The 71619-nt window shown below is 34.9% G+C and overlaps 8 protein-coding genes across 10 annotated transcripts; 2 read left to right on the top strand and 6 right to left on the bottom strand.

The window, feature by feature from the left end:
* Nucleotides 1–33765: 33765 nt before the first annotated feature.
* LOC141665009 (uncharacterized) lies at nt 33766–34935 on the bottom strand. The gene is made up of 3 exons (XM_074470968.1): nt 34929–34935; nt 34390–34446; nt 33766–34346 (listed from the first exon to the last, which is right to left on the bottom strand). Exons 1-3 carry the CDS (start codon nt 34933–34935, stop codon nt 33766–33768), a joined length of 645 nt encoding a protein of 214 aa, XP_074327069.1.
* A 169-nt stretch (nt 34936–35104) lies between these two features.
* Nucleotides 35105–39188, top strand: LOC141665008 (putative disease resistance RPP13-like protein 1). The gene has a single exon (XM_074470967.1). The coding sequence runs from the start codon at nt 35105–35107 to the stop codon at nt 39134–39136; it is 4032 nt and encodes a 1343-aa protein (XP_074327068.1). The 3' UTR covers nt 39137–39188.
* Nucleotides 36945–42301, bottom strand: LOC141667959 (protein SRG1-like). 2 transcript variants are annotated; one of them, XR_012552853.1, is made up of 6 exons: nt 41927–42301; nt 41214–41461; nt 40616–40940; nt 40101–40448; nt 39039–39125; nt 36945–38963 (listed from the first exon to the last, which is right to left on the bottom strand). XR_012552853.1 is itself a non-coding variant. In XM_074474613.1 (4 exons), exons 1-4 carry the CDS (start codon nt 42194–42196, stop codon nt 40185–40187), a joined length of 1107 nt encoding a protein of 368 aa, XP_074330714.1. In that variant the 5' UTR covers nt 42197–42301; the 3' UTR covers nt 40014–40184. The 2 variants fall into 2 exon arrangements, 1 of the variants encoding a protein (XP_074330714.1); XM_074474613.1 differs by lacking the exons at nt 36945–38963; nt 39039–39125 and having other exon boundaries at nt 40014–40448.
* Nucleotides 42302–42590: 289 nt separating this feature from the next.
* LOC141667958 (transcription factor GTE12-like) lies at nt 42591–47048 on the bottom strand. Of its 2 annotated transcripts, none has more exons than XM_074474611.1 (11): nt 46882–47048; nt 45423–46404; nt 45134–45191; nt 44905–45030; nt 44788–44837; nt 44643–44697; nt 44454–44537; nt 44246–44364; nt 44070–44136; nt 43317–43435; nt 42591–43234 (listed from the first exon to the last, which is right to left on the bottom strand). In XM_074474611.1, exons 2-11 carry the CDS (start codon nt 46293–46295, stop codon nt 42977–42979), a joined length of 1809 nt encoding a protein of 602 aa, XP_074330712.1. In that variant the 5' UTR covers nt 46296–46404; nt 46882–47048; the 3' UTR covers nt 42591–42976. The 2 variants fall into 2 exon arrangements, with proteins under 2 accessions (XP_074330712.1, XP_074330713.1); XM_074474612.1 differs by having other exon boundaries at nt 44070–44127.
* Nucleotides 47049–51964: 4916 nt separating this feature from the next.
* On the bottom strand, nt 51965–52933 carry LOC141665007 (uncharacterized). Its single transcript, XM_074470966.1, has one exon. The coding sequence runs from the start codon at nt 52931–52933 to the stop codon at nt 51965–51967; it is 969 nt and encodes a 322-aa protein (XP_074327067.1).
* Nucleotides 52934–55173: 2240 nt separating this feature from the next.
* LOC141665006 (bidirectional sugar transporter SWEET2a-like) lies at nt 55174–56619 on the bottom strand. The gene is made up of 5 exons (XM_074470965.1): nt 56556–56619; nt 56059–56095; nt 55737–55953; nt 55393–55504; nt 55174–55280 (listed from the first exon to the last, which is right to left on the bottom strand). The coding sequence occupies exons 1-5, from the start codon at nt 56617–56619 to the stop codon at nt 55174–55176; spliced, it is 537 nt and encodes a 178-aa protein (XP_074327066.1).
* Nucleotides 56620–56842: 223 nt separating this feature from the next.
* On the bottom strand, nt 56843–59892 carry LOC141663535 (bidirectional sugar transporter SWEET2a-like). The gene is made up of 6 exons (XM_074469298.1): nt 59648–59892; nt 58988–59024; nt 58654–58870; nt 58245–58403; nt 58038–58157; nt 56843–57136 (listed from the first exon to the last, which is right to left on the bottom strand). The coding sequence occupies exons 1-6, from the start codon at nt 59706–59708 to the stop codon at nt 57026–57028; spliced, it is 705 nt and encodes a 234-aa protein (XP_074325399.1). The 5' UTR covers nt 59709–59892; the 3' UTR covers nt 56843–57025.
* A 1283-nt stretch (nt 59893–61175) lies between these two features.
* Nucleotides 61176–62645, top strand: LOC141665005 (uncharacterized). The gene has a single exon (XM_074470963.1). The coding sequence runs from the start codon at nt 61176–61178 to the stop codon at nt 62643–62645; it is 1470 nt and encodes a 489-aa protein (XP_074327064.1).
* Nucleotides 62646–71619: the final 8974 nt, after the last annotated feature.

The following is a 71619-nucleotide window of genomic DNA, read 5'->3' as shown; positions in this document are numbered from 1 at the left end:
TTACCTTCACTGAGGACAGTGAAAATTTTAAATTTGGGGGTAGTAGTTAAGGATTATATGTTACGTGTGAGTCTCATATAGTTGCATATTCATGATAGTTTAGTTCATATAGTTGCATATTTTCCATGTAGTAGTTTTTTTATTTTTGTAGTTTTTGTTGTGTTATAGTTTGTTGCATATAGTTTCCGATTGATTTGTGATAATGATGCTAGTGTAGTGATGTCGTATTTAGTGATGTTAAGTCCTATCGAGTTGATTTGCATGCTAGAGACAATTGTAATTTCACTAATTCTTATAGGTTGCTTGAGAGCTAGATCATGGCCATGGTTTATTTGTTTGTCGAGGTTTAATCACTTGTTTATATTTGGAATTTAGGATATTCTCTTAATGATAAAATAGCATGGATATTTAAAAATTGGAGAAAAATATTGGATATCATTGCTAGTTGTTGTGGTTAGGTGTCAAATGGCTGGTAGCCGGCTCATTTTATATGAGTAGTTTAGGGTTGAACGAGATGGAGCAAAACACACTCGTTCAGAATTCTTGTGAAAAGGAAAAGAAAAAAAAAAGAAAAAAAATGAAGAAAAAATGTGTGTTTAATGCATAATTGATTAAGAGTGAGCTCTTTAATACTCGAGTTATTAAGTATTTAGGGGACTTTGTGCCTAGTGACCTAAGGCTTTTATAGTCTGGGATCCACTAACCTAACGCTCGCTACATGGGTATTATTGTATAAGTCTTTTGTGGATCTCAATCATTGCACGATCAAATAAGTATGTATTTGTGTTGTTTATGTGTTGTGAATAAAAGTATGAATCCATATATAACTCCGATATAAGAATTAAAGTGTTATAAGTCATTTTGATTTTAATTTTTTTATTCTATTTATAACCTTGTGATTGCCTTGATGAGTAGTGAGTCATGATTATTGATCTAGTTGCGATAGTATATCTGTAAGCATTTGCACACACACACACACGTTTCTGGCTTGTAAGTTGATTTATGGGATTGGATTGATCTTTGTGCGAATAACTGCATTTGTTAAGATGTTGCTTGTCAGTTGGTTAAGTTATTCTATGGGGATCGTTGCATTCATATAGTTTGCATTCATGCATTTTTATTTCTTGTTCTTTGAGTCTGTTTATGCTTGAAGACAAGCATCGGTTCAAGTTTGGGGGTGTTAAGTGGCATTTATGTTCACTTAGAATGCTCTATAAAGGCTTGAATTGACGTTTTGTACTCAAGTTATTTGTGTTTTTGATGTGTTTTGTGGTGTTTTTGCATTTCAGGCTTATATCAGGGATTCAGGTGATTTGGCATTGTTTTTATGCTAAATTGCTGTTAGGATGGTGTCTTGAATAAAAGCTCGTGGATCACCAACTCAAACCATCTAAGAAAACAAGAAAAAGAAGTTTTTTCCAGAAGGTCAGCGCGCTCGCGCTACTACGCCGAGATGCAGATTTGCAGCGTGCCTGCGCTGGTGAAGCGCGCGGCCGCACCAGGCCGGGATCATAGAATCCTGATTCTACTCTAATTTTGATCAGCCGGACTTCTAATCTGCATGGGCTGCTATATAAACATAACTTATGATCGTTTTTAATAACAAGACGTACCAGAGCTTAAGAAGAAGGCGTAAGAAGACTGTATATCACAATTCAACCAAGGCGAAGAGGATCTAGTTTATTCTTGTGATTCTTTATTTTAAGTTGTAACTTTGGATGCTAGTTTTCTTATTTGTGAACCTATAATCTTGTTTCGTACTTGGTTTTATTATTTATTCAGTATAAAGACTACGTTTATTATACCATGCTTTCATCGGAACCCACGTTGATAATGAGTCCGATTATGGGCTAGTCGTTATTGTGGGGTTCTAGAGGATTTATGTATGGATTTCTTTAGTTAAATTGTTTCGATGTCTTAATGTGTGGTGATTGTATGATAGCCTAATATTGGTTGTGCTTATTCTTCTTATGAGCGTCACAAACTTATTAGATATCGTGTTAATATCTAATGAAGCGAATGTGAATCTAGAGATTTAGAACTTGCCATGCTAGCACAGGTTCATGTAGTTGATATGCATGATCTGTAAGTTCCCTCTGTAGTTGATATGCAAATGTACCATAAAAAACTATCCTGCCTCAGTCATTTCCCTAAAAGGGTAATCAATAACTCCGAACATTTAGCAAGTTCAAACAATGTTAAAACTTGCTATGTGAAATCGGCTTAGTGAGCATATCAGTTAGGTTATGAACAGTACCCACTTTGCTCACCTTAATTCTCTTCTCACGTCCCAAAAAGTGATATCTTACATCTATGTGCTTAGTCCGCTCATGATGGATCTGATCCTTGGCTAAACAGATTGTACTGAGACTGTCACATAACACTGTAGCCTGATCATGATGTAGACCCAAATCTCTGACCAGACCTTTCAACCAGATTCCTTCTTTTATGGATGATGTCAATACCATGTACTCTAATTCTGTAGTAGACAAAGTCATCGTAGGTTGCAGAGTAGCTTTCCAACCGATAATTGAACCACCCATTGTGAAAGCATAACCAGTCATAAATCTTCCACTGTCAACATCTCCAGCATAATCAAAGTTTGAAAACCCTATCACCAAACACTCTATATCACTTCCATAAATACCAACATCAGACGAACCTTTTAAGTACCGAAAAATCTTCACAGCTTGCCAATACTCCTTTCCTGGATCACCCATAAACCTACTAACAACGCTGACAAATTATGCAAGATCGGGTCTAGCGTGGAACATTGCATACATCAAGCTTCCTAGTGCACTAGCATAGGAAACTCGAGAAATGTACTCATTCTCCTCTGTAGACTTAGGTGCATAAGTAACGGACAGATGTGCATTTGCAGCACTAAGAGTATCTATGGGCTTTCTTGTAGACATACCAAAACCTTGATAAAATCTTTTGAATATATCCCTTCTGTGACAAGAAGAGTCTTCTTCTATCCCTATAAATCTCCATTCCTAGAACTTTCTGAGCTGCACCCAAATCTTTTATCTCAAACTCAGCACTAATAAGACCATTCAACTTCTGAACATCAGACTTATTCTCTGTAGCTATCAACATATCATCCACATATAGGACTAGATAAATTAAAGAACCATTTGTTGTATTACTATAATAAATAGAGCAATCATACGGACTCCTGGTGTAACGCCCCCAAATCCGGGGTCAGAGGATTTGGTCGTCACTATGAAACCTCAATCCAAAATAACCTGTTTAACCAATAAATAAATGCCAGCGGAAGATATTTATCATTTATGACCCCAAACTAATCCAAGATCTTTTAAGGTTACAGTTTTAGAAACAAGAATTCCAAATTCCATAAATAATTTTTCACTTCCTTTTAAAACTTTTTTTTAACAAATTCCAATTCAATACTAACCCACTAGTATAACTTCGAAAAGAAGTATACTAGGTCCAACTATAAAATAACACAATTATAATATAATATAAACAAATTTACATAATAGAACTTACACTAGTTCGCAAATACTGGACCAACCACCTTCCAAGAACTTCTTCTTTGCTTCCTCGAATTCCGCGGCTAAACAACGCAAGTTAATCCTCACTGGAGGTTAAATTTTAAAAACAGGCAAGTATGAGCGGAGGAAATACTCAGCAAGATTATTGTAATATATATAGGGTCTTTTGTTATAAAATCGACATTTGCATTAGAGCAGAACATTTAAAATTATAATTGCTGAATCATAAAATTTTACTTGAGGAACCCCAGAATTAGTTCCTTAATTGTATTCAAAACCATTTTGATATTTTTGAGTGAAATGCTTCAGCAATACTTTGAATCTTGACGAGAATAAAACTCGTAAAACGATGTTTACGGAAATATCGTAAACAACAATAACATGAAACAATGATTATGGATTGAATCATAAAACTTTACTCAAAATCGAACCCTTGAAATTAATACTTATTTTGCTGTCATATCAAATTAGATATCAATACGAACTTTGATGCTCACAAAATCCCATACTGAAGTCAACATCAATCGTCTATACTAATACCACCTTTGATATTTAACAACAAAGTAAGTATCAGCATAATCAGGAACTGAATAAAACTGCATTTCACCTTTTAATCCAAAACAGAAACAGTTGATAAATAACTTAACCTATGAATATCAAAAATGATATGATAATTTAGATTGGGATCATTCTCTGACAGATGTACTATCACATGCTGATCAGCCCGTGTGATAGCACAAGGTCATGATTCATAGAAACATGTCCCCAAAATACGAGTACTCAGATAAAAAGGCAATATACCTGCCTGTGGCAAAAGTTGTGTCATAATATTTCATATGACACTTAGAAATAGCCCTCCGCTGGACCGTCCGTCCCGGTCACTTACGCAATTACGATCCAATCTTAAAACGTTTTAATGAGAGGGGTCATAATAATTGACACCCAAAATAATTTATTCCCCCATTTACTTGGGTAGGAATATTCGCAACCAAATCATTTTTCTCAAAATCCAAGACATTTGTAAATCCAGTAAGTTGATAAGTAAAATCACTTAGCTATTCTGAACATAGAATAGCAGAAGAATATTTGCATAAACAGAATCATTTAATTCAGCGATATGTTAAACATTTATCTATTCCGAACAGAGAATAGGGAAAACAATACTTGCATAAGAAGATTTAAATAAATACCACTTGAACAATAAGTGATGATAGGGATACTTGCCTTTGGGATTTAGTAGTTAGTCACACTCGCAAAAACGCATTTATTCTGACATTCTGACTCAAAAAATCACCGCCTTTCTTTTTAATATTTTACTAATATGCTGCTCCCGCGATTGCCAGAAGCCAGATATCCAATATTTCATCTCATTCCTTATCCAACGTCTTGTCCTGATCAACTCGAACGATCTGCATCTATAATTAAAAGAAATAGCTTTAATCGTCTAAACGATAATAACTCGACGAACTGCGCGTCAAAATCCTAATGTCTACCCATACGATAGCCCACACATAAAAGAAACAGTCAAACACAAGACTTTTGACCCACATACGCACATAATTCACATAGCACGTAAGCACATAACTCACGTATCATATAATTCATATCACACATGCCTCGGTTCGAGAAAAGGGTCGACTCGGTACGTTTAAAACTGAAATTGGGTCAATAACAGTATTTATCGATCATATACCAACTCTGAAGGACTCGTAAATCAAATGACATTGCTATACAAAAGAAATTAGGTCTCAAAAGTATTTTTATTGAAATCAAAATTTTTTTTTGAGTCTGTGCGCGTTCGTTTCGTATTAAACGGACGAACGTTTTATTTATTACGAATAAAATAAGAATAAATAAGAATAAATCAATTAATAATAATATTAATTGATTTTTAAATACCAAAATATAATTTTTAAAATCTTAAAAACAATTTTTAGGATTAATTTGAATTAATTATAAATAATTATATTTTATTTAACTATTTATAAATAAAATTAATTGATTAATTGAATTAACTAATTAATTAAATCTATAAATAATTAATTAAAATAAATTATAAATAATTAAAACAAATATAGATTCTTGAAAATAATAAAAATAGTTTTTTGGAATTTAAAACAATTAAGAGTTTTTTTTAGAATTTCAAATAATAAATAAATGATTTTTGAAAATAAGATAAATGATTTTTGAATTTCAGAAAATAATTTTTGAAAATAGGAAAAAGGGATTTTAAAATATTTTTAAATCAAAATCTGGGAAACACAAATGGGAATTGGGGTTAGGGTTTCAGGGGATCAAACCCGGATTGGAATTAAACCAACCGGGTCGGGTTTGGGGGAAATCCTGGTTGAGCAAGAACTCACCGGATTCTGGGGATGAACCCAGTTTCCGGTGAGCAATTACCGGACTCCGGCGACTCTAACCGGAAGACAAAACACCGTCTTTCGATCCTATTTTGAGCCCAGATTCGTTCTAAACTTCCCCGCAATTCTTAATCCAACCACAACGAACACCAACCATCCCGGAATCATCGATTTTGTCCAAACTCCGGTTGAAAACCGGCGAAGCTTCAGTCGAACAATGATTTGGGCAAAAACTCAACCAAAAATCAAGTTTTAACTATCAAAACGAAGCTTAAGATCTGCATAATAATTACCAATACTTATAATCAACAAACCTTTAGCTACAACTTCTAAAAATCGAATCAAAATCCGAAAAAAAACAAGAACTCGGTTGAACTCTTCCGGGACTAAAACGAATCAAATAAATGTATAAATCGATTCTCCTAATCATTTTAAAGCCATTTGTAACTTCAAAATCAATCAAAGATTAACAGAAAATCAAAAACGAATTCAAGCCAAGAACACCCAAAAATCGATTTTAATCAATAACTAACCTCAGCTCGTGATTTTGGTATGAACAGAAAGAGCTCGAAACAAGCTTTGATTTGGTTCAAGAATCATCAAAAACGGTTCATCCAATCTCCCAAAATTATCGATCAAAGTTTTGTTCAAGAATTTACCCCCAAAACTATGTTCTTCAATTTCTATTTTTCTGAAAATTTAATAAAATAAATAAAATCTGTAGCTTTAATATTAACCAGAAAATTATACCCCCAAAATTAATTAAGGGTATCTTATTCCCTAATTAAAATAATTAAGTCCCAAAATAATAATTACGGGGAATAATTTTAAATAGAGTATAATATAAAATTTGTATCAAAATTCCCCAAAAATTGCGAATAATTCTAAAATGCAGAAATACTGGGTATCTGAAATACAATTGATTTTATAAAAATAAAAATGTCAATTTTGTGGGCTTTGACGTCCCGGAGGGGTCCCGATCCGTTTATTTTTGAAAACATAAACGATACTTAAATTAACAAAAAACCCCGAAAATATATAAAATGCATTCAAACTCACATAAAACGAGATAAAACGATTACCTCGATAAAGATGCTAATAAACACGCGTCCCAATTACGGATCGATTCATATAAATGCATCTTAAACATGTAACAAGTATATTATTGGATCATATTGGATCCGAAAATAGGTTACTTAGCCGCTAAGTAACTATAAAATGATATAATTTTATACCAGAATTGGATAATTATCAAAACCGGCTTCTTATAAAATACTTTATACAAAAATAATGTAATATTATCCCGCCTTTCGAGAATACGGGTTTTGTTGATCTATCAAAACGTTTATCTATCAACAAATTTTACGCCGGGACGCGTACGGGTCAAATCATAATCTGGATCGAAAAAGTTAAAACACGGAAAATGCTCAGAATATCCACCTTAGGTTAGGAAGGAGTTTTCGAAAGAGTTTCGGGTTGTAAAAACGTAAAAACAGTTGAAGTTGGACGATTCTCGGCTTTATATAAAATAGTTTTATAAATACTCAGAAAATAATTTATAAATCCATAAATCATTATAAAATCATATAATAGTTCAAAAATTATCAGAAAAATATCACAATTATCTATACTTTATTCTGCACATATAAAAATTAGTATACTCCAAAAATATCACATATAAACATCCAAAACATCACTCCAATTACCAGATAATTCACTAAAATTCACATAAACAATTTCAAATAATAATAATAATATTTGAAAATATGGGATATTACAATCTACCCCCCTTATAAGGATTCCGTCCTCGGAATCAGCAAAAGATAACACTAGGGATCTTCTGGCCAACTTTCCATTTCTAAATAACCTCAATTTTCCATAATCTCAAATAAATCTTGTATTCCTTGTATAATAAAACTTTTAGAGGAGCTTCACTGTGCACCACTGTTCTATCCACATGCTTTGACCAATTCCTCAATAGAATTACTTTTACTGATTACGAGAAAGAAGCATAGAAAGAAAGATAGAGAGAAAGAAAAGAAAGAGAGATAGAAATAAATAGAGAGAGAAATAAAGAAATAGACCAACTTCGGTATACGCCACTGCTAATTTAATTGCATTGCAATCCACTGTTGCTCTTGGCAATCCCATCACATAACTCTGCTTTGACTTGACCAGGATAACAAAGCTTAACTTGATTGGCATACCTTCGAATGTATGGGATGATAAAAGCACGGGATTTCAAAAAGAAAATATTTTGATACCATAACGGGACCAAAATCTGAATTTGAGAAAAAGTATTGTTGAAATAAAAGAATAACTGAGAGATCAATATGATCAAATGAACTTGGTATTGCGTGCCCAAATCAAGACACTACTAAAGGTTGTTAACCTTCTTGTAGTCACAACACACACAAGTGATGGCGTCCCATCCAACTTCTATCACACAGATAGGTATACCTTGTGTCCCTTATAGTTAGGGTTGTTCATCTCAGTCAGAATAAAATAATATGAAAGGAATTCAAAATTGAATGAATAAAACTAAAAATATTTCAAGACTGATATTTCTGGAGGAAATGAAATCCAGAAAACAAAATTCTGGAACAAAATGATTAAATGAGTGTTAGGGAATATATCCTCTAACAGATACCCCTTTTTAAGAGAGGTCAAAAGAAGTTATACAAAGATAAGGTATTGCCAAGGTCTTAATACTTAACTTCTATTTGAACTCTTTTGTTGACTCGTCATCCGACTTTCGACACTTCTTCATATTCCAAGGATATCGATAATCTTCATCATTGTCGAATCGTAGTAGCCTCGGAAGATTCCATAATAGAAGTTTCCAGCTTTCTGAAGTTTTGTCCAGCTCAACACAACCATCTCAAACAAATGCGCCTATCTTATCTTATTCGTTGGTACTACATCCAATAGTCCAACAGGAACTCGATATGAGCTCAAGCGTCCTCACATAGCTATACACACTACTACACACTCTCGTTTCTAGTTAACTATAACCTCAGCTCTGATACCAACCTGTAACGCCCCTAAATCCGGGGTCAGAGGATTTTGTTGTCACTATGAAATCTCAATCCAAAATAACCTGTTTAACCAATAAATAAATGCTAGCAGAAGATATTTATCATTTATGACCCCAAATTAATCCAAGATCCTTTAAGCTTACAGTTCTAGAAACAAGAATTCCAAATTCCATAAATAATTTTTCACTTCCTTTTAAAACTTTTTTTAAACAAATTCCAATTCAATACTAACCCACTAGTATAACTTCGAAAAGAAGTATACTAGGCCCAACTATAAATAACACAATTATAATATAATATAATATAAACAACTTTACATAATAGAACTTACACTAGTTCTCAAACACTGGACCAACCACCTTCCAAGAACTTCTTCTTTGCTTCCTCGAATTACGCGGCTAAACAATGCAAGCTAATCCTCACTGGAGGTTAAATTTAAAAACAGGCAAGTATGAGCGTAAGAAATGCTCAGCAAGATCATTGTAATATATATAGGGTCTTTTGATATAAAACGGACATCTGCATTAGAGCAGAACATTTAAAATCATAATTGTTGAATCATAAAATTTTAGTTGAGGAACCCCAGAATTGGTTCCTTAATTGTATTCAAAACCATTTTGATATTTTTGAGTGAAATGCTTCAGCAATACTTTGAATCTTGACGAGAATAAAACTCGTAAAACGGTGTTTACGGAAATATCGTAAACAACAATAACATGAAACAATGATTATGGATTGAATCATAAAACTTTACTCAAAACCGAACCCTTGAAATTAATACTTATTTTACTGTCATATCAAATTAGACATTAATACGAACTTTGATGCTCACAACATCCCATACTGAAGTCAACATCAATCATCTATACTAATACCACCTTTGATATTTAACAACAAAGTAAGTATTAGCATAATCAGGAACTGAATAAAACTGCATTTCACCTTTTAATCCAAAACAGAAATAGCTGATAAATCATTTATTCTATGAATATCAAAAATGATATGATAATTTAGATTGGGATCATTCTCCGACGGATGTACTATCACATGCTGATCCGCCCGTGTGATAGCACAAGGTCATGATTCATAGAAACATGTCCCCAAAACACGAGTACCTAAATAAAAAGGCAATATACCTGCCTGTGGAAAAATTTGTGTCATAATATTTCATATGACACTTAGAAATAGCCCTCCGCTGGACCGTCCGTCCTGGTCACTTACGCAATTATGATCCAATCTTAAAATGTTTTATTGAGAGGGGTCATAATAATTGACACCCAAAATAATTTTATTCCCCCATTTACTTGGGTAGGAATATTCGCAACCAAATCATTTTTCTCAAAATCCAAAATATTTGTAAATCCGTTAAGTTGATAAGTAAAATCACTTAGCTATTCTGAACATAGAATAGCAAAAGAATACTTGCATAAACAGAATCATTTAATTCAGTGATATGTAAAACATTCATCTATTCCGAACAGAGAATAGGGAAAGCAATACTTGCATAAGAAGATTTAAATAAATACCACTTGAATAATAAGTGAATATAGGGATACTTGCCTTTGGGAATTAGTAGTTAGTCACACTCGAAAAAACGCATTTATTCTGACATTCTGACTCAAAACATCACCCCCTTTCTTTTCAATATTTTATTGATATGCTGCTCCCGCGATTTCCAGAAGCCAGATATCCAATATTCCATCTCATTCCTTATTCAACGTCTTGTCATGATCAACTCGAATGATCTACATCTATAATTAAAAGATATAGTTTTAATCATCTAAATGATAATAACTCGACGAACTGCGCGTCAAAATCCTGATGTCTACCCATACGATAGCCCACACATAAAGGAAACAGTCAAACACAAGACTCTTGACCCACGTACGCACATAATTCACATAGCACGTAAGCACATAACTCACATATCACATAATTCATATCACACATGCCTCGGTTCGATAAAAGGGTTGACTCGGTACGTTTAAAACTAAAATCGGGTCAATAACAGTATTTATCGATCAGATACCAACTCCGAAGGACTCGTAAATCAAATGACCTTGCTATACAAAAGAAACTAGGTCTCAAAAATATTTTTATTAAAATCGTAATATTTTTCTGAGTCTGTACGCGTTCGTTTTGTATTAAACGGACGAACGGTTTATTTATTACGAATAAAATAAGAATAAATAGAAATAAATCAATTAATAATAATATTAATTGATTTTTAAATACCAAAATATAATTTTTAAAAGCTTAAAAACAATTTTTAGGATTATTTGAATTAATTATAAATAATTATATTTTGTTTAACTATTTAAAAATAAAATTAATTGATTAAATGAATTAACCAATTAATTAAATCTATAAATAATTAATTAAAATAAATTATAAATAATTAAAACAAATATAGATTTTTGAAAATAATAAAAATTGTGTTTTGGAATTTAAATTAATTAAGATTTTTTTTTTAGAATTTCAAATAATAAATAAATGATTTTTAAAATTAGATAAATGATTTTTGAATTTCAGAAAATGATTTTTGAAAATAGGATAAAGGGATTTTAAAATATTTTTAAATCAAAATCTGGGAAACACAAATAGGAATTGGGGTTAGGGTTTCAGGGGATCAAACCCGGGTTGGAATTAAACCCACCATCGGGTTTGGGGGAAATCCGGGTCGAGCAAGAACTCACCGGATTCTGGGGATGAACCCAGTTTCCGGCGAGCAATTGCCGGACTCCGGCGACTCTAACCGGAAGACAAAACACCGTCTTTCGATCCTGTTTTGAGCCCAGATTCGTTCTAAACTTCCCCACAATTCTTAATCCAACCACAACGAACACCAACCATCCCGGAATCATCAATTCCGTCCAAACTCCGGTTGAAAACCGATGAAGCTTCAGTCGAACAACGATTTGGGAAAAAACTCAACCAAAAATCATGTTTTAACTATCAAAACGAAGCTTAAGATCTGCATAATCATTACCAATACTCATAATCAACAACCCTTTAGCTACAACTTCTAAAAATCGAATCAAAATCTGAAAAAAAACAAGAACTCGGTTGAACTCTTCCTGGACTAAAATGAATCAAATAAATGTATAAATCAATTCTCCTAATCATTTTAAAGCCATTTGTAACTTCAAAATCCATCAAAGATTAACAGAAAATCAAAAACGAATTCAAGCCAAGAACACCCAAAAATCGATTTTAATCAATAGCTAACCTCAGCTCGTAATTTTGGTATGAACAGAAAGAGCTCGAAACAAGCTTTGATTTGGTTCAAGAATCATCAAAAACGGTTCATCCAATCTCCCAAAATCATCGATCAAAGTTTTGTTCAAGAATTTACCCCCAAAACTATGTTCTTCAATTTCTATTTTTCTGAAAATTTAATAAAATAAATAAAATATGCAGCTTTTATATTAATCAGAAAATTATACCCCCAAAATTAATTAAGGGTAGTTTTAATTCCCTAATTAAAATAATTAAGCCCCAAAATAATAATTACGGGGAATAATTTTAAAAATAGTATAATATAGAATTTGTATCAAAATTCCCCAAAAATTGCGAATGATTTTAAAATGCAGAAATACTTGGTATCTAAAATACGATTGATTTTATAAAAATAAAAACATAAATTTTGTGGGCTTTGACGTCCTGGTGGGGTCCCGGTCCGTTGATTTTTTAAAAACATAAACGATACTTAAATTAACAGAAAACCCCGAAAACATATAAAATGCATTCAGACTCACATAAAACGAGATAAAACGATTACCTCTGTTAGATATATTTGAGATGTCATGTCTAATGTGTTTCATGTTTAGTTTTCAGATCTTAACAAATAGGAAATATCAGTACTTACTGGAATTAGTACTCACTGGAAGTCAGAACTTAAGGATATCAGAACTTAGGTTATCAGAAGATAAATATCATACGATAGATATCGGAACTTAAGTACGGGAAGACTTACAGTTAAGGAAGGAAGCTGATTTACAGGAAAGAAGATCGAGACTAATACAAAAGAAGATATGTATAGAAAGAGTTAGAGGACTGAAAGAATTGTATAAGATATCTGATTGATATATTTTAGGAGACGGAATTATATTTCATATCAATTAGAAGTTATCTTGTAATTGTGTACTATATAAACACAGACATAGGTTTACACTATATGTGTTATCAGTATCGAGAAGATCATACATTGTAACCTAGCAGCTCTCGTGAAATTTGTTCATCACTGAGAGAGAACAGTTCCATTGTAACAGAGTTTATTATATTGAATATATATGTTTACTGTTACTTGTATTCGAAATCGATTTGATTGGAATGAAACACTGTATTCAACCCCCTTCGACAGTGTTGTGTGACCTAACAATTGGTATCAGAGCTTATCTGTTAACACACAAGATCCAAACAATCATGTCTGAAGAAGCAGAAAATCCAACCAAACCCCACAAAACTGAAGAAACTAAAAACACTCAAATCTAAAGTCGATATGAGACTATTAGGGTTCCTATACTGAGACCTTCTGAGTAACCCATATGGAAAGTGAAGATGGCTATGTTTCTGGAAGCTACAGATCCAAAATACCTTGACAGTATTAATGAAGGACCGCATAAGCCAACCAAGCTCTCTGTTGTAGTTGCAGATTCAGAGACATGGGAGAAAGTCAAGGAAAATTGCCCTTAAGGCTGAGGAGGAATCCCTTAAAGTGGTTGTCTCAAAGAAAGGCAAAGGAAAGGCTCTCATCATAAAGTCTGATTCAGAATCATCAAGTTCTGATGATGATGATTCAGAAACTGAAAGTTTACCTGGAATAGATGCTGATGAAGAGATGAAGAAATTGTGTGCTCTTATGGTGAAGGGTATTACAAAGATAGCCTACAGGAAATTCAGAAGGGGAAAGAAGTTTTCCAAGAAAGGTGGAAGTAATGATAAGAAAGGGTTCAGAAAGTATGAAGACAAAAGTGCAAAGTCTGACAGAGGAGACAACTCAAATGTCAAATGTAACAATTGTGGTGAAAGAGGCCACATATCTCCTGACTCCAAGAAAGGAAAAAGTGACAAAGGCAAGGTACTTTTCACAAAGAAGAAAAGCTGGACAGACTCTTCAGATTCTGAAGATGAGGTGAATTATGCTTTAATGGAAAATGCTGATGGCAGCCCTGAAACTGCTGAATTGAAGGTACCTCAAACAACTTATGCTTTTCATACTGATAATATTACTGAGTTGAGATTATATCTTAAAACCATGTTTATTAGTTACAGAGATCAAACTTTAACATGTAAAAGATTAACTTCTGAAAATCTTGCTTATAAGAAAATGAATGACTATTTAGAAAAGGAGTTAGTTATGTTCCATCAAACTCAGAAAGAAAGAGATGATGCTTTTTATGTTAGAGATGAAGTGCTAAAATTGAATAAATCTCTAAAAACTGAGTTAGAAAAGGAAAAAGAGATTACCAGGACTTGGACTAACTCTGGCAGAACAACCCAAAATTTATTAAGTAGTGGAAACTGGAAAAAGGGCTTAGGTTATGGAGATGATAAAAGTGAAAAAGGAACTGAACAAATTGAGCCAATTGTTGTTAAACAAACTGCTAAGCCAAAGGTAAATCCTGTTAAGTTTCTAGCTAAAACTGTAAAGTCTGATTCTGAAAAGATGAAAGAGTTTGTAGCAGAAGTTAAGGAAAAGTCAACTTCTGACAAATTAGAATATGATAAACCAGCTGAAGTTAAAATAGGTTTAATGACAAAGAAGCAGCTTAAGCATAAGCTGAAAGAAATAAGGAATGTCAACAAGGTAAAGGCAGCTAGGAAAAATAGGAATGGAAAGGAAGGTGTGAATAAAAGCAATAATTATATGCCTGTTCCTAATGCTCCTAGAAAGAAATGTTATAACTGTGGAAACTCTAACCATCTTGCTTCTTTTTGCAGGAAGAATAAGAATATAAACTATTTACCTCCTAAGTCAGGAGTTAAGAGTCAGTCTGTTAGGTTTAAGCCACAAAATCCTTATTTTCATTGTGGTAGTTTATGGCATTCCATTTATACTTGTAAGGAATATCATAGTTTGTACTATAATTATTATCAAATAAAACCTTCTTTGAAGAAAGTTGCCTTAATTCCTTCTAGTGTAAAGTCTGATACAAAGTCTGATATAAGTTCTGATAAACAACATGTTAGCATAAACTCTGATATTAAATCCGCTGTAAATGCTAACAAACTTAAAAAGGTCAAAGGATCCAAGCAAGTATGGGTCCTTAAAACTAACCTTTAGTGGTCTTTGTGATTGCAGGGCAACAGGAAAAATATCCTAGTACTGGATAGTGGATGTTCAGGACATATGACTGGAAATAAAGCCCTGCTCTCATACTTTGTGGAGAAAGCTGGCCCAGGAGTTTCTTATGGAGATGGCAACATGGGAAAAACTCTGGGATATGGCAATATTAATCTTGGGAATGTCATCATTGAAATAGTAGCTCTTGTCTCAGGACTTAAACACTATCTGCTGAGTGTGAGTCAAATCTGTTACAGAGGTTATCATATGGATTTTTTTGAAGAACACTGTGAAGTTGTAAGCAATTCTACAGGAAAAGTGGTTCTGAAAGGTTACATGCATGGTAACATTTATGAAGCCATACTTTCAACAAGTTCTGATGGTTCTGCAATCTGTCTGTTGAGTAGAGCATCAATTGAAGAAAGCTGGAATTGGCACAAAAGACTCTCTCATTTAAACTTCAACAACATTAATGAGCTTGTAAAGAAAGATCTTGTGAGAGGACTGCCAAAATCAGTATTTTCTCTTGATGGCCTTTGTGACAAAAGGCAAAATAAAGAAAATCTTCTTTCAAGAGCAAAACTGAGTCATCAATTCTTGAGCCTTATCACCTACTGCATGTTGATCTATTTGGTCCGGTCAATGTCATGTCTATTGCAAAGAAGAAATATGCTATGGTTATAGTGGATGAGTTCACAAGGTACACTTGGGTGTACTTCTTGCACAAGAAGAATGAAACTGCATCTACTCTAACTGATCATGTCAGACAACTGGATAAGTTGGCCAAATATTCTGTTAAAATTATAAGAAGTGATAATGGCACTGAGTTCAAGAATTCAATCATGGAAGAGTTCTGCAAAGAGCATGGAATCAAACAGGAATTTTCTGCACCTGAAACTCCACATCAAAATGGAGTTGTAGAAAGAAAGAAGAGGACTCTCATTGAAGCTGCATGAACTATGCTTGATGAAGCAAAGCTGCCAACCTACTTTTGGGCTGAAGCTGTGCAGACTGTTGTTTTACACAGAATGCAACACTCACAAACAAGCATGGAAAAACACCATATGAGATGGTGAAGAAAAAGAATCCAAATCTGAAATACTTTCATGTTTTTGGATGTAACTGTTTTGTTCTTAAGACTCATCCTGAACAACTGTCAAAATTTGATCTAAAAGCTGATGAAGGAATTTTTGTTGGATATCCACTTTTCACAAAAGCCTTCAGAGTCTACAATTTAAGAACAAGGGTTGTCATGGAATCTATCAATGTATCTTTGATGATAAGAAGATTACTGGACTTGAAGATTTCAATGATCAGGATCAGCTGAGATTTGAAAATGAAGACTTAAATTCTGATTCTGTAAATTCTGATGACTTTAACTCTGATCCTGTAAGTACTGATGTCATTGAATCTGTGGTAACAACTCCAAAGGAAAATGCACCTGTCCAGGGGGAGCAAGCTAGAAATCCTACCACATCTCAAGACTCTCAAGAAGCATTAGAACATGTCACTAGCTCTTCAAGTTCTGATTCATCTAGTTCTGATGAGCCAAATTTTGATAATACTGGAAACTCTGATACTTCAAATCCTGAAGGATCCAAGTCAAATTCTGAAGTCTCAGAGAGCATAACTACAGGGGGAGCATCAGAAAATGCTGATGGAGACATCATGGATCATGAGGGATGATCCAGTTCTAGAAGTCAACTTCAATCTGGAAGGAAGTGGACCAAATCACATACACCTGACTTAATTATTGGAGATCCTGAAGCAGGTGTTAGAACTAGAACTGCAACATCAAATGAATGTCTCTATCATTCTTTTCTATCTCAGACTGAACCAAAAAAAGTGGAAGAAGCTCTTCAAGATGCTGATTGGGTGCAAGCAATGCAGGAAGAGTTAAATGAATTTGAAAAAAATAAATTCTGGACCCTAGTGCCAAGACCAAAGAACAGATCAGTTGTTGGCACAAAATGGGTGTTCAGAAATAAAACTGACAGTGATGGCATAATTACAAGAAACAATGCAAGGCTGGTTGCTAAAGGCTACTCTCAACAAGAGGGTATTGATTATGATGAAACATTTGCACCAGTTGCTAGATTAGAAGCCATAAGAATCTTTTTGGCTTATGATGCTCACAAAAAGTTTAAAGTCTTTCAAATGGATGTGAAAAGTGCTTTTTTAATGGAGAATTGGAAGAAGAGATTTATGTTGAACAACCTCCAGGCTTTGTAGATTCAAAATTTCCAAATCATGTCTACAGGGTTGACAAAGCACTTTATGGCCTTAAGCAAGCTCCTAGAGCATGGTATGAGACTTTAGCTCAATTCCTTCTGGAAAGTGGATTTCACAGAGATACAATTGATAAAACACTGTTCTACCTCAACCATGGAAAGGACTTACTTTTGGTACAGATATATGTTGATGATATCATATTTGGTTCTACAAATGCCAAACTCTGTGAGAGGTTTGCAAATCTAATACAGTCAAGATATCAAATGAGTATGATGGGAGAACTTAGCTATTTTTTGGGACTTTAAGTCAAGTAAAATGAAGAAGGTACTTTTATCTGTCAATCCAAGTACACCAGAAATGTACTGAAGAAGGTTGGAATGCAAGACAGTTCAACAGCATCCACTCCCATGGCCACTGCAACCAAGTTAGATAAAGATACTGGTTCATCAGTAGATATTACTAACTATAGAGGTATGATTGGCTCCTTACTCTATTTAACTGCTAGTAGACCTGATATCATGTATGCTACCTGTCTTTGTGCAAGATTTCAGGCTGATCCAAGAGAACCTCACTTAATAGCTGTGAAAAGAATTTTCAAGTACCTCAAGGGTATAGCTGATCTAGGATTGTGGTATCCTAGAGAATCAGATTTTAAGCTAATAGGTTACTCAGATGCAGATTTTGCAGGATGCAAAATAGACAGGAAAAGCACTAATGGAAGCTGCCAATTTCTTGGAGGCAGATTGGTTTCTTGGTTTAGCAAGAAACAAAAGTCAATTTCCATATCAAGTGCAGAAGCAGAATATATTGTTGCAGGAAGCTGTTGTGCACAGATTCTTTGGATGAAGAATCAGTTACTGGATTATGGGTTAGAATTTTCTAAAATCCCTATTTACTGTGATAATCAAAGTGTTATTGCTATGACAGCTAATCCAGTTCAACACTCAATGACAAAGCACATCAGCATCAGATACCATTTCATAAGGGAACATGTGATGGAAGGTACAGTGGAATTGCATTTTATTCCAACAGATCAACAACTAGCAGATATCTTCATAAAACCACTATGTGAAGCTACTTTTACAAGACTGGTAAATGAACTTGGAATGGTTTCAGGTTCTTTCTCAAAATCTACTTAGTTTTTGTTCTCATGCATCAGACTTTATGGTCAGTGTTTACAGATTGTTTTACTTTCATATAATCTGTGCTTAAATTGAAAATTTATTAAATGCTGATTGTTATCTGATGTGGATCTATATACTCTGATAAGTGTTTTGAATGTTCTGTGACTATTCAATCCAATGAGGATAACTATGCTAGATGCTGACCTAGTAGACTTTAACATACTAGAAATCCCATGTTTGAATTAGTTGTTTATGTGCAAATTCATTAACACAAGCAAATTCTTATTTTGAGCTTAGTCAAGTTTACTTTGTGTATCTTATTACTAAGTTACAAACTAGATTCTTGCTTCTTATCTGTCAAATTCTGATTTCAGCAAATCTTAAGGATGAACTAAATGCTGATAAGCCTCACTTATCAAAAGAAAAGAAAAGAAAATAAAAGTCGGGTACTCCTTTGAGATTTAGAGTAAATAATGTGGAAGGGAAGACCCAAGTGCATTGCTGGTATTAAGTAATATGCATTAAAAAAGCAAATAAATTTTTCTTGGTGACTTTTCACATTTTCTGATTACTAGAGAAATACTCTGATAATAGCATAAATTCTGATAGGCAGTTGTGACTCACTTACACTGAGAATCCACTGTAAAAAGGAATTTCAAAAGATGCATAAAATGAGCACAAACAGTTGATGAGGACTCTTGCATAAATTTGTTCTTGAGTAGACTTCATGATTGATGACAGATTTTAAGCACTTTTCTTAGTTATGCCTTATTTCTAAGATGTACTGAAGTTTATCAGACTTTAATCTTTATCTGATATTCTGCTGAATGCACACACTTTCACTCCATATGAATTATGAAAATTACTGTGGTGATTAAGTTGTTTTTGACAAACAGTTAAGTGTCATTTGCATAAATTCTGAGGACAAGTTCTGATGAAAGTTCTGATGATTAAACTCTGAAGAATCAAGTCAGTATTTGTATGAAGAATCACAGAAAAAGATATTCACTTTTTGAGTACAGAAGCCATATTCTGATGACTGTTAAAATCTGATATAAGTTAAAGTTCCGATATTAAATCCTGATGGAATCCTTGATGCTTACATGGCATTATTCTTTACTTGACTTATTTGTGGTAAAAAATGAAACAGTCATATTTAATCCGAATATATTTAGGTGAGATAAAAACAGTCATAATCATTAAGGGTTAGTGGTAAACGTGTAAGTCCTGAAAAACCGCATGTGCACGGTAATTATTGCTTATTTTTCGTGCCCATTAACTCCTGCTTTAAATTTTTACTGACTGTTCACACGTTGCCAGGTGTAATTTGTCTGACATGCTTCAAATTTTAACTGTTATCACATGGGCTGTATAAATAAGAGAGTTAAAAGATTTTCTAATCATTTACCTACTTTTCTTATTCTCTCATCTCTCTTATTTTCTCTCACCCACTAATATTCTCTAAAGCAGTTTTTCTTACATGCATTTTCACAAACACCTTTCGAGCAATATATTTTCTCACTTAATTTCTTACAGAGATGGCACCAAAAGACTTGATTTTCAATGGAGCTAAGTTTGTTCCTAACAACTACTCGTTTATTCTTAGCAAGGCTGAAGCTCCATCAGAACTTCACTTTATTCAGGATTTCCTTGCTAATTCTGATATTGGGTATGCTTTGACCCAACCTGAAGAAATCTCTGGAACCCAAGTGCTGGAGTTTTGGAGAAGTGGAATCTATGATGATGGTGGTGCTCAAGGGTCCCCAAGTATTATCTTTACAATAGGGGAGGATGAGCATGTCGCGACTTTGGCTACAGTTCACCAAGCATTGCAGTTGCCTGAGAACTGCGCTTATACAAATGTTAAGGAGCCAGTTCTTCAAAATATGATGACCAGTCTGGGGTATGAAAAGATATTGGCAAAGCTGGGTCAATTGAAGAGATCTTACATAAGGAGGGAATGGAGTTTCTTCTTTGACTGCATCACAAAGGCTTTTGCAAACAAATGTTCTAATTTCGATACAATCCCTATATTCAGTCAACAAATCGGGTATGCTCTCAGTAATCAAACTGATTTTGATTATGCAAGTGTTGTTTTAGGCTTTATTGGGGATAGGATGACAGAAGATAGGAATACTGTTTATTTTGCTAGATTCTGTCAGCTTATTTATAGTTTTTGTTGTGCTAATAAGCCCCAATTAGCTAGTGAATTAGTTCCATCATTTAGACTAGCTAAAAGATCTTTTAATGACTTATTATCTACTGATAATAAGAAGGTTGTGTTGAGACCCCTCCAAATACCTTTATCTGTCAAACAAGCCTTAATAACCTATGATCCAGTTACATACACTGCACTATATCCTGATATCCAACCATCTGAACCTCAACCATCAGCACCTACCACCACTACCCAAACACCTTAAACTTCTCAACCACAACCAAAATCTACCATCAGGACATCTTTTAAACCATCAACTCAATCATCTCAACCTGAATCATCAGCACATACCATCAGATCTTCATCTTCCAGGCCAAAGAGGACTAAGTATGTTCCTCAACCTCCACAAAAGAGAAGGAAGATGATTCTCAGAGATGAATCTGATAGTGATGAAGAGGAAACAGTTGAAGCACATGTTCATGCATCAGAACCTGTGATAATTGAAGCTGAGAATTTTACTTCTCAGAAAGAAACAACAGCTCAAAGTTCTGATACTTTGAAAAAAAAGAAATCTGTAAGTTTTGTTGCTGCTGAAGCAACTCCTTCATTGGCAAGGAGATTGAAGAAAATGAAGGCTAGGAGGTATTTGGCTAAGGCTCCATCAGAAGATACTGAAGAAGCTGAGGAAGGGGATCAGGAATCTTTGATCTCACAAGAACCAATTATCATTGAAGCCCTTCCAGCTCAAGCCAAAGACAATGTTAATGATACAGTTGTAACCCATCCTGTCTCTCCTATTAAAGCTATAGATGATGCTAAAGAACAAACTGAAAACTCTGAGATAGATATTCACAATTTGAATATACCAAATATTCTTTATTTGGAAGCTCCATCTACAGAAGCTCAGCCATCTACAGTCAACTCTCCAATCTTAGATGCTGAGAGACCATCTACACCAATACTGGAGATAAATTCTGATGCTCAGAATTTGGATAATGTTATTCCTGAATCTCCAGTTGCTTCACACACTGTTGTGCTGTCAGAACATAATGAATCTTCCTCAAGTTCTGAAGATAGTATTCCTGTTGAGACTCCAGTTCCCATACTAGGCAAGGAAGCAATGGTGAAGAAATTTGTTGAAAAGGAAGCACATATTCCTTGGGAGAATACTCACAGAGGTGTGGAGTGGACCAAGAAGTGGAATGACACTGATTTCATTCCAAGCTCTAACATTTTGACAGAGTATATTGCTAAAGCTGATGAGTTTCTCACAAATACTGATTTAAAGACACAACTCAAGATCACCGCTCTATCTACCACACATCTTCAAGGTTGTTAGATATATTTGATAATGTCATGTCTAATATGATTTGTGTTTAGTTTTCAGATCTTACTTAAACAGGACAAATCAGTACTTAAATGGAAATCAACACTTATACTAAAGTCAGAACTTAAGTGGTCAGAACTTAAGTTATCAGGAGATATTTATCAGAAGATAATATCAGGACTTAAGGGGACTTTCAGATAAGGAAGGCGGTTGATTGAAAGGAAAGAAGATCAAGATAAACGTAAGAAGAGATATGCATGAAGAAGGAATTCTATGAAGAATAAAATACTTGGAAGAAAAGATATCTGATTGATATATTTTAGGAAGCAGAATTATATTCCATATCAATTAGCGATTATCTTGTAACTGTGTAGTATATAAATACAGACATAGGGTTTACACTATAAGTGTTATCATTATTGAGAATAATATTCATTGTAACACTAGAATCTCTCGTGATAATTTGTTCATCACTGAGAGAGGATAGTTCCATATTGTAACAGAGTTTATTATATTGAATAAAGTTTATTTTCTGTTATTTGTGTTCTTTAATTCGATTTGATTGTGCTAAACACTGTATTCAACCCCCTTCTACAGTGTGTGTGACCTAACAAAGGTCTACATTCTTCTACTCATGAAAAGGTTGATACACTAAAGGAACATGCTGATAAGCTAGATCTACAGCTCAAGCTTGACAAGAATAGATATATCAGACCTACTCTTGAGAAAATTGAAGCCATTGAGAAGATTCAAGAGAAGCAACACGCCCAAATTGATGAGGTTCTGGCTAACCAAGCTTCTCAGAAAGCTCAAATGGATGAAATCCAATCTTCAGTTAAACTTCTTCTCTCTCTCTCTCTTACTTCCTGATGATGCCAAAAAGGGGGAGAAGGTAGTTAAGTCTAAATGCTCACCTACTCAAATACTGAAGAAGAAGGATGATAAAGGTGATGACCAGGGAAACTCTGATAAGAGCAGAGGTCAAGGAAAAGTTTAAGGAAAATCTTCACAGAAAACAGTTTCTGATGTTAGAAAATCTTCTACATTGGACAAGTTAAGTTCTGATAAGCAAAGTCTGATGTCAAGTTCTGATATTCTGATTCAGTCAGGATCTAAAGACTCTCAGAAGTTTTTATAAACTCTGAAGCTAAAAGGGAAGCAGACTACTGTTTATTACAAAGATCCTAAAATTCAGACACTTGATGAGGAGATAGCTAGAGGATTATTTCTGAAACAAAATCCAGGAATGGATTTGGAAACTCTCAAGGAGGAAGAAGCTAGATTTGCAGTTGAGAAGACAAATCTTAAGTCTAAAGCTTCTGATGCAAAGAAACCTCCAAGGCCTAAGGAAAAAGGCATTGTGATCAGGGAAAAGTCAAATTCTGAGACTTCAAAGTCCAAGACTAGATCATAAACTGAGATTGATCCTAAGTCAAAGGGAAAAGAAAAGGTTGGTGAACCTTTAAAGATTGAGAAAAAAATAAGTTCTTCTGTTTCAGTCTATCAAACTACAATGCATGATGATGATTTGATAGAAGATGAAGCTGTTCAAATTCTGAAGAGAAGAAAGATAATTGAAGAATCTAAAACAACCTCTGACACTGCTCAAGTTGTTCAGAATGAAGAACAACAAGTTACAGAAGATACAACAAATTCTGATCAAGTTGATTTGAAAAAGATGACAATTGCTGATAAGAAGAAGCTGTTATGGAAGAAAGGTACTTCAGTTGAACCAAAATCCAATCTTATGATTAATCAACTCGCAATATTTGGGTTGAGAACCAAGCAACCTAGAGATAGAGATGGATTAGATTCTGATGAAGAAAAGATACAAACAGGAGTAGTATTTATTCTAAGAGATCCTTTCATGTTGACAGACAAACCATATGAACAAATCAAACAAAAGCACCTTGACAAAGTGCTGTCTGCTCAAATTGTGATAGATGCTCATGATAAGGAAAATCTAAAGGAGAAACTGATCTTATTTCTCAATGATGGACTAACTTACAGACTAGCTGATACTGATGTGCTAAAGAAGTCTGTCAGAGAGCTTCAACATATTCACTATCTTCTGGAAGTAAAATCTGATGTTACAAGAAGATGGTCAGAATACATTTTGAAGGCTATAAGAGATCTACTTAGAATCTCTGGTACAAAGACTTCTCAGTATATACCAATGATTACTGAAGGTGATGGAAGAGAAATTCCTATGTTGAAGAACTCTGCTAAGGTGGAAGTTATTCTGAAAGGAAGATGCTTATGTTATAATAAAAACTCATTACATCCTAGAGTTATCAAACTTGGTGATGGACTTGAAAGAACATCAATTCAAGCTCTCATAACAGCCATTTATCAAACTAGTGATAGTAAAGATGAAGAACTGATGTTAGTCAAAGCACAATTAGTTGAAGTTCTGAGAAAAGCTGAAGATAAGCTGGTAAAAGATTTTGTTAAGAATCATTATGGATTCAGATTGATCCATTGATATTGGTAAAGCTACAAGGACTGTAAGTTGTAGTTAATAGTCTTATTAAACTCTTATTGCATTTGAACTTAAATGTTTTTGACATCATCAAATCTATTAACTTGTATATTTTTGCATAATTTACAAGTTGGGGGAGATTGTTAGATATATTTGAGATGTCATGTCTAATGTGTTTCATGTTTAATTTTCAGATCTTAACAAACAGGAAATATCAGTACTTACTAGAAGTCAGAACTTAAGGATATCAGAACTTAGGTTATCAGAAGATAAATATCAGAAGACAGATATCAGAACTTAAGTACGGGAAGACTTACAGTTAAGGAAGGAAGCTGATTTACAGGAAAGAAGATCGAGACTAATATAAAAGAAGATATGCATGGAAAGAGTTAGAGGACTGAAAGAATTGTATAAGATATCTGATTGATATATTTTAGGAGACAGAATTATATTCCATATCAATTAGAAGTTATCTTGTAACTGTGTACTATATAAACACAGACATAGGTTTACACTATATGTGTTATCATTATCGAGAAGATCATACATTGTAACCTAGCAGCTCTCGTGATATTTGTTCATCACTGAGAGAGAACAGTTCCATTGTAACAGAGTTTATTATATTGAATATATTTGTTTACTGTTACTTGTGTTCGAAATCGATTTGATTGAAATGAAACACTATATTCAACCCCCTTCTACAGTGTTGTGTGACCTAACAATTGGTATCAGAGCTTATCTGTTAACACACATACAGTAAAGATCCAAATAATCATGTCTGAAGAAGCAGAAAGTCTAACCAAGCCCACCAAAACTGAAGAAACTAAAAATACTCAAATCTAAAGTCGATATGAGACTATTAGGGTTCCCATACTGAGACCTTCTGAGTACCCCGTATGGAAAGTGAAGATGGCTATGTTTCTGGAAGCTACAGATCCAAAATACCTTGACAAAATTAATGAAGGACCGCATAAGCCAACCAAACTCTCTGTTGTAGTTGCAGATCAGCCAGCAAAGACCATACCAAAGGAGAAAAGTGAATATACAGTTGAAGATATCTCATCCATTGCCAAGGATGCAAAGGTAAGGCATTTGTTGCATAGTGTCATTGATAATGTCATGTCAAACAGGGTAATTTATTGCAAGACTGCAAAGGAGATATGGGATGCTTTGGAGACAAGATGTTAGGGAACTGATGCAATCAAGAAGAACAGGAGGACTATACTCACTCAAGAGTATGGGCACTTTGACTTAAAAGGTGATGAGTCATCAAACTCTTGAATGATCTGTCACTGGTGGACAAGGAATATGATCTTGAAGATTCAAATCTAAAATTCCTTTTAGCTCTTCCTAATAGTTGGGATTTGAAGTCTACTACTATAAGAGATAACTATGCTCTTGATGAAACTACTCTTGATGAAATTTATGGTATGCTCAAGACTTATAAACTTGGGATGGATCAAAGAAGCAAGAGACATGGGAGAAAGTCAAGGAAAATTGCTCTTAAGGCTGAGGAGGAATCCCCCAAAGTGGTTGTCTCAAAGAAAGGCAAAGGAAAGCCTCTCATCATAAAGTCTGATTCAGAATCATCAAGTTATGATGATGATGATTCAGAAACTGAAAGTTTGCCTGGAATAGATGCTGATGAAGAGATGAAGAAATTGTGTGCTCTTATGGTGAAGGATATTACAAAGATAGCCTACAGGAAATTCAGAAGGGAAAGAAGTTTTCCAAGAAAGGTGGAAGTAATGATAAGAAAGGGTTCATAAAGTATGAAGACAAAAGTGCAAAGTCTGACAGAGGAGATAACTCAAATGTCAAATGCTACAATTGTGGTGAAAGAGGCCACATATCTCCTGACTCCAAGAAAGGAAAAAATGACAAAGGCAAGGCACTTGTCACAAAGAAGAAAAGCTGGACAGACTCTTCAGATTCTGAAGATGAGGTGAATTATGCTTTAATGGAAAATGCTGATGGCAGCCCTAAAACTGCTGAATTGAAGGTACCTCAAACAACTTATGTTTTTCATACTGATAATATTACTGAGTTGAGATTATAAACATGGTTTTAAGAGGTGGATCCTAGCTCTGATCGGTCTAGGATCCACCTCTTCAGCAACCTGTAGTGCATATGCCACCATATCTTCAAAATCATATTTCTTTGGAGGCACCTCATAATTAGCTCTCCTCGACCGATCAAGAGACAAATCGTGCTGATTCACTACTAGTAATGATGAAACTGATGATTCTGATCTGACTGTGGTTGTTGAACTTTTTGTTGTGGTTCAGTCTCATCTTGAGTGACTCCTTGCTCCACCTGTTTCTCAACACCACCACTTTCTGAAACAACAGTAGACTTCACAATAGAGTTAAACATCGAATTTTTATCAAAGACTACATTTCTACTTAGTATAACCCTATTTTCAGATGGAGACCAGATTCCATAACCTTTAACCCCATCCTCATAGCCTACAAATACTCCCTTTTTAGCTCGTGGCTCCAATTTATCCTCATTTACATGATAATAAATAGTACAATCAAAAACTCTTAAATCGGAGTAATCAACAGGCTTACCATATCATTTCCCAATAGAAGTTTTGAGATGAATACCTATGTGAGGTCCACTATTAATCAGATAACACGTTGTACTAACCGCTTCTGCCCAAAATCTTTTAGTTAGTCCAGCATTAGAGAGCATGCACCTAACTTTCTCCAGAAGTATCTGATTCATATGTTCTGCTATACCATTCTGTTGTGGTGTATTCCTGATTGTATGCTGCCTAGAAATTCCCTCATTCTTGCAGAATTCATTAAACTGAGGCGAACAAAATTTCAGGACATTGTTAGTTCGCAGCCTCTTAATCTTCTTCCATGTTTGATTCTCCACTAACGCCTTCCACTGCTTGAAAATCTTAAAGGCTTCATCTTTATGCTTTATGATGAACACGCAAGTCATTCTTGAGAAATCATCAATCATTGACATAAAATATCTGTGACCCCCTAAAGACTTCACCCTGGAAGGACCCCAACATTCAGAATAGATGTAATCAAGTGTGCCTTTTTATTCTGTGTGTTACTTTAGAAAACTTGTTGCGATGTAGCTTTTAAAAAAAACAATGTTCACAAAACTCAAGACCTGTGACCTTATGACCACAAAGAAAATCAGCTTTTGACATAACTTGCATCCTCCTTTCACTCATGCGACTGAGCCTCATGTGCCACAATCTGGTCATATTTTACTTTTTAATCTCAGAGGACACAACAACAGAATGATGTGTGTGATTAGCAGCAACTAGGGCAATATCTTCTTCATAATTATAACCAGTTACAGCAAAAGTACCTGCAGTAGTACCCGCCAATTTATCATGTTTCTTCTTTTTCTTTAGGACTTGCAGATTTTCAGAACCCCTTCTCTTTACAGTAATTGCAGACATCATTAGATTTTGAACTTCATTTGTGATCCCCAATGTTGAATAAACTTTTATGACAATTTCATTTGTTGTCCTAATAATGTATAAATTATTATATTTCTAATCTATTTGCGTTACACTTATTATTTTTGTAATTTTAGTGAAGTTCGCATATATGGTGCCAATCATTGAAGTATTTTATGAAAAAAGAATGCCAAAATTGATGTGGAAGAGCAGTGCTGAGCTAAAAAATTTGAGCAGCGGGGGCTAAGTTAAAAATTATTAAAAACAATTACCCGTTGAAATATTTATACATTATGATTGTTAAAAAAAATAGGTTTACGACAAAATATAGTAACTTTTTAAAAGAGTAGAAACTACTTTTTACAATAGTGAATTTGTAAGGTAAAAGTTTTTGGTATTATAAATTTAAATTTTTTAGTATTTTTTTAGTGTTATGAATATGAAAAAAAATAATACATTATAAAGTCAAAATTATCATATATATGTATATATATATATACCATTATATTAAAGACGAAATAATGAAATTTTGGTTAGTAGTCGGTCTGATCACTGTAATTATATTAATATTTAAAATAAAAACTCTCATGAATATATTAATATTCACAATATAATTATATAAATACAAATAGAATTATAATATGTCTATTGGTTTTAGTTCAAACAAAATAATATATAATATTTACTAGGGAAGAAGTATTGATCAAATCTTAAATAAAAAACAAAAATATATTATGTACAATTAGTTGGATTTTCAACCTCGGATTAAAAAAAAATAATAAAGACTGATAAAATTTTGAAAGCAAATTCGTTTGGTCGATATAATGTCATCATGCTAAAAATAAACTGGCTAAAACAAAAAAACTGAAAGGAAATTTGTTTGGCCGATATAATGTCATTAGGCTAAAATGAAATTATACATATTATCAATTCAATATAAAATATAATAATATTCACCCCGGGTTAAAACGAAATTATACAAAAAAATAAATATAATTAGTTGGATTTTGTTGATATAACAAGTATGAGGTTAAAACCAAGATTTGCTAACTCAAGGTAAAATAATATAATAAACACTACCGATTTGGCTAAAAAATATTTTATTAAATCGTGCTACATCATAAATAAACTTTGAAACGTAATGCGTTGGTCGATATAATGTCATCATGATAAAACAAAATATATTATTTATTCAGTTTAAAACAAAATAATATTTAAAAAAAGTTAAAATAAATTTAAAAACAAACTAAATGTAATTGGATGGTTGATATAACGGGTCTGAGGGTAAAACGAAATAATGTATATTATTGATTTACGCTAAAACTAAAATTAAGTTCAAATTAAAGATAATTCTTATATTATTGATCCGAGTTAAAATAAAATTAAAATATACCTTAATTCGTTGTTAGGTATAACGTAGACTTACAATTGTAGGATACCTGGACCTGACCCGAAATATTAAAAATTTGATTGTAAATATGTGTGTAAAATGTTTAGATTTATATAGTTACGGGTTTCTTCAATTTCTATAATATCCAAAATTGTTTTAATAAAATGAAAATAGAGATAATTCCTTAGTCAACATGATTGCATGAGACTAAAATTATCAATATATGTTATTCATCCGCGTTAAAAATATTATACAATTGATTTATGATATATCAAAATCAAAATAAGAAAATAATTATATCAGCTAAAATAAAATAATATGTACTTTTATTTGGGTTAACATAATTTTTTTATTATTCATACATAATTTTTTTTATCATTGATTAGGCTTAAACAAATTAAACGAAAATAAATCTAAACTATAAATTAACTTCCCAAAGTCAATTACTAAAAGAAGGTAATTTATAATCATAATTATATTCAATTCAAAGAAATATAGTATTTTGTATTTACTAACCTTCAATTTCGAATACACTCCTAAATGATTGAACATTAACAGCACGTATAATTAAAACACAAACACATCTATTCAGCTTATGCTTGATTTCCAAAAATGAGTTTTAACCTTTGAATTAAAAATACATAATAGAACTAATGTGTGAGTGAATTTAGGAAATTAATCAACGCTAAATGTAGATACATTTTACTCTTTCTATATATATACATGTCAAAATACAAAAAAAAAGATTAAATAAATTGTATAAAATTTTTAATTTTAATTTTAATATTTAGATATTTAATGTGAGACTGAATAAATTATTAAAAGAAAATTTAAATTTTGTACAATTTATATACACAAGATAGAAAATTTAAGATATGAAGCATGAATAATTATATAAGATTATTTTTCAGTTTTAGTGGGGCTAAAAAAATTAATACTAAGTTTATTTTAATCTTAACGGTCTATCTATACTATATTATAATAGACGAAATATTAAAAATTTGGTAGCCGGTCGGTCGGTACTGGCTGAAATTACTTATTTACCCTTAATTATTGTTTAAATTCTAATTGGCCTATTGGTCGATCAGTTAATTTCAATTAGAATTGATATTGAAATCAATTTTCTCCACCAATTTAAATTCTATTTCATATCCAACTCTATATCATTATTAATTGATATTAAAGTCAACCTTTTCTACCAATTTTAAAATCTAATTCATATTTAGTTTTATATTATTCTTATTGATATTTCAGACTAAAATCAATTTAAGCAAACTAAATATAATTAGTTGAATTTAGTTTGATGTTGGATCAAAATTATATCGTTGAACCAAATTAATATCAAATTATAATAAAATTACATCAGTTAAAAATTTGAAAATAAACAAATTTCGCATCTTAATTAAAAACTTCAAGTTAAATTAAATTAAAAATTTATATTATATTAATAAAAACACCTTGAATCACAGGGGTTATTTTAACAAATGTAATCAATAAAATATTAAATAAAAATAAATAAATAACAAGTATTTTTTTTTGAAATAAAGCACTTGCATATCATTAAAATTCCTTCAACGCAAGATTACAAGATATATAATACGGAGCACTATGAACCCACTCTAGAAGACCTGGAACATGCACCCTTTGCTAACAAATGAGCAATATGATTCGCAGATCTATGAACACATACAAGTAACACTTCATCAAAGTGTTTAAGTAAATTAGTACAATCCTCCGCAATATTATCAAAATAGCTTCAACCAGCAACTTAGCGTCCGATTCAAAAACCACTTTAATTTTCCTCCACTCCATCGTCCATGACAAAGCTTTCTTAAGGCTTAATGCCTCTGCTTCTCTGGGCTGTCTTTGACCTTGTAATACATTACTGCGAGCCCTCAGAAACTGACCACGCTATCTCTAGCTACACAACCCACCTTTACACTACGGTCCCCCTGTTTACATGCTGCATCGACGTTAATTTTTAACCACCCAGGAGCAGGTTTACTCCACCTTTTTTATGCACCTTGTGTTGTATCAGATGATTTTTTAGTTACCTCTTCCACTCAGCTAACATACTGAATGCCATGGATTTTACACCAAACACCGATGTATAAATTTTATCCCACAACCATTTATTCCTTCTCGACCATAGACCCCAACACAGCAACCCAATCAAAGCACCTTACTCCTTACTTCCAGCTTGAAATATACGTTGAAAGACATCCATAATTATATCATTTGGCTTGACACATACTAATTGCTGTAGACCCAGCTCCTTCCATAAATCCTGAGCAAAACTACAGCCAAACAACACATGGACTGTATCTTCATCATATAGATGACACCAGCAACAAACTTTACTTACTTGGACATTTTTCTTTGCTAGCTCCACTACTGTAGGAACCACATTTCGGCACGCCCTCCAGAGAAAATTCAGCACCTTACCAGGTAGTTTCAATGTCCATAGTTTCCTCCAGAAACTCCTATCTGAGTACTGTTGTTCGCCATAAATGTGTCTATAACAACTTATAACAGAAAAATCCCCTTTATCCTCCTCAAATAACCAGAACCATGTGTCCTTCTTGTCCCTTACTGGAATGGGAATCTATTGAATCAGATTACTATCACGATCATTGCAAATATCTCGAACTACCTCCATATCCCATTCTTTCTGATTTTCTTGCAAAAAACTTTGCACTTGAATGTCCTTCAGTTCTTCAGGTGGTTCCGTTGTAATGTATCCATTTTCTCGACATGGTAACAATGGAACCTGCCATACCCGTGTGCTCCTTCCATTACCAATTCTCCTTCTACAACCCGCTTGCAAGCTTTGTTGTGCTTCCAAAATGCTTCTCCAAATATAGCTTGGATTAGTACCCAACTTGGCATTTAAGAAATCACTGTTAGGAAAGTACCTTGCCTTCATTAAATTCGTCACCAAAGGATTCATATTATTCATGATTCTCCAACCTTGCTTTGCCAACATCGCAATATTAAAATCTCGCAACTTCTTAAATCTCAACCCCCCTTCTTTAGCTTCACACATTCTATCTCATGCCAATCATTTAATCCCTTTTCCTGCCCCTCCATTATTCCACCAAAAAGCATTCATTTTCCTCTCCATTCCCTCACACACTTCTATTGAGATTAAAAACAAGTTCATCCAAAAATTTGGTATGACTTGTGTTGCTGTCTTCAGTAACGTCACCTTCCCTGCCTTAGACAATGATATATTCTGTCATCCATGAAGCTTCTGTTCGATCCTTTCCATTGAAAATGCAAAGCTTGATACCTTATTATGACCAATTCGCATAGGCATTCCCAAATATCACCCCGGCATCTGTACTTCCATCACCCCCAGTTGCTGACACATTTTCCTCCTGTTTTCATCCTTCGTATTTGGGAAGAACGTGATTGTGGATTTATTATAATTTATTACTTGCCCCGATATTTCTTCATAGCGATTCAAAATTCGTTTCATAACCTCTGCCTCTATCACTGTAGCTTTGAAGAAAAAATATGAATCATCGGCAAACAATAAGTGGGATATCCTAGGTGCCCCTCGTGAGACAGTGCATCCATGTATCAACCCAGCCTCTTCGTTTCGGAGAATAATAGCACTCGGACATTATACACACATAATGTATAAATATGGTGAAATCGGGTCCCCTTGTCTTAACCCTTGCTTTGGCATCACATTCCCAAAAACATCTTCATCCTGAATAAAACTATACGAAACTGAGCACACCAAACCCATTATTCTATTAATCCATACTTCATTAAATCCAAATTTCTGCATCATATTTCGAAGAAAATCTCACTCCAACCTGTCATAAGCTTTTGAGATATCAATTTTCAGCCCAACAACTCCATTACTTCCCTGTGTTTTACGTTTCATATAATGGTTTACCTCAAAAGCTATCAATGCGTTATCAGTCAATAGCCTCCCCTCAACGAATGCACTTTGTTTCTCCAAAATAATATTATTCAAGTAAGATTTCAACCTGTTTGATAACACCGTGGACAGAATACGTACTACTACATTACACAGTGATATAGGATGAAGATCCGTCATCGATTGTGGTATATTAACTTTTGGTAGTAAACATACTATTGTACGATTGATCCCATCCGGAAGTTCCCCTGTCTGCATGAACTGTTGGCATAACCTTACAACGTCGTTCCCAACAATAATCCAAAATGACTGAAAGAACATAGGGTTTAAACCATCCATCCCAGGTGCTTTTTCAAGGTGCATTGAGAATACCGCTGTTTTTACTTCCGTAGGAGTAATTTCCGATATTAAGCCTTCATTTTCCTCATCTGTAATACCCTGAACCCTTTCATTCTGTGACAAGCTACCGTTGGCTGATCTACTCTGAAACAACTGTTCGAAATAACCCTCAATCACCCCTTAAATTTCTTCCTTCGTCTCCTTCCAGTTCCCATCATCTCCTTTTATCCGAGCCAACTGATTATTCTTACGCCTGATGGATGCATATTTGTGGAAAAATCTGGTATTCTGGTCCCCCTCCCGTAACCAGAATTGTTTTGCACATTGTTTCCAATATATCTCTTGTTTCTCCAGTAAATTCAAATATTCCCAACGAGCCTCATTATATTTCTGAATTCCCTGCACATCTCGTCGAGACATGAACTTGCTAAGTCTCTCTTTACAAATCAAAATTTTCCTCTTATATTCAGTACTAACACCACCTCCCCACTCCTCCAATTTCATGCAGCAATACTTAATTTTATCAATTAATTCCTCCCCTTCCGTGCTCTCCCAACTCTGCTTAACCAAGTTTAAACACTCTTTTTCTTTCACCCAAACGTTTTCAAATCTGAAACGTCTCTCCTTTGGCACATAAACTCTCTTGTTCAACTGCAGATGTAACGGCAAATGATCTGATGGTGCTACATTCGGAACCTGAATTTCAGCTGTTGGAAATAAGCTCCCCCACTCTTGATTCGCCAAACCCCATGTAACCGTTCCTGCACCCAATTACTTGTACATCTAGACTTTTCCCATGTGTACTCTCCCCTACAAAATCCAAATCAATCAACCCACAATCCCTTATTGTCTCCGTAAACCCTGCTAAAAGATATAGAGGTTGTATTTAAAACAACGCACGGTTTTAGGTTAGTAGTTCTCATAAGAGAGACAATTAAAAACAATATTTTTTAAGGCAAAATTGGCATCGCTTGAAGGTGCAACTCTAAACAGAGATGCTCTAACCTAACAGACATCTTTTGGCGGTATAAATGAAACCAACAAAATGTTGCAGAACCGGACTAATGATAGGCACTTAGGCAGATAGGATCCTTGGGGGCACACGAGTTTTCATAGTGAGAAGAGAACACCACAAATTTTCACAGTTTGGAGACGATATTACGAGTTTCCGAATTTAGGAGGAAAAGGATGCGAAATTCCATGAGTTCACATAATTTAGCAGGTAGATTCGTGCCTTGTATAGACTTTTATGTCTTTATTCGAAAAAAGTCCTGATATTCACATCACATTAATAAAATAAAACTAAGGTCCACTGGATGTAACCATGAGAGTGTTTTCTTAACCTGTCATCGAACTTGTAGTTGTATGGCCTGCATCATGCCATTTTCATCTTTGGTTCTCTCACCATAAAATAATAAGAATTGATTGCTTCCTTCTGTCTTCCTCTACTGCTTCACTTTTGTCTGCAATCTGTTTCTGTTTCACAATATCTTCTCCTTCCTAAACAAAGAAAGAATCAATGGCAGATATCTTTCTTTCTGCTTCAGTTACTGTTCTCTTTGATAGGCTGGCCTCGGCTGATTTGTTGTGTTTAGCCAAACAAGTCCAAGTAGAAGACCAACTCAAGCAGTTGAAGAAAACTCTTTCAAATATTCAGGCTGTTCTTGCTGATGCAGAGGAGAAACAGTTTACTAATAGATCAGTGAAGCTGTGGCTGGTTGATCTGCAACATTTAAGTTATGATTTGGATGATACACTAGACATCTTGGAAACTGAAGTTTTGCGACGTTTAGTGTCTGGATCAAACAGTAGTTTCAGTCTCACGAATATTTTGTCTAATCACGATGCATGGTCCAGGACAAATGACATCTCAACCAGACTGGATAACATTCTCAAACAAAAAGATGGACTTGATTTGAAGAAGAATGCAGGACTAACACCGTCATATACAACATTCAAAAGATGGCCTTCCACTTCATTGGTAGAAGCCCATATTTATGGGAGGGAGAATGATAAAGGGATGATTGTTGACATGTTATTGGAAGATGACAAAACTGGCTGTGACAAATTTGTGGTTCCTATAGTTGGTATGGGAGGAATTGGCAAAACTACACTAGCTCAACTCATTTATAATGATGAGAAAGTGGATAAAAACTTTGAACTCAAAGCTTGGGCTTGTGTTTCTGATAATTTTGATATTCTTGGAGTAACCAGGGCAATACTTGAGTCGCTCACTTCACAATCTTGTAACTTGAATGATTTAAACACGCTTCAAGTGACCCTGAGGCAGAAGCTGTCAGGGAAAAAATTTCTACTTGTGTTAGATGACATTTGGAATCAGAATTATGAAGAATGGGACCTCTTGCGTCGTCCTTTCTTAGCGGGGGCTCCAGGAAGCAAGATTATTGCGACAACTCGCATTTTAGACGTTGCAAAGATGTTAAGTCATGTCCGTGTACACCATCTAAATCAATTGGGACCGAGCCACTGCTTGTCCTTACTTGCTCGGCATGCTCTTGGAAAGAATGATTTCGAGGAACATCTAGATCTAAAGGAAATTGGTGAAAAAATACTTAAGAAGTGTAAAGGACTTCCTCTGGCAGTAAAAATGCTTGGTGGTCTCCTACGCACTAAACAATTTCCACATCAGTGGGAAGATATACTAAAAAGCAAGATTTTGGACTTATCGGAACAATCAGGTGGTGTTCTCCCAGCACTACGCCTAAGCTACCATCATCTGCTTCCTCATTTAAAGCAGTGTTTTGCTTTCTGTGCAATCTTTCCCAAGGATTTTGAATTTGGCAAACAGAAGTTGGTTAAGTCATGGATGGCTGTAGGTCTGTTGCCCCAAACAAGTATATCAAAGCAGAGTGAAGACTTTGGTTGCGAATATTTTGATGAGCTGCTATCAAGGTCATTCTTCCAACAATCAGGTACATGTGAATCTAAATATGTGATGCATGATCTCATAAATGATTTAGCTGTATATGTTTCTGGAGAAAGATGTTACAGGTCGGAGGATAAGTGGGACAATACTGATGATCCTCAAAGGGTGCGCTACTACTCATACATAACTCAAAGGTTCAACAAATTCAAAAAGTTCGAAATTTTGCATAAATTTAAATCCTTGCGAGCTTTTATACGGTTAGACATACACTACGGATATACTACCCATTTGTCTAACAAAGTCTTGAAGAACTTACTGCCCAAGCTAAAGTGCTTGAGGTTGTTAACTTTGAATGGTAACAATGTAATGGCTCTTCCAACTTCCATTGGAGATCTGAAGCACTTGCGCTACATAGATTTGTCTTGGACATCAATCAAAACATTGCCTGAATCTGTGACTACTCTCTACCATCTGCAAACACTATCAGTACATGGTTGTAGATATCTTTATAAGTTGCCTGTAGGGATTAGAAACTTAATTAGCCTCCGGCATCTTGATAACGGTGATACTAGCGAATTACTAGAGATGCCCTATGGAATTGGCAAACTTACAAATCTTCAGACACTGTCAAAGATTGTGGTTGGGAAAGGTGATGGACTAGAATTAAAAGAACTGAGAGACCTGAAGCTTTTGCGTGGGAAACTTTGCATTGCAGATTTACAAAATATAATTGATATCCGAGATGCAAAGGAAGCCAAATTAAGTAATAAGCAAGATCTTGATGAACTAATTCTGGAATGGGGTACAAATTATGATGAGTCGCACATTGGGAATCTTGATTTTGATGTACTTGGCTTTCTTGAACCTCAGAAAAACCTGGAGAAGCTCACAATATATTACTTTGGAGGCATTAGGTTACCAAACTGGATTGCTGATCCATCATTCAAGAAACTGCATGAGATTAATCTCATTGGTTGTGAGAGATGCACGTCCTTGCCCCCACTTGGTCAGCTAGACATGCTTAAAGTCTTGAGCGTTCAGGATATGCTTGAATTAAGAAGTCTTGATGTTGGTTTCTCAGGAGGCGAGCATTCTTCAGGATTTGTATTTTCAGCACTTGAGAAATTGACATTTGATGGCATGCCGGAATGGAACGAATGGTGTTGTCTTGACAGCAGCGGTGAGGAAGTTACCCCACAATTTCCACGCCTTCGCGAGCTCACTCTTCGAAAATGTCCCAAGTTAATCATGATTCCGAAGTTACAACTTCCCTCTCTCTGCATACTAAAGCTTGAAGATTGTCCTGTAAACTTGCTACATAATTTTACCAATTTGACTTCACTGACTACATTGACAATTAACAGCATGAAAGAGCTAACTTGTCTCTCTAAAGAATTTATGCAGTTCTGTGGAGCACTTGAATATCTAGAGATAAAAAATTGTGATGAACTGGCGACTCTGTGGGGTGCGGGAGTTGCATTAGCCGAGCTTTCTTGCCTCAAAGATATTAAGGTTGAAAGTTGTCGCAGGCTCGTATCATTCTCTGAAACAGGGCAAGCTTTTCCGCGCAATCTCACATTTCTAAGTATACTCCGATGTGAAAATTTAAGGCGTTTCTCAGATATGCCATCTCTCGTAAAATTGTGTATTGAAAAGTGCCAAAGTTTACAGTCCTTTGGTGCAGTGAGATTACCCATGCTTCAACAACTAGATATAAAAGATTGCACAGCTTTGGTGTCTATGCCTGATTATGAGACTGGTATATCTTGTCTTCAAGAGTTTAATGTTTCAAATTGTTGTTCCTTGCGTTGGTGGCCATTGGACAAGTCGCCTACAACCTTGGAAAAGCTTTCTATTAGCAAAAACTGCAAGAATTTAGAGATAGGGATGGTGCTGCAGCAGCTGGATAATAGAATGCCGTCCCTCTTGGAAATTGATATACGTAATAGTAGGGGAGTCTTGGGAAACATAGTTAATTCTAAGCAGCACAGGCTTACAAGCCTAGTTAAATTAGTTATTAGTAACTGTAAAAATATTGAATCATTTCGAGCGACTAGCTGGTCTCCCATTCCTCATCTGAAAGTGCTATTCATTGGTTCTTGTAAAAATCTCAGAAATTTACCATTAGATCAAATCCAGAGCCTTGAATCTCTTGATATATGGTTTTGTCGGAAAGTGGAGTCCTTTCCAGATGGGGATCTACCTCTAAAGCTAACCAAACTTACCATGAGAGGATGTGGAGAATTGTTGAAGCCACTTTCAGAATGGGGCCTTCACAAACTACCCTCTCTCGAAAGCTTCTCTATCTCTGGTGGGTTTTCCAGGTTAACATCGATATCAGACAATAACAATCAGGCTTTGCTTCCTCAGTCTCTTAAACAACTCAGGATAGGAAGGTTCCAGAATCTGGAAAGCGTAGCTAAGGGCCTCCAAAATTGTACCTCTCTAGAACATCTACTTCTGTGGGGTTGTCCTAAGCTTGGGTCTTTACCTGAAGGAAATCTAGTCAGCTCTTTATTGTCTTTGGAAATCAGAGACTGTCCTGTTCTGGAAAACCAATGCTTACCTAAGAGTAAAGGATACTATTGGCCCATCATTTGTGACATTCCCAGAGTGAAGCTTGCTCATCGTTACATCCACGATGAAGACAGCCCTGTATCATAATGCCTTGTCAGGTACACTCACATTCCTTTTGTTTTCTAATCCAACTGGAAGCTGCCCATTCAAGTCATACTTTTTAAGTAATAGCAGTTTTTGTTTATTTAAATTATTGGGTAATTAGTGTTGAATGCAATTATTAGAATTAATTCGGCATTACCAGTAGGGTTTAGTGAGGGTGAGAGAGCATGCAAGAAATCTGACCAAAAACTAGACGTGCACTTATTATCTTGATAACATGCACTACAATCATTCGCAAATTGATAATATGCGGAAATTTAAAGAAAAAAAAATCTGAAGTAGACAAATACCATTGTGCCTAAACATTACTACTCTTGATTCTCATAACTAGGATCTCCTTGTATTACCTTGATTTCTTTTCTTTGCTATTATAGTTTTAGCTTACTCTAACTTATCGTTGTTAGAAGTATAACTGATTTAAATTTGATCTTTATCATCGTAACTCATTTACACTTACAGGACTAGATATCACTTTACTATTTTAACTTCTCCAACCAGAAATGACATTTACTTAATGTTATCTATTATAATCTCGTGATGCCTATAATGATTCTTTTTGGTATCACACGAGCAACTGATATGAAGACATGTAGTTAATCTGATACCACAAACTTGTGATGAGTACATGCCTCTGGTCAAAAGTATGCGACTTCTAAGTTCTAACGCATGCTATCAAAGTTCTTAAGTGGTAAGGTCTTTATTTCTATATTTTCTATCGTCTCAGGTCTTGGATAAACTATATAGGAAAAATGCCATTATGCTCACATATATTGAATCTCTGGTTCTATAAGAACTGCATGTGTAGTTCTCTTTCATTTTTTAATAGATAGAAAATAGGTTTAACAATCAAGACTTTTGAAAATAAACAAAGTATGTGTGTTGAATTATATTCAGATTATATAGTCTAGTGACTATGAATAATTTTTAATGTTCAGAAAGATGTACATACCAAAAAAATTCTCTGCTTAACAGTACAAGTGTACAACCACCGTCTCCTTCAATATTATTTCATCAATCTATCGACAACTGATGTTCAGATTGTTAAACCTTCAACCTTAACTTTCATGAAATCCAGGTATGCTTTGCCATCGAGCTTTCGAGCAAAAAATTCCATGAAATACTTGTCAATGGGTACTTGTCGAAAAACTGCTGGCCTATCTAGTCCTACAAGGCTTTTTGCAGGGCCTAACTGAGAGTTTAGATTGGAGCTGTAGAATGTTGCAATGGACAATCTCTCTTTAACTGAATTAACTGTTGCTCTATGCTCAATGCTCCGATACACTCCATTGCTTACAATCTAAAAAGGAAGGCAATGGAACATATGGTTTTGTAGATTATGTAACATAAACATAGCCAAATAATTTGATCAGTTATATGTAGTAACAAATTTAATGGTGTCACTTGTTTGCATTATCATAATGTTCGTTAATTGGACCATTATACTAAGAAAATTTTCTGAATTACCTCCAATATGTCTCCAATGTTGACTACAAAAGCATTTGGAAGAGGTTTAACAGGAACCCATCTTCCGTCTTTACGAATTTCAAGCCCCTCAGTCTCATTGAGCTGGAACAGAATTGTAAGGGCATCAGCATCAGAATGAGGAGTGAAGCCGATGGCCCTCTCTGGCTCGGGGCAGGGAGGATAATAATTCATCCTCATTGATTGCACTCCATCACTGAACAGCTCTATCATCTCTTGACCATCCATTTCTAAAGCCTTGGCAATATGACCTAGTATTTTCATGGCCAGCTTTTTTACTTCTAACGAGTAAACTTCCACTTTCTCCCTAATTGCATCACATGACCAGTTACGTATTATAAATTACAGGCTCATTTATGTACTGAAATACTTATTGATAGAAAAAGTTGCTAGATGAATGTGAAGAAATTTATTTTGAATTTTAGATATAAGTTCTGCTTCTTGTTCTCTTATTCTCTTTCTGCTAATTGATAAGTTTTGTTTTAAACTTGTTCCCTTAAATTGTACATATTCATACATTATGTTCTCAATGTTCAGCACTGGAGGGGGGAAACACAAACACACACACACACATACATACCTGAGAGTTGGAGGCAAATTGTGGAATAAGTGAGTCTTCCTTAAACTCGTAGGAAGAGTAGTTATGTAAAACATATCAGACCAGTCAAGCTTTTGCTCTTCGGATACAACAAATAGTTGTCCAAAGCCTTCATGGTTGTCTGGCTGTTGCCACAGCTTCTTTTTTTCCTCAAGAGGAAGTTTAAAGAAACTAATTATTTCTCTCTTCAAGTCCTCTAGCAATGAAGCACTTAGTCCATGATTGACAACCTAAAGAAAGACTCCAATTAAGCACATATAAAACAAAATGCATCATAGCCATTGACGATTTCTTTCAGCTCTAGTACATGAATTCTAAATTTGAACACTGAAAACATATTATACCTAGACTCAGCTCGAACAAGTTCAAGTGTTAGGCTTGACAAAATCTGTAAAAAATCGCATTTTTTTGCTACAAGTTAAGGGTAAAGGCCTATGCCTGAGGGCGTCGGTGTTCAACATGGTTACATGGTAGTAAAATGAAGAGTTCGATCACATACATAGCTCAAAGACTATCCATGATTTCATAACTTAACATGCTATTAGGAGCTGAGATGATATCTGGGTCTCGGTGGCTTAATTGGATCATATATTTTCAAAACAATTTTTTCAAGAAGCATGCTAATAGATAAAAATCAAAAATGGATAGCCAAAGCACTATATATTTTGATTAAAAATGATAGCAAGTCAAATTACCTGGAAAAAACCCCATTGTTGACAAGCTTTGTGAAGCTTTTCCAGTTCAATATCATATAAGGAATCTCCATAAATCAAGTGGTGAAGATCAATGATTGGAACAGATGGAACAGGAAGCTCGCTATCATAGTGGGAAGAATCTTTCTGATGAAGATCATGATGGTGCACATACCTAGGTGGAATCTTGATGAGGGGTTGTTTGGCTAATTCTTGAACACTGGGTACTATCAGAGATCTCCCAAAGTTTACTTCTTCAGCTGATGACTCCATTGAAATTGTGTCACAGAATACAATTACTCATCACTCATCTCTATGTAGAAATATTGACAATTGTAGGACCCTTTACATCCCAAGTTTAGAATAAGAGTCCGTGGCACTGGTCAAACAACTCAGGTAAACCAAAATTGCTATTTTTTTTTACATATGATAAGTTGTTGGATCCGGTTATGCGGTAAATTATTGGGTTCGATATGCAATCAAGTCCGGTATGCATTCAGTTGTACCCATTACTAAATAAGAACATAATTCTTAGGCCTACACCCTTCATGTCATGTGCGTGCTTCAGAACTTGAACATCAGAAATATATTTTAATAAAACAGCAGAATCGATGATGCACGTAAAACTACAGATATCTTTACAAACCAACAGATCCACAAACTAATCTGATCAGAAATTTAACTCACTGTATGTGTACAACTTATGTCTTCAACATAATTTTTACAAGGAAAATTCAACATTATTCATAAACCAATATTCATCATACAACACACAATATATACATATAAATATTGATAAATATTACCCATCAATCTATAAAAGGGCTTTGAGCTCTCAAATCTCAATATCCCCGAGCCAAGTATGCAGTTTTGCTCACATACACTTCCCACGCACCATTATCTGCCCACTATCTTAGCTTCAGATAAAATAATTCTAGTTTGAGAAATATATTTCTATATATCATAAACAACACCTATCTTGCATTGCCAATAATTGTGTATACAATCCCAAGTCCTCACTCGAACAACCCAGAAAAATAACCAGGATCCGAGCTAAAAGCACATCAGTCCCTCCTTCCTATCATGCAAAAATAATCCGTCTTCCTCATCTTCGTAATCAATGTGATCATCCTTCATAAAAAGTCCAAGCTGTTCCAAAATATTTCCTAATTGGCCTCCCTGACTTGCTTCTAATAGTACTAAAGATTTATCAGACCCGTTGACGAGTTGATTTGAGGGCATGGACTGACTAAACATATTAAATTCTTTCAGAATATTTGGATCATCCCCTATCTCAACAGTCTTTTCCATCTAAAGTGAGAGTTAATTGTGTCAGTGTCAAGCAAGAGAACAACAAAATATCTAAGTTTGAAGTACAAGGAGAGTATCAAACCTTCTGTAATGCAATACGAGCTGCATCTCTTTCTCTCTCCCGTATTTTCAATTCCTCTTGAGCCCTCAACGAAAAGGCAACTTCAGCAGCTTTGATTTGTGCTTCAATTCTGGCCTTCTCTGTTAAGGAAATTTCAAGTTTAAACATGAATCTCGTAATTCAGCACTTCCACAGGTTGGAGTTTTATGGCTAAGCACCTCTTATGACTTGTAAGAAATTATGAAGAGGGAAAGTATATTAATTTTATTGCCAAACTAAACACACCAGATAATTTCCAGTATACATGGGTTATGAGCATGTACCAAAGAGATATTTGTCTTAACAGAGTACATGGGCTAAACGGATAGCAGAAAGTTTAGAAATAAGCAGGAGACATAAAATTTCCTACTGTGTAGCAAGAAATAAAAGACTTGACTCTCCCAGGTGACAAGATCTCCTTTACCAGTTAGGATGTTACACACATACACACACACGCACAAGTATTTTCTTTTTCAAGCAAGCATGCACGGAGAACAAGGGGAAAAACAAATGATACTGAAGCTTAAAACCTCAAAATCTGCAATAAGCAGTATGCAACAACATAAGGTATAAACAATAAGTTAAATTAGAGACAAGATGAGAGGGGAAAAACAAATGATACTGAAGCTTAAAACCTCAAAATCTGCAATAAGCAGTATGCAACAACATAAGGTATAAACAATAAGTTAAATTAGAGACAAGATGAGATGCGTTTTGGAGTTTGTTTTTGCTCACCCTCTTGCTGTTGCCTCTCCAGCTTTTCTTTTTGTTGCCGCAATTCTTTGGGATCCACCTTCTCAACCAGGATGTTGCATTAAGAAAAATTAATAATGCTCCCAGAGCTATTAGTTCGGTATTAACAATCTAAACATGCATGCCAGATATATATCAAGAACTGACAATTGTATTACATGATCAAGAAGTGTCTTCTGTTTTGCCTTCAAGATAGTGTCAGCAAAACGGCTTTTTAGCATTGCAGCACGAAGAGCTTTCTTTGGAGACAATTGGAGATCACTAGCAGTCATCCAACCTATTGGGCAATATACACATACAATTAGAATTATACAAAAGAAAAAGCTTAAACTTATTGACATTGTTGTGACATAAATACTAACCAACCTTCAGCAGTAACACCAGGTGTATCAAGGCTAGATGATTGAGGACTGGAACATATATCTTCCTCAAGCAACACACTTAGAGCCCCTTCAAATCAAGTCACAGTGTGTGAGTGCCCAATCCATTAGTCCAAAGATATTTTGATTTAGTATAAGATATAGTTGCACATCAGAAAAAAAAGATTATCCTCACCATCAGATTCTGGATCGGATTGACGGGTATCAGATATTAACCTGCTTTCATGCTCCTGGACCATATAAAATGTATTTAGTGTACAAAAATCATATTAATGGAGTGATATTCATCACACAAGCAACATTAATATTGTCGACTTTACCATTTTGGAACCTTCCCAATCTTGTCCAATACGCCTTTCAGAAGCCAAGTCTGAATGAAAACAAGAGGTTAAATCTTTAACCCTTTAAAAAAGAAAGGGAGAGAAGCAAAATAATACCTTTTAGTTTTAACTCACTCCTGGAGGATGCACAGGCATAACCATTCTGCGGGCTGCACTGGCATTTCAAACTGCCACGTGAACAGCATCTAGTAGCAACCCTGCTGACCAAGGGCATGCTTTTAACTGTGCGAGAAGTATTTCTATTAGCAATTGTTATGCCTATACGACATATTTCCAATTAGTGCCTACACAGACATGAAGTAGAAACATATGTGCCACTTCATACCTTTTTGCAAGACCTCTCCTGGGAATCTGCTATTTTGTTTATCTCTAGCAGACTCCTCCTGTCAACAGAACAAATTCAAATCAATTAGAAGTCCTAGAGAAAGTAACCGAAGATTATTTTAATAAACGTGATGCATGGACAAAGCTTAAAAGAACAAGACATTCAGACTGGCATTTAAAAGTATAAGCAAGGCACAAAGCCAAGTCCTAGCAACCTACTGTCTGCAGATAACCACCTAAAACTTGCGCGTAAATGATACCTAATTTCATATAAACTGAGAGTAACTTACATTTGCAGCTCTTGCATCCAACATTGTCAAGTTCTTAGTAATTTTCGGCCTTGTTGCTTCAACAAACTCCTTTGTCAGCTTTCTCTTCTTTTTAGTAGACATAGTCGTCATAGAAGCTAATCCACTATGCACATGAGATCTCCTACAACCGAGATACTTTGTTTCTGTTGTTTCCCTTTCTCTTCCACTAAAAAGGCAACTTGGTTCATCATTCATGTTCTCAATCTTCAATCTAGAGTCTAGAGATTTCAATTTGGTACTAAAGATGCTGTCTAGTTTCTTTGCATTTCTATAAAAAATGTTATCAGGAGGGTTATAAAGCATGGCATTAGAAAAGGTCAGCCTGATATCAGCCTTGAATTCCTCAATACTGAAGTACTTACTATCTTGTAATTTGGCTCTTACTGTTCCCAAATCCATAGGACAAGAGACTACCGAGAAGTAATCAGGAATATTCAACATTATAGGATCAACTGGTTCACTAAATCCCAGTGCAGCAGGATGCTTAATCAATGCTTCCAGAATGCTACAACAATGCTGCTTTAAATTGCGATCCATCTTCTGTCTTTTATTCGTAACATAATCTATCACCCTTAGTGATCCACGCTTCGTAGAGCTTTGGACAGGAGATGCAACATTTGAACCATCAGCACCATATAATTTCAAACTGTCTGGAGAGCAAGGAGCAGCTTCATGTGATCTCTTAATCGTTGCTTCCTTGCTTCCGTTGACATAAATATTCCGAGCACGGTCCTCATTTATACACGGCTGCTGTCTAACTTCAGAAGACTCACTTTTTAGCAAAAGATCAGCATTCTTAAAGGAAAACTTGATCTTCAACCTTGTCTTGAGTATATAATCTGATTCAGTCATGACGGAAATTGCAAGCAGCCAAGCACAGAGGAGAACTCTCACAGAACTTGTAAGAATCGCTCACTATCCAATCATGTTATAAACCACTAAGCAAAACTACGGGATGCAACTGCATAGAAGATTCAACGAAATATCAATTTTTTTCTCGAACTCTTCAACGTTATAGAATCCTAAAATAACAAATTCATCCGCTTATAGCAATCTCAAGACTGGAAGAGTAGAATGCCACATAGTTCATCGCAACTTTTCCAAGAACAATTTATAGTCGATATAAGTTTCATACTAAAGCAATACTACAGAAAAAAATCATTAATTAAAATTATAAGTAGCCCTAGTCTTGACATTCAACAAGATTTCATATAAAAAGGCAAAGCCTTAAAGGGGTCAACAATTATATAAGGCCTAAACTGAAGTTGACCCCTTTAGTAAGTTGACAATTATATAAAACGCAATAATTTAGGGGGGGGGGAATGAAAACCCAGTTGAAATTAGGAAGTTAAGGTAGTAGCAAGTATCATTAGCTTGAATAACAGAGGAAATGAAATTATCAAAAAATGTAATTAAAATGAGATTGCATAAAACTTACGAGAAGAAGATCATTAATCAAAGCATTGAATGATGAAGGCAAGTAGGATAAATGCTGATTGATTGTAGAAGATAGAGGTAGGGTTTAGAAGAGAGAGAGAGAGAGAGAGAGAGAGAGAGAGAGAGTGGCAGTCACTTCCCCGTGGATATTTTCGTTTCGTTTATAGGGTTTCTCATTATAGAGTGTTCTTTGCATTATTTTAGAAACTAGAGCACATAATTTATTTATTTTAATTTTCACATTTATGTAAAAAGTGAGTTATATTTTGATGCATTTCTAAATTATTTTTTTTGAAAATAACAATTTATTTTCCAATCTACTTAAAATATACATACACGGGGCGTATTTTTTTCAGAATTTAAAATTAATAAGAATTAATGAATTTAAAAAAATCATTAATTTTAATTTTTCATGAATTTTGAGTTTATAGAAAACTTTTGCACAGTCTTGATAACTTTATGAAATTTTTCAAAATTTGTCGAAAATTCATGTATTTTAAATAGATTTAAAATAATATACTAGCCATAGGCTAAGATTTGTGTTAATTTATATTTATATTATGCTATCAAACTTTAGTTTATTTCAAATTGTTACACTTTTTACATATTGTGCACATGCACACAAATAAGCCGGGGTCTTTCTGAAAACAGTCTCTTCATTATTTGAATGAGAGGAAGGTTGCTTACATTTTACCCTCCCATGTATAAGCAGTATGTTTGGTTTGGTTTTTTAAAAAGATATATTAGGGTATCCATCAAAATTCAAAACTTTTTCAAAAACAATTTACACTATTTTTAAATATCACTATATTTTGATGGATTTTTAAAATTCAAATTGAATATCACCAACTTTTTAAAATCTAAATTAAATAGACCCAAATTTTAAAATATTTTTTCAATCTCTATTGAATATCGTCAGTTTTTTTAAAAACTATTTAAAGTTCAAATTGAATACTTATTAATTTCAGTAATCCAAAAAAATTCTTTAAAATCTTGATCGAATATAACCTCTAAATTTTGAAGTACTCAATATTGCTCCTTGTTATATATATATAATAGATATACTAGAAACTAGAGAGAAACTTTGGAGAGTATAATCTTCATCTTATTCATGTATGTAAACAATGTACAAACAAGCCTTTATATAGGCCATCTAATCATAGGTTACAAGATAATGAAAAGCCAAAGGTTTGGAAGATCTAAAGCTTGGAAAGACAAAAGGTTGTGAACTTGAAAAGTTGTGTTAAGCAAAAGTCATTCACAAATAGGTTGTACATAACACTCCCCCTTGAATGACTTATACGAACAACATGCCTCATTAAAACCTTTACTAGGAAAAACCCTGTGGGAAAAATCCTAGTGAAGGAAAAAGAGTACATGTGTTGTACATAATGTAATGTAAAAGAAATATCATATCACCCCCTCATTTCAATATATCCCGAAGTTTACGCATTCCAATCTTGTGTACCATTTTCTCGAAGGAAGATGTAGGAAGTGCTTTCGTGAACAAATCTGCTGGATTTTCACATGACCGAATCTGACAAACATCAATTTTACCTTGTTGCCGAAGTTCATGGGTGAAGAAGAACTTTGGATCAATGTGCTTTGTTCGATCTCCTTTAATGTAACCTTCTCGAGTCTGAGTGATGCATGCTTCATTATCCTCAAATAAAACAGTAGGGCTTCCTTTATTGACTAAAAGTCCAGATGATTCCTGAATATGATGGACCAAAGATCTTAGCCACACGCATTCCCGACTAGCTTCATGTAGTGCCAATAATTCAGCATGATTTGAAGAGTTTGCTGCAAGAGTCTGCTTTGTAGACCGCCAAGATATTGCGGTATCACCATATGTAAATACATAACTTGTTTGAGATCTCCCTTTGTGTGGATCAGACCGATATCCTGCATCTGCATAACCAACTAATTCCACTTTTGAGTCTTTAGAATAAAATAAACTCATATCCATTGTTCCTCGAAGATATCTAAATATTTGTTTCACACCAGTCCAATGTCTTCGAGTTGGAGCAGAACTATGTCTTGCCAAAAGATTAACAGAAAATGCAATATCAAGACGTGTATAATTGGCAAGATACATTAGTGCACCAATGGCACTAAGATATGGTACTTCAGGACCAAGAAGTTCTTCTCCCTTTTCTCTTTGGCGAAATGGATCCTTATTCTTTTCTAAGGATCGTACAACCATAGGTGTACTCACAGGATATGCCTTATCCATAATAAACCGTTTAAGAATCTTTTCAATATATGAAGACTGGTGGACAAAGATTCCTTTAGATAAATGTTCAACTTAAAAACCAAGACAGAGTTTTATTTTACCCAAGTCCTTCATTTCAAACTCTCTTTTCAAATATCCAATCGTCTCATGAAGTTCATCTGTGGTTCCAATGATGTTTAAATCATCAACATATACTGCAATGATAGTAAACCCCAATTTTGTCCTTTTAATAAAAACACATGGACATATTACATTATTAGTATATCCATCTTTCAAAAGATATTCACTGAGACGATTGTACCACATACGACCCGACTGTTTCAATCCGTATAATGATCTCTGTAATTTAATTGAGTAAATCTCTCGGGGTCTTGAACTATATGCTTCAGGCATTTTTAATCCATCAGGGATTTTATGTAAATGTCACTATCGAGTGACCCATATAAGTAGGCAGTTACAACATCCATTAAATTCATTCGGAGCCCTTCTAGAATTGATAAACTTATTAAAAATCTGAATGTTGTTGCATCCATTACCGGGGAATAAGTTTCTTCATAATCGATTCCCGGTCTTTGTGAGAAGCCTTGAGCAACAAGGCGTGCCTTGTATCTCACAATTTCATTTTTCTCATTTCTTTTACACACAAATACCCATCTATATCCGACGGGTTTTATACCTGCAGGTGTTTGGACAATAGGTCCAAAAACTTGGTGTTTTTCAAGTGATTTCAGTTCTGCTTCAATAGCTTCTTTCCATTTTGGCCAATCATTTCGTCTTTTACATTCATAGATCGATTTAGGTTCATGATCCTCGATTTCTTCAAAAATGTCAAGTGCAGCTGCATATGCAAATATATCATCCATGACAATTTCTTTTCTATTCCACCTCTTTCCTGAAATGACATAATTTATCGAGATCTCTTCATTGTCAACAATTTCAGGTGTTTGATCATCCTTAGAAGACGTCTCTTCAGTGATCAATTCTATGATGTCATTTGATGTACCAACTTCCTTATCAAATTTTCTTGTTTGTCTTGGAGTTTTATCCTTGGATGCAATAGGTCTACCACGCTTCTGGCGTGCTTTAGACTCATTTGCTAACATGATTTTATTATCTTCTTCAGAAAGTTTAATTTTACAAGGAACATTAACAGCTGGTATGTGTGACTTTGTCACATTCTTGACATCAGTAAATGCATCAGGCAATCTATTTGCGACTTCTTGTAGGTGGATATTCTTTTGAACTTCAAGTTCACATTGATTTGTACGAGGATCAAAATGAGACAGGGATGCTGCATTCCATAAAATTTCTTGCTTTTCTTTTTCAAATTTTATCTTATCTCCCCATAATGCAGGAAAAACTGTCTCATCAAATTGACAATCGGCAAATCTTGCCTTGAATAAATCACCAGTCATGGGCTCCAAATATTTAATAATTGAGGGAGAGTCAAACCCAACATAGACCCCTAATCTTCTTTGGGGTCCCATTTTTGTTCGTTGGGGAGGGGATATCGGAACATAAACTGCGCACCCAAAAACTCTTAAATGAGAGACATTCGGTTCTGTACCATTTACAAGCTGCATAGGGGAATATTGATGATAAGAAGTCGGTCGTAACCGAACCAAAGAAGCCGCATGTAAAATTGCATGTCCCCAAGTAAAATTTGGTAAATTCGTTTTCATAAGTAAAGGTCTAGCAATCAGTTGTAGCCTTTTGATGAAAGATTCGGCCAGACCATTTTGAGTGTGTACGTGGGCAACATAATGTTCCACTTCAATCTCAATCGACATACAATAATCATTAAAAGATTGGGATGTAAATTCCCCTGCATTGTCCAATCTTATTTTCTTTATATTATGATCAGGGAATTGTGCTCTTAACCGAATTATTTGAGAAATGAGTCGTGTAAAAATAACATTACGAGTGGACAATAAACTAACATGCGACCATCGTATTGATGCATCAATGAGTACCATAAAGTACTGAAATGGCCCACTAGATGGGGTAATTGGTCCGCATATATCTCCTTGTATTCGCTCCAAGAATTTTGGGCATTCAATTGAAACTTTCACAGGAGATGGTCTAGTTATCAATTTTCCTTGAAAACAAGCAATACAAGGGACATCTTTAGATAAAGGAACAATTTTGTTCTTGAGAGGATGTCCATTTGAGTTTTCTATAATTCTTCGCATCATTGTTGAACCCGGATGGCCTAAACGATCATGCCACATCATAAAATTAGTTGGGTCCTCTAATTTTTTGTTCACCACCATATATGATTCAACTGGATTTATGAAGGTGTAATACAATCCAGATTTATATGAGGGGAGCTTTTCAATTAGCTGCTTCACCCCTGAGACAATTGATGTGATATATAAAAATTCTTCATCATTTGCATTTGTTGTCTCTATGTGATATCCATTTTTACGTATATCTTTGAAATTCAAAAGATTTCTTTTTGATTTGATGGAAAACAATGCATCATCAATAGTAAGTCGTGTTCCATTAGGTAACACTATATTTGCTCTTCCAGAGCCATCAATAAGATCTGATGCACCAGATTTGGTGTTCACGTTAGCTTTAGCTAACTTTAGATACGAAAAATATATTTGATTTTTCAGGATTGTGTGTGTTGTTGCACTGTCTGCTAAGCAAAGTGATTCCTCATCTTTTATGACATATGATGAGAGGATGCTGGCCATGTTCTTCACAAAAATAAAGCAAAATTAGAAAATAAAAGATCTCATAACATTCCATTGATTTGAAATTAAGCAGCAGATCAAATAAAAAGTTTATAGTTCATCCATAAATACATAAACACTTAATAAAATAAAACAAGGCCTTTTATTTAATTGGCATCATCACCGGCAAATTTGGCCACCTCAATATTGCCATCTCCAAAGAAATCAGACACTTCCATGTGAGTAGAGTTGAGTGGATCAATTTGATTATCTCCACCAAGGTGAGTTTCAAGCTGGGAAAGACCCGGAGGATCATGTTGCTCAGTAAAATTAGTCTCAACACCTTTTAAAGAAGCTTGGTAGAGATCAACAAGGTGTTTGGAGGTACGACATGTTTTACTCCAGTGCCCTTTCATTCCACAACGATGACAAATGCTTTCAACCCTTTGACCCATCATATTTCCCTTAGGCTTTTCCTCATTCTTTGTCCACTTCTGGTGGTGAGGCTTCCTTTTAAAATTTGAGAAGTTTCGATATTTATGACCTCGACCATGCCCAAAACCACGTCCACGGGCATGTCCACGGTCTCGTCCAAATCCACGTCCTCGTCCAAAATCATTATTAGTAACAACATTCACTTCAGGGAATGGTGTGGAACCAGTTGGACGAGCTTGATGATTTTTCATCAAAAGTTCATTATTTTGCTTAGCAAGAAGCAGGACATAAATAAGTTCAGAATATTTCGTGAACTCCCGTTCACGATATTGCTGCTGCAGGAGCATATTGTTGGCATGAAAAGTGGAATAAGTCTTTTCCAGCATATATTTATCGGTTACATTTTCACCGCATAATTTCAATTGAGAAGTTATTTTGAACATTGTTGAATTGTACTCGCTTACACTTTTATAATCTTGCAAGCGCAAGTGTAGCCAATCATAGCGAGCCTTAGGGAGTATCACAGTTTTTTGATGATCATATCTCTCTTTTAGATCATACCAAAGGTTTAACGGATCCTTAACAGTCAAGTATTCAGTTTTCAAGCCTTCATGAAGGTGATGTCGAAGGAATATCATGGCTTTTGCCTTTTCTTGCTCAGTTTGCACATTTCCTTCCTTTATGGTGTCTCCAAGACCCATAGCATTAAGGTGGATTTCAACATCAAGAATTCACGTTAAATAATTATTGCCGATGATATCAAGTGCGTTGAATTCAAGTTTCGTGAGATTTGACATTTTTCTTTCTACAAAAATATAATTAAATTAAATTCATGAAAGCAAACACGTATAAAAGAATACACATTCATACACGAGCCGTTGCTATTAAGAAGTAAGCATATATTCACAAAATAACAAAAATTTGACAACCAGATGCGTGTATAAGTTTAAAAATAGGCATATCAATTGAATATAAATAAAATCTTTCACATGGCAAAAGCTACGTACAAGGTATATTATGCAGGAAAAAGATCAAAATAAGAGAATAACAATTTTAATAAACCTCGGTTTAATATTTAAAAATACACCAGAATTTATATGCATGGTATAAAAGGATCAAACATGTCACTAAAATATATTACCAAGTAAACATAATGTATATACTAAAAATATGTTATACACTTGGTTCAGAAAAATACGGGACAAATATGTGCACATTAATCTATTACAAATACATATATTTTTTTTAATCACAAATATTTAAAACAATTATATTTAAAAGAAAAATCATATGAAACAATAGCAAATTATAACAAAGATGATAAGAACACTAATAAATAAGTGGAATAAAATATTTTATACATACCATATAATAAAATTATATATTCACCTTAATCATCATAACACGGTTAGAAAATAATAGGAAATAATAAGATTATAAAAACTGCAGGAACCATAATCGTTGAGTCCATAGTACAAACATGAGAGTGAATGAGTTACCAAATCTAAATCCAACTCCACCAACTAATGGAAAAGGCAGTAGGTTCTGGTAGTCAAAAGCAAAAGGAAGACCCCAAAACATATAAGCAGAAAATTAAATGAACAAGTTTAAAAGTTATACCACCACATGTCACTTGTGATTCACAAGCCAAGAAAACCATGACGCACATGTCATGTATTTGTATGCTAAGGACAAGTAATTACACATGCATTACAGAAAACAAGTGAGCCGTCATATAAAGAACATGAAACTTATGGCGTAGGATGCCTACCCAGGAACAACATGCACTTCATGTTAAAAGAAATAGGGAGATAAAGTACCTTAAAAGATCGACTCCCGACCACTAGAAAAACAGAAACGCTAAATATAAGAATGTGTTGATAACATGTTATATATATAATAGATATACTAGAAACTAGAGAGAAACTTTGGAGAGGATAATATTCATCTTATTCATGTATGTAAATAATGTACAAACAAGCATTTATATATGCCATCTAATCATAGGTTACAAGATAATGAAAAGCCAAAAATTTGGAAGATCTAAAACTTGAAAAAGCAAAATGTTGTGAACTTGAAAAATTGTGTTAAACAAAAGTCATTCACAAATAGGTTGTACATAACACTCCTTTATTATTTAACAATCATTATTTTTGAAAAAAGATATAAATATTGAAATTGATCTCACATTTAAAATCCAGCCAAACATTTTGTGAGCGGAATTCTGGATGTCAATGAGAGAGAAAAAATTATTTTGTACTTCATGGCCATGCAATCCAGAATCTACTCTAGTCAAGTCTCAGGGCTCAAGCTACCCCCTTCTTTACCTTTACCTTTTCTTAAATTCATAATCCCCTTGCTTCCCCAACCCAAATCAAAGGCAATAGAAAATGATAACAAGAAAACAAATTCAGAATTCCATTTTACCATCAGCCAACATAGCTTTAATAAGATTAAAGCTACATTTAGGACAGCCTTATAGATGATGGTCTCATTACAATTTTAGTGCAGTACATCAATATGATCAGATCACATTTCATTCTAATTAAGGAATACCTAACAAGATTACATCGTTGCAGTTAATTCTCGAAAGGAACAAATACTGGAAAAGCACTAAAGCTTTACGGTGCTAGGAGGCGGCTTTGCTGGATGATATACTCCTATCATATTCAACAGATCAACATACACGCAAACATATAAATATAAAGCTTATACTCCTATTGGAGACCTCTCCCTAAACCTTTCACGCTTGTATCATGTTAAGTAACTAAGTCAACTAAGAGTCTAAGACCATAAAGTGTTAACGAAAAGACCATAACTGGATCATGTATTAATGCATTCAACATACTGGACTTTCAGTTTGACACCTATGGAATTACAAGGAGGGTACAAGTGCTCAAGAGCTGTAGAGATTTTATGGTTCCTTACAGAAATGAATGGATCATGCTTTAACATCCCATAAGCAAGGAAAAGTAGACACATCAAAAAGGTTGAAAGTGAAAGATAAAATGGCATGAATTCGACACTCTTTGTTCTGATCACCAAATTCTGCAATGCAAAAAAGATCAAGATATAGATAAGACCGAGTGTGTTGAGTTTGAAAATTAACTTACAATTATAAATAGGGGAGAAGCAGACATGTTTACAAGAGTAGCAATACTCAAATATCCAACGAAAAGTTGCCGTGAAGGAGAATCAAATAGCTTAATGCTAACAAGTACTATGACACTAAACAGAGCAAAAACCCCTAGAAGCAGTCCCAACATTTTTACCTGCAAAGCAACATAAGGATTGGGTGTTATCTAGTTTGCATATTCGGAACAACTCCAGTAAACTCTTTTTAATGCGGTAACTGTGGCAGCAGGTAATTGATTGCATTTTAACCAACTGTTCAAACATAACTTGATATATATCTTAGAAGTCAGATACTAAAATCGAATTGTAAAATTGAACTGAGGTATAATGGTTAATGCAAAGACAGACTGCTGTATAAAGTTTATGTACCTTTCGAGCTCTCTCTGCACATGTAATGAAGATGACAATGTACACTAAATGAAAAAGTGCGGCAATTAAATTGACTGTGGCAACCAGGATAATTCCAGGTTTGACAACAGGCAAGCCATACCATAGGCGAATTAAACAACTCAGGAGGGAATATATGTACGGCAACCATGAAAACTGCTCCGTCGAACGATTTCTGATAATTCTTCTAAATGTAGGTCTGAAATAGTAAATGATATAAATAAATGAATTAGCAAAGGAAAAAATAAGAGCTTGTGAAGATGAATGTTCTGGAAAAAATTAATAATACCAACTTAGAACTTACATAGGTGATACAAATAGCACAAGAGCAAAGATGTTTTCTGCGACGAGCAAAAATGAATCTTTAACATATCAATAAATTCTGGAATCAATCTACTTGAGTCATGGATTTGAATATTTTGGTTTTTATAATTTAACTTCCCTGATATCCGTAAACCAAACATGAGCCCAGTTTCTGAATTATTCAGGGATGCTTATACATTTGAACTTGCAGAAATCATTGACAGTTTAGAAGAGTCCATTTTGTTTAGGCGATCCCGGATCAGCTTAGACCAACACTGTGGCCTCTGAGGCGCCCAAAGAAATAAATTAATTCTACTTGATTCACTACATGAATAAATTAAGGAAAAATAAAAATAAGCACACACCCCTGTCTGGACCTCATTACCTTCTTTCCTTAATCTGTAAACTATATCAAGAATTACCAATGTTTATCCGTAAAGTCATTGCAAGTAACTGGCTTCATAAATTAAGGAAAATAATAAATAAAACATACATTACTTGCTGCAACTCCGGCTGCATCACTCCAAAGAGAATAAGTAGACAAGAATCTATTTGAAGCCATCATCTTTGCAACCCTTCAATGCTTATTCACTCAGTCACCAGAATCAAAATATTTGTTCCTCTTTTTAATAATGAGCACAAAGTTTATGAAAGCAGGATGTTGATTATCTAATATGTAAGCTTCAAATTAGATGGAAATCTTCTGCTAGAGTTCCTTATCTTAATATTATAATTAGTAATTATAATATTATTAAAAAACACTTATCAGGAAGACTCAAAAATGGGACGAGAATACAAGATTCATCTAATAATTTAAAATTGAATTACAGTGGGTCCAATTATGTAATAAGATTCTCATCAAATAATCCCAAAAATTGGTATCTGAAATTATAACATAAAAAAATTGAGAAATCATTTTTACTTGCCACCACCCGAAAAGCTTAACATTCTTCAACTCCAAAACCTTTTCACGCATAAGAAACTAAGGGTTCTGTTGATTCTTCGCCGGCAAATCTGCTGTAGTATGTGTACAATGCTAATTGTACTATTCCCAGAATACTTCCTACTCCATTAGGCACCTGTTTCACAAACATATCCAAGTTAGTGTTACCCTATATACATTCATGTTCTCTAAAATATGCAACCTTCTTGCTTTATGTTTGGATTTTTGTAGCTTAATTGTGTCCCGAGTTGAAGTCAAGGAACTTCTGCAGATAATTTACTCTTCAAGCAGAGCAGTCGAGTATAATATATAAGATTAAGTCGCATTGCCTTCAAGATGAAGGTCCCGTTACAATTCCAGTGCAGTGCATATTATGATCATTGATCAGATTATATTTCATTATGAAGAGCCTCATCAGTTCACTACTAGAATTTTGTCGATAGACATCGGTCCTTGGAGATCGGTTGGACCTATAACTTGTGTGCTATAGGTACAAATAGGCCTAATCATCCTAATATTGCAATATTAAACTTGACATTATTCAATTATACTACAAAAATATGATTAAGACATCAGTTGTTTGTCACCCTAAAATGTTGTGTAACATGTCCTTAGACATCGGTTAAAAACCAATATCTATGTAAAACTACCTTTAATATTAGTCAAGACATCAGTCAATTTTTACGCTAAGGTGTTTTTTCTAGTGGTTGTATTTAAAGAAATAGCTATTTATGTTACATTGTTGCGGTTAATTATTGATACGAACAGAGATTGGAAAAGCACTAATGCTGCACAATGACAGGAGGGGACCTTGCTGATGATATATGATATACAAAGGATCAACATACAAGCAAACATATAAATTAAACAATTAGAAGGCATCTTCTGGAGCGCCATAATAGGTAAGTAAGTCTACTAAGACCTTTAGGTGTTGGGAAGAACTTATATTGGATCGTATGTTTTACATATATGACACCTAGGGAATCACAAGGCGAGCACAAATGCTCAAGTGGTTTAAAGATATTTTGGGTACTTACAGAAATGAATGGATCATGCTTCAACATTCCATAAGCGAGGAACGATAGACTCATCAAAAAGGTTGAAAGTGAAAGATAGAATGGCATGTACTCGACACTCTTTGTTTTGATCACCAAATTCTGCAATACAAAAAAGATCAACATATATTTAGTGGTTGAAATTTGTGGAGATATGACCGAGTGTGTTGAGTTTGAGGATTAACATACAATTATGAATAGGGGAGAAGCAAACATGGATATGAGAGAAGCAACACTCAGATATCCAACGAAAAGTTGTCGTGAAGAAGAGTCAAATAGCTTCATGCTAACAAGTATTATGACACTAAACAGAGCAAATACCCCTAGTAGCAGCCCCAACATTTTTACCTGCGAGCGACACAAAGATTTGGTTGAAAGTTTCTATATTCAGAACAACTCCAATAAACTTTTTCCTATGTAGTGATTGCAGCAATAGGTAATTGATTACATTTTAACTAACAGTTCCAACATAATATGATGTCACTAGAAACATAACCTGGTATATTTCTTAGAAGTCAGATATTTAAATGTATCTGTAAAATAGAACTAAGGTATCATGGTTAATGCAAAGACAGATTGCTGTATAAAGTTTATATACCTTTCGCGCTTTCTCTGCACATATAATGAATATGAGAATGTACACTAACTGAAAAATCGCCCCAATTGAATTGACCGTGGCAACCAGTATAATTCCGGGAGTGACAACAGGCAAGCCATACCATAGGCAAATTAAACAATTTAAGAGGGAATATATGTAGGGCAACCCTGAAAACTGCTCTGTTGAACGGTTTCTGATAATTCTTCTAAATGTAGGTCTGAAATGGTGAATGATCAAATATATAAATTAGCAAAGAACGAGCATATGGAAGTTGCATATACTAATTTTACGCTGTGCAGAGTCGTGGGAAAGAATTTAAACTTGAAAAACTTACATAGGTGATACAAATAACACAATAGCAAAGATGTTTCCTGCGACGAGCAAAAAATAAATGTTGAGTATTCCAATTTTTTAGTGAATTCTGGAACCAATGTAGTTGAGTTCCAAAGTTGGAATACTTTAGTCATGGAACTGAATATTTTTGTTTATTTATAAATTATAACTAAACTTCCCTGATAGTATCTCTGAAGTAATTATTTTTCTCATATCCTTTCCTTTAACAAGTCCGGTGATTAAGTTTGCAAAACATGGATGGTCGGATGGGCAATTCATGAAACCAGACAGCAGCCTAGTTTATAAAATTGTTCAATGATGCTTTTACATGTAAACTTAAGTCCTTGACAAGAAATTCCAACAACGAAAACATTTTTTTAAAGACTTGAGTATTTTGACAACTTAGAGAAGTCCGTTTTGGTGATCCTGAATCAACGCGTTCCAACACTAGAACCAGAGATGGCCTTTGCCGTACTCAAGAAATCAATCGATCCAACTAATACGATTACAGAGGACCATGCACTATAATGAAAAATTAAAAAAGACTATCAACACATCATTACCTTTCTTTACTAAACTTTCTAAACCAATCAAGAATCACCTACGTTCAACCGCAACGAACAAATTAACACAAGAAAAATGTTCAAAAATTAAGCATCACCTGCAACTCCTGCTGCATCACTGCAAAGAGAATAAGTAGACAAGAGTCCATTTGAAGCCATTATCTAATCTCCAGCCCTCTTGTACTTCAAAGCTTATTCACTCCTCGGTAGAATCAAATTAATTAGTCTTTGAGTTGTTTTGCTTATGAACTACAGATTTATAACAAAATATATGATTACAGGCGCAGCTCTTGTCTTTGTGCGGTGGCATGATTCATGAGCAGTGAGTAGTTGATAAGCTCTGCATACTATACAGATAAAATAATATATCCACGTGCTACATTGTGTATAATATTTATTTGACATGTGAGTTGTAGTTTTTCTGTCTTTTTCCTACATTGAATTATTGTTTAATGAATTATATATTTAGGTTAAAAATATGCAGAAGTTTAGGGTTAATGATTATGCGTGCATGAGTGAGCAGAGGGCTTAGGTTCACAACTTCGCTCATCTTTCTTAATTTAACATGTATTGAATATCTTTATTAGAGAAAACTGGGTCTGGGGATCTCAGATAGTTATATTACTTTTCCATGTAAATACTGAATGACATTTTTGTAATAATTGAAACCTGCCCTCTATATTTACAAAAATAATCCGGTTAGATCAGGACAATAGGGCCCAAATGAATAATAGTTAGGATAATTGTAAAATATAATGTAAAGTCCAAAAAGTCTCACTTTGTAAGGAAAAAACCCATTTGGGACTTAGTATAAATACAAGACAACAACCTCATTTGAAGGGTTTGACAAATTATAACAAAGAGACAATCTGCTAAAATTATAGTCTAATAATATAATAATATTGTTGGTACATCATTTGGCGCTAGAAGAAACTTTGCTTTAACAGATCCAACCAGAAGATGATTGTGGAAGAGTTTGATCCGGGAACCGCCGGACCGACTCAGGTAAAGGAGTTGACGGCAGAAATTGCCGCCGACCCCTCGACCCACGGCGATCGTGAGCTGCCCAAACAACCGGCCTTAAAGCCAAAGTGCTTGTTCCCTCCACCTGAAGTCCCTCCTGAAGGCTAATCGTTGAACTCGAAAGATACACTTCAAAGAAACAGAAAAAGAAAAACCATTTCAGATCAATGATTTAGAGTACAGACCTCCAAAGGAAAGAAAGTTCTCTCGAGCGACATACGACTACATTTGGAAAAGAAAGAAAGGCTAAAAGCCCAAAATCAAGAAAATCCAGAAGACCCACTTGATTCAGATGAAGAACTCGAGCTTCTAGAACACGAGACTCGGAGACTGCAGGCTAAACTCGAACGAAAACGGGAGATTCACCGTCTCCGTCAAGAGCTCCAACAAACTACAATACAAAATGAAGAACAGGATGATGAATTCTATGACGAAGACGACGATGTCGAATACGAGTATGAACCGTCGGCAGAGTCGACATATTCACAACCACGCGAGCGTCGACAAAGGACGGTGTCATCCGCCGATGTCTCGCGTCAGACCGAGTCTACAGAATCTGTCTCTCATGAGGAGTTCTCCAAAATGCAGGAATAAATCGCCCAGATGCGTACCATAATGAGAAATCAGTCGGGGTTTGAAACCGTCTCTGAGAGCCCCCTATCGTTGGTGCTCGAGAAAGCACGCATCGACAGGACGTTGAAAACTCCCGCCCTCGATCATTTCGACGGATCCTCGGACCCGTTAGCATTCCTCAATACCTTCGACGGGCGTATGACCTTCTTCGGCCACTCAGAGGTCGCCCAGTGTCACTTTTTCTCTACTTGCCTCCAAGGCACAACCCTTCGATGGTACAACAATTTGCCCCCTCGGTCGATCGACTCATGGGCGGCCCTAAAGAGCAAGTTTCAAGCTCGCTTCTCCAGTAACTACAAAGGAATAAAGGTCACAGCTTCCCTAATGACAATGCACCAACGCTCAGGTGAAAGTCTACGAAGTTTCCTAACCCGATTCAGAGAAGAAATAGCAGAGATTTCAGATCTAATCGAGCAAATGGCAGTCAATTATCTGATAGCAGGCATTGATAAATCCCGTCATGGATTACTCTTAGAGGAGATCTTTGAGAAAAGACCGAAAACCTTACAAGCAACATTTCAAATTATAGAACACCGTATGATGCTCCAAGAGGCAGTGAGTTGCATCCAGTCTCCTAAGCGCTCCTCCAGATACGAACGACGCCGTAGCTACAGTCCGCGATCTCCCACGCGTGACAGACGTCAAGAGCGTCGCCGATCATCACCTGGTTGTACTGTCGACCATCCACCAAGGGACAGAAGAGAGAGGGATTGGCAACCCCGCAGTCGAACAGAGAAAGAATTTACCAAGCTTAACACTGAAAAAATGATCATCTTAGCGGTCCTAAAGACAGAGCCGGACTACCATCCACCGAGACCCATGAAACCGGGTCATCCTCCAAGCTCTAGATACTGTGATTACCACGAAGATACAGGTCACACAACTGAACAATGCTTTCAACTCAGTAACCTCATCGAGGGGAAAATTCGCCGAGGACAGCTAGTGCATTATGTACAACGGGAAGATTCTCCTCGACGTCATAGACGAGATGAAGAGGATCGGGTAATTGACGTTATCTTTGGTGGCATAGCAGCTGGGGGACTCTCTCACAATTCCCGAAAAAGCTATGCCCGAGAAGTTTTTAATGTCAACCCACCAACAACTAAGCGCCCTCGAGCAAACCCTTCTCCTGTCATTTCTTTCTCAGATGATGATTACCGCCCTGGTCTCATCGAGGGCCATCAGGACGCCCTTGTCATCACCACACGAGTGGGGAACAACACGTTAAAAAAGATGCTAGTTGACAATGGCAGCTCTGTGGACGTTCTATACCACCATGCCTTCTCCCGAATGGATCTCGGAGATCGACGCCCGGAGAATGCTCGAACTCCTTTGTACGGGTTTACAGGGAACGAGGTACATGTAGTTGGAACAGTCGACATGTCAGTGCTCTTTGGTTCCCCCCATGCCAGATTTGGAAGATGGTCAAGTTCCACGTGATCAGTGCATCCTCAAGTTTCAACGCAATATTGGGACGAACGACGATCACCGCCCTTCGAGCTATAACTTTCATCTCCCATTTGAAAATGAAATTCCCCACATATTTTGGTATAGGAGAAATGGTAGATGATCAGGCAACGACTAGGCAGTGTTACCTAACCATTGTCTCTCCAAGGAAAAAGACAGATGAAGATTTAGAGGTCAATCAAGTACTTGACATCGACCCAAGAGAATTGATCGACACGTCTACGAGCAATTCATGCTCTCCTCTCGAGGAAACTGAAGATATAGAAGTATTTGAAGGAAACCCCGATAAAATAACAAGAATTGGCAAAAGTCTCTCCTCAGATCTCAAGAAAGAAATCACGAACCTCATCCGGGAATTCTCCGACATTTTTGCTTGGGATCCGAAGGACATGCCCGGGATTCCAGAGGTCATAGCACGACACTCGCTACACAATAGTAAAGACACCAGGCCTGTGCGACAAAAACACCGCATATTCTCGGCCGAGAAAAGAGCCGCCATCGACCAGGAGGTCGACCGACTCCTCGACGCCGGTTTCATCGAGCCTGTGCAATTCCCCACATGGATATCAAATGTGGTCCTAGTCAAGAAAAGCAATGGGAAGTGGAGAATGTGCATCGATTACTCAGATGTTAATAGGGCATGCCCCAAAGATTTTTACCCTTTGCCGAATATCGACCAACTCATCGATGCTACGGCGGGAAATGAACTCCTCTACTTTATGGACGCCTTTTCAGGATATAATCAAATTAAGATGGATTCCCACAATTGGCAACAGACCGCATTCATCACGCATAGGGGGGTCTTTGGATACAAAGTGATGCCCTTCGGATTAATCAATGCAGGTGCCACTTTTCAACAGACAATGGATAGAATATTCTCCTCACAAATAGGAAGGAACATGCTGATATACGTCGATGACATGATTACAAAATCAAAAGTCGCCTCGGATCATGTAACAGATCTTCGAGAAATGTTCACTAACGCAAGGGCAAACAACATGCGACTGAACCCAGCAAAATGTTCGTTCGGCCTTACGGCGGGTAAATTCTTAGGGTTCCCGGTTACCCAGAAAGGTATCGAGGCCGACCCAGCTCAGACAAAAGCAATCCCGGAAATGGACAAACCAAGATCCATCAAAGACCTACAAAAACTCACCGGGTGTATAGCCGCGCTTCGAAGGTTCATCCCTTAATCCTCGAAGAAGTGCCTCCCCTTTTTCTCTGCAATGAAGAAAGCTTCTAAATCATCACAATTTGAATGGAATGAAGATTGTGAAAAGAATTTTACGGAATTAAAGGTATTTTTGACAAATCCCCCAGTTTTAACTCGGCCCTTAACAGGCGAGCCGCTACGAGTGTATCTCTCGGCCTCCGACGAAACTGTTGCGGCAGTGTTGGTTCGTGTTGAGGAAGGAAAAGACATCCCTGTATACTACATCAGTCACTCACTTCAGGATGCGGAAACAAGGTATCCACAAGTCGAAAAGCTCGTATACGCCCTTGTTGTCGCGAGCCGAAAGCTTCGGCATTATTTTCAAGCGAGAGAAATCCACGTTCTCACCAATCTACCTCTGAAAAGAATTTTGCACAAGCCCGACTTAACGGGCAGGCTTGCAGCCTGGACCATAGAGCTAAGCCAATTCTACATCGAGTATAAACCTCGAACGGCGATCAAAGCCCAGGTTCTCTCAGATTTCGTCGCTGAATGCCAGTTCAAATCCAAAGTACATAAGCCAGAGGACGACCAATCACGCCCGTGGCTTTTATTTGTAGATGGATTCTCGACATCCAACTCTGGAGGAGCGGGGGTATTATTGATCAGTTCAGAAGGATTCAAAATCCAACAAGCCCTCAGATTCGGATTCTCCGCCACAAAACCACTTAACTGAGCAATAGAATTCGGTGTCAACTGCCCAAGGCCGCACCCGATAGCCTCATACATCGTCAGGAAGAAGGGATGCATCGGCAAACGAAGACCAAATTGAAACATGATCATTGCAACTCCATGCATTCCGAATTCGGGCATCATCCAAACCCTCTCATCAGCTGTCGACACCCGATACCGATAACCGTTAGACAAGTCGATATAACTCTTCAACTTACTCACAGGAGGGTCGGCGGTGATGTAGTAACTAAGATAATTCAGACTAGGTTTACTCTCAAACTTGATCCTACCTAACTGAAGGCTTTACTCAACTACCCTATTTCTGAAATCTAGGGTACGAGGACTTAGGGAAGGAGAAGGCAAATGACCGGTAGGCATACCCCATAGAAACTCATCGCCTCTAGGAAATCAAAAGATCCACACTGACCTAAATCCGGGATTTCAAGGTTATCCAAGTTCAAAACAGACTCTTCATCACCCTCCTCTAAGGGTCGCTTCCCAGGATCCCTATTGGAAGCACTACGCGAAGACGACGATGAGGAAAAGTCGGCCATTTTAAATACGCAAACTACAGACAAGTATGATTGACTCGCAGGTACAAAAGAATAAAGAAGAGGGAAAGTTTATAACTTACAAGCAGTTTGTGAACGGAGGGCGTGCAACAACTGCTTTTTAGATGGCCTGAGAGGAAACCGAAGAGTGTAGCCCGCCAATCTGCAAAGAAACCTGAAAAAATAAATTCAAAAACACACATGAACATCTATATATATGTCCTAAAAAAAAGAGAAAGACAGCAACAACAAGACAAGAAAATATTGTTTTTATTTCTTTTTCGGGCACACACATTTGACTTCTATATTGAGTTCACAATTACTTCTTATTTTCTTGTTTGTTTTTTCTTATCATCCCTGTTCATTTTATTCCCTTATCCGATCACTAACTTCATTCAGGTATCGAAGCAAAATCTCAAAATTCAAAGTGCAAAAGTGAAGAAGTAGAAAAACGCAAATCTAAAGATATTGCGCAAACTAGGAGGGAGACAAATGTTGGACCAGGACAATAGAGCCCAAATGAATGATAGTTAGGATAATTGTAAAAGATAATGTAAAGCCCAAGAATGCCCACTTTGTAAGGAAAAAGCTTATTTGAGACTTAGTATAAATACAAGACAATAACCTCATTTGAAGAGGTCGGCAAATTATAGTAAAGAGACAATCTTCTAAAATTATAGTCTAATAATATAATAATATTATTGGTACATCAAACCCGCTACTTGTATTATATTTGTTTTAATGTCAGGGTTGTTGCTTGAGAATGACCTCAGGCGTGCAAACTCTCTTTATTAACACATTTTATTTATGTTTGTGAGGATAGTAAAAGTGTGCAGCTGAACGTAAATAAGATTGTCAAATCCATTTTGTTTAGATTAATTCCATTTATATCCTTTTTCCGTTTGATATTATTCTCTATCAATTTTTTTTTAATTGAGAATTGGCTTCTAGTTATTCAAGAGATGGCTCACCTAATAAGTTAGGTGGTCACCAAGTTTGTAAGCGAAACACTATATCACATGTCAAGAAGCTCGAGGGACGGATAGCCTTTTTTTTTAAAAGACAAATTTCATTACCAGTAAATATCATGCAAAAAAAGTCACTACGAATATCTCCAATTGTGATGATAAAACTTGTTAGCTAAAAAATAATATAATAAATATTATGTAAATTTTTTGCTAAGGGAATAATATCCACTCCAATACTATTATTTATAATATGATAGGTAAAATTATACCTAGAGTCTTTGATGATTCATTCAACAAATATAGCCAACTAAATGTAATTATCTATATTTTTTTTATAAGGGTTAATATAGTTGAAATGGTCAAATTTTTATAAATTATTTAAAATTGTCACCTAAATGCCACATAAATGTCACATAGAATATATAATTAATGATTTTATTGCATCGGAGATACTCTAACAATATACTTATTTTGACAATTTAGAGAATATGATAATTTAGAGAGTATAACAATATACTTATTCTTAAAGAGTTATGAATAATTTTCAAAATAATTCTCAAAAAACACGTGACATTCATTTTTAATTAGTGAGACTCATATTAACATACTTGGGTCCTTTACATTTATGAAAAACAACAAATCGAAAACTAATATCTCAAAATTAGATTTTTAAATATCATGATCACCTTTAAAAATTACCTCATCTTTGTTTTGTAAGTTGTACCTAATTTTTTCAATTTGTCACAGAATGACAAAAATGTTACCTTTGACACGTGAAGCAACATTAAATAAAAATATTAATTTAGAATTATTGAATTATGATTATCATTTTTGAACTTGCGGCAACAATTGTGAAGTATAAAAGAAGGCTAACTCATTTTCAGAACCCAGCCTTACCCTCTAATGGGAACTATTTTACTCTCGGAACTCAGCTCCTAACGCAAACAGGGTTCCAATATTTTTTTAAAATTAAATAACATAATATATATTTTTAATTCGTTATCAATAAAAATAATCTAATAAATTATGACATGTAAATATATTTTAAATTTAATATCATATTTTAAATAAAAATTAAATTAAAATGTATTTATAATAAAGATAGTATTAAAGTAATTATTTTTTTATTAAATCATATTTTACTATAAATTCATATAATAAAAACTAAAATTTAAAAATGTATGTGCACTATTTTCATTTAGAATAATATATTTATTCATAATATTTATATTAACATACATGTAAAGTATTATTTATTATATTAAATATGATAATGGGGATTTTCAAATCGGGGAAGGGGACATGAATACCCTAATCCTCGAACCCATATCTATTCCCTATTTTTTTTTTTAATAATTTCTCTGTTGAAATTTAAAGGGCTCGATAGATAGGGTAAAAAATCTAACAGTGTAAGCAAATGAGACCGTCTCTTATACAAATGGGACAATCTCTTTACAAATGAGACAATGTATGAGACAGTCTCAATTAACAGCAGAATATAAATAAATAACAGAGATATAAATGCTATATGCTGAAAATTGAAAAAGTAAAAATACCAGAAATTTTCACTTTGTTCGGCCCCTACACTTAGTTTATGGCCTACATCCAAGTATCTATGCCAACTAGTATAGAGAATGTATTATATCAACTTTAATAAAGAACTTTCAGTTTTTCCTTGATTACAAAAATAGCACTTGAAAGAAACTATTTCCCAAGCTACCAAGCTACCTTGATACCTAGCCCAGTGCTATTCCTTAGCCTTCTAACTACCTTGCTATACTTTGAAATCAAGTTTGCCACAACCTGACACAAAGTTGATATCAATATACGAGTACAAGAATAAACAGATTTATTACAACTCAAACTATATCTTGTTCGACTGGATTTGTATCTCGGATGAAATGAACAAGAATGTATTTTCAGATGATAAAAGATAGACGTGAAAGTATTAGCTGAAATCTGAAAATGTGACTTGTATTTATAGGAAAAGTTCTAACATGCTTTATTTTCAAACAAAGGATAAGACGAATAAGATGTTTGAAAATATTTGAATGAAACTTGAGAAACTAATCTGTTAGTTGTTTGAAAAAGATAAACCAAGTAAAAGATAAGTTTTGAAAGATTCAAACTTGGTTTGTAGGATAGGGTTTGTTAAGAAAAGATTAAAAGATATTTATCTAGTCAAACATGATTTGCACAAAACCCTAACAACCTAAACCTGCAAGATAAACTCCTGAAATATCTGAACAAACTGCATTACTGGAAGGTCTGATAAACATTGCTATGATCTCGGATACTTTCAATTTGTTTTCTTCATTCTGTTGCTGAAATATCTTATCATCATAAACAAGTAGATTAACATCTGTTCCTTTCCCGAATCTCCGTTCGGTTCGTGACGGGGTCAAATTGGATATGGGCGGGACGAGAATGCCCATTCGTGGATAAAATATGCAATTGGCTTTTTGCCCTAACTAATTTTTATTGTACATGTCATTAGTTAATCGGATTATGGATAAAATTTCTATCTACACATCATCCCTCTCTGTCTCTCAACCCTCAAACAAAACATAATCTTCTTTAATTTTGACAGTCATTTTCTAGATACTCTCCCTCATTGACATTAACTAGTTATCTTGCCCGTGCTACGCATACGGGGTTTAGTTATATACGATCTATTTTTAAATTTTAAAGATATATATTCATGAAGTTGCGACATTGTGTGCCAACATTTTTATACCAATATCATCATGTTTAAACAATAACAACAAATCATTCGATAACGTCTCTTTCCTTTTTCTGTCTTTGACAAAGAAATTGTATATTATTGTCGTCAAATAGTACGAAGAGTTTTATTTTTTATATATAGTTTAAGCACGTTTCTAGTATAAAATATTAACCACATAACGGAAAGCATAATAATCTAATTACTGGACAAACTACCTGCCATTAAAAATTATTGGTCCATTAATTTAAAAATTTGCAAAAATATGAAGAACATCCAAAACTTTCAACTTCACCGTCGTGCAAAATGTTACTGTTTGCAAAACAGTAAACAACAATGGAAATAAAAATCAAACATAATTATTGAAGTTCTGAAATGGAAAAATGAGATAATCTTCATTCAAGATTCCTCGAAACGAAGCGATTATATGAATCTTGAGTCCGGTACCAAAACATTTTACTTTTCCTGCATATTGGAAATTGATATAATGTTAATGCAGTATGATTTAATAAACAATTGTACGTATATTTTGTATGATAAATCACATCTAATAATGGGTAATTATACAATATACCGACCTTTTTAACTCATTTGCTAGTCGATAGAGCTGAACCTGGAGTGCCTGCACCATCTGATAGACTGAGAATACTTATCTGCAATTTTGGTTATAGTATGAAAACATTTATAAATTCGAGAGCTAACAAATATCTTTAGGATATATAGTATTATAGGTATAATATGAAATAAGCAAAAAAATTTTAAGATGTGAAACATGAAGCTCACATTTGTATAATTTGAAACTGTCAATATAAGAAGCGTAGGCATGAAGCTGCTCTTTATTAAGTGATTTATAAAGTTTATCATGTTTATCATGCTCGTGTTCCTTGTTGTAAGAAAGTTCATCAGACAGTAATCTGTTATCGAGTCCATACATAAAGTTATCATCAGGAAAAGGCATCGAGTTATAATCTTTAAGACTTTTGCCAACATCGTTAAAGAGTTTTTCAATTTCTGTAATGTATTTATAAATCGGAATTAATGTAACGATTGAGAATTTTGCGTCGTAATTAAGAAAATAAAGTATGTGTTATGTGATGAGATTATAATTATGTGACTAAGTGATGATTATTAGTCATATCTGTATACTAGAGTTTAGGAGCGTGAATAAAAACCGTTCTGATCTAAAGAGTCAGCTTAGAAATTAAGCTTGGTGTCGGGCCGTCAGGTAGAACGGAACCCGTCCTAATATGGAATTAAATAATATAAAATGAGAGTTATATGTGAAGTGAATGAATAAAGTATTTCGTCTTAAGAGACGTGTTGATTGGCAAAGATAATGAGAAGCGTAATCGAAACGCTGAGCGTCGGGCCGTCAGGTTGAACGTGACCCGATACGCGTAAAAGAGGATAAGGATTAAAGAGGGATAGATTCTATGATCAGACCTAAGTCGTCTTGTGACTATATGTGTGTGATTGCTTGACTGTGTGCATGACTATGTGTTCTGTGTCAATTTTTTGAATTTTAAAGGAATTACGTGATTTAAGTAAAGGTTTAATTAATCTTCGCGCATTTTTATAAAATCATCCGAGAAGGATAAAAACATGGGATTTGTTTTGTTACCTTCGTAATGATCCTAGAGACTTTTTAAAAATAATAAGTGAATTTGATTGTTGATCTTTGCATTTTTTTTAAATCAATTTTATGTGGAAATTGTATTTATTAAAGCAAGTTTGCGAAATTCATATAAAATCAACCGTTCGCTCAAATTCTTATTATGAGTAATGGATAAAAAGCTAATTTTGAGACCTATGTGTTAAAATTGTCATTTTCAATAATCCTCGACTTTCCGAGAGAGAAATATTTTTATTTTGAATTTCATTGCATTTGAGTAAAAAGAGAAAGAAAGTGCAAATTAAAAAGGGAGTTATTAGATTACCATTTTGCCCTTGTGTTGGTGGAGTATAAATTACTCCTTCCTCCCCATTTTCTTCTTTCTTTTCCGTGCACTCACTCTTTTCTCTCCTCTTTTTCTTTCACTCTCTCTCTCTCTCTCACTCGATCAACTCTCTCTCGGCTCTCTCTTCAATCTCTCTCGGTATACCTCCTTTTTCCTTGATCAAACTCATCAATCATCCCTAATTCTTCTTGCTAAACACTTATGTATAGGTAGAAGTATGTGTATGTGTGTGATTAGGCTTGCATGCCGAAGTGTGTGTGTGGTTTTGGGTTCGGTTTTGAGCCAAGAACCGAGGGCTTGCTTGATTAGTTCGTATCCTATGATTATTATGATGAAATCAGTTTGCATGTGGTGTGGATGCATTTCTTTTGAGAAATTGGGGGCTTCGTGGTTGGACATCCTCGAATGAGGGCACCACCGCCACCGGTGATGAACTCCGGTGAACCGGTGGTGAGCTATGATGTTAAAAACTGAGCTCTAGAACTTTAAGATCACTTATTTATGTTTGCATGTGGTGTTTTGATTAAAAGGCCGAATGATCCTTACTATTTTAAGGAAATCAAGTTGATTATATTGAAATGCATGAGTCATTGATTTGATATTGAAATATAGGTGGATTTGTGATTCAAGGATTAAGAATATCAAGTTGCATGATTGTTTTTGAAAAAGGCCGAATGGTTTTAATCTTTAAAGTTGTTTAATTTGAATTAACTTGTTTAAAATGATGATGGATTGTTATTAGATTAAAAAGGAATGAAATTATTGTTGCATGCTAAGTTTAGGTTCGAATTTTTGTGTTAATAAGAAAGGAAATTGATTTTTGTGAGATAATCTTGGTAAACACTAAGTATAAATGGCCTAAA

The sequence above is a fragment of the Apium graveolens genome, chromosome 6, assembly GCF_009905375.1.
Source record: "Apium graveolens cultivar Ventura chromosome 6, ASM990537v1, whole genome shotgun sequence".
Taxonomy (NCBI): domain Eukaryota; kingdom Viridiplantae; phylum Streptophyta; class Magnoliopsida; order Apiales; family Apiaceae; genus Apium; species Apium graveolens.
Note: the sequence above shows the minus strand (reverse complement) of the source record. Positions and strands in the feature narration are given on the sequence as shown.

What these genes read in the sequence shown, in the direction of transcription:
- LOC141665009 (XM_074470968.1), bottom strand. An exon ending in TTTGGATTTTGTAGGGGAGA is followed by an intron (nt 34,347 to 34,389) that starts GTACACATGGGA and finishes AATTGGGTGCAG; the next exon opens with GAACGGTTACATGGGGTTTG.
- LOC141665008 (XM_074470967.1), top strand. Translation starts at nt 35,105, where the DNA reads ATGGCAGATATCTTTCTTTCTGCTTCAGTTACTGTTCTCTTTGATAGG.
- LOC141667959 (XM_074474613.1), bottom strand. Translation starts at nt 42,196, where the DNA reads ATGGAGTCATCAGCTGAAGAAGTAAACTTTGGGAGATCTCTGATAGTA. An exon ending in AACAATGGGGTTTTTTCCAG is followed by an intron (nt 41,462 to 41,926) that starts GTAATTTGACTT and finishes GTCTTTCTTTAG; the next exon opens with GTTGTCAATCATGGACTAAG. An exon ending in AATTTGCCTCCAACTCTCAG is followed by an intron (nt 40,941 to 41,213) that starts GTATGTATGTGT and finishes TGATGCAATTAG; the next exon opens with GGAGAAAGTGGAAGTTTACT.
- LOC141667958 (XM_074474611.1), bottom strand. Translation starts at nt 46,295, where the DNA reads ATGACTGAATCAGATTATATACTCAAGACAAGGTTGAAGATCAAGTTT. An exon ending in TGGATGCAAGAGCTGCAAAT is followed by an intron (nt 45,192 to 45,422) that starts GTAAGTTACTCT and finishes TTCTGTTGACAG; the next exon opens with GAGGAGTCTGCTAGAGATAA. An exon ending in CTCGTATTGCATTACAGAAG is followed by an intron (nt 43,235 to 43,316) that starts GTTTGATACTCT and finishes CTCTCACTTTAG; the next exon opens with ATGGAAAAGACTGTTGAGAT.
- LOC141665007 (XM_074470966.1), bottom strand. Translation starts at nt 52,933, where the DNA reads ATGGGTCTTGGAGACACCATAAAGGAAGGAAATGTGCAAACTGAGCAA.
- LOC141665006 (XM_074470965.1), bottom strand. Translation starts at nt 56,619, where the DNA reads ATGGCTTCAAATAGATTCTTGTCTACTTATTCTCTTTGGAGTGATGCA. An exon ending in GTGCTATTTGTATCACCTAT is followed by an intron (nt 55,954 to 56,058) that starts GTAAGTTCTAAG and finishes TTACTATTTCAG; the next exon opens with ACCTACATTTAGAAGAATTA. An exon ending in ACTTTTCGTTGGATATTTGA is followed by an intron (nt 55,281 to 55,392) that starts GTATTGCTACTC and finishes TTTGCATTGCAG; the next exon opens with AATTTGGTGATCAGAACAAA.
- LOC141663535 (XM_074469298.1), bottom strand. Translation starts at nt 59,708, where the DNA reads ATGGCTTCAAATGGACTCTTGTCTACTTATTCTCTTTGCAGTGATGCA. An exon ending in TGATGCAGCAGGAGTTGCAG is followed by an intron (nt 59,025 to 59,647) that starts GTGATGCTTAAT and finishes TGCTCGTCGCAG; the next exon opens with GAAACATCTTTGCTATTGTG. An exon ending in AGCATGATCCATTCATTTCT is followed by an intron (nt 57,137 to 58,037) that starts GTAAGTACCCAA and finishes TTTGTGAAACAG; the next exon opens with GTGCCTAATGGAGTAGGAAG.
- LOC141665005 (XM_074470963.1), top strand. Translation starts at nt 61,176, where the DNA reads ATGCGTACCATAATGAGAAATCAGTCGGGGTTTGAAACCGTCTCTGAG.